General features: G+C 35.5%; 1 protein-coding gene, 1 long non-coding RNA gene and 2 other non-coding genes across 6 annotated transcripts; 3 read left to right on the forward strand and 1 right to left on the reverse strand.

The window, feature by feature from the left end:
* The first annotated feature begins 7,933 nt into the window (after positions 1-7,933).
* On the forward strand, positions 7,934-36,978 carry kif7 (kinesin family member 7). Of its 2 annotated transcripts, none has more exons than XM_051115653.1 (19): positions 7,934-8,053; positions 9,674-10,064; positions 11,802-12,002; positions 13,143-13,530; positions 14,871-15,411; positions 15,563-15,727; positions 18,485-18,682; positions 21,073-21,221; positions 21,307-21,437; positions 21,564-21,725; positions 24,659-24,861; positions 27,846-28,043; positions 30,271-30,396; positions 30,833-31,009; positions 31,092-31,307; positions 33,114-33,320; positions 33,803-34,001; positions 35,543-35,704; positions 36,131-36,978. In XM_051115653.1, the coding sequence occupies exons 2-19, from the start codon at positions 9,737-9,739 to the stop codon at positions 36,508-36,510; spliced, it is 4,131 nt and encodes a 1,376-aa protein (XP_050971610.1). In that variant the 5' UTR covers positions 7,934-8,053; positions 9,674-9,736; the 3' UTR covers positions 36,511-36,978. The 2 variants fall into 2 exon arrangements, with proteins under 2 accessions (XP_050971610.1, XP_050971611.1); XM_051115654.1 differs by having other exon boundaries at positions 15,584-15,727; positions 36,131-36,976.
* On the reverse strand, positions 36,904-36,976 carry trnar-acg (transfer RNA arginine (anticodon ACG)). Its single transcript has one exon. It is a non-coding gene; the product is annotated as a tRNA-Arg (tRNA).
* A 485-nt stretch (positions 36,979-37,463) lies between the features above and the next one.
* On the forward strand, positions 37,464-37,536 carry trnar-ucg (transfer RNA arginine (anticodon UCG)). Its single transcript has one exon. It is a non-coding gene; the product is annotated as a tRNA-Arg (tRNA).
* A 3,825-nt stretch (positions 37,537-41,361) lies between these two features.
* LOC127168261 (uncharacterized) lies at positions 41,362-57,998 on the forward strand. 2 transcript variants are annotated; one of them, XR_007828092.1, is made up of 5 exons: positions 41,362-41,805; positions 43,044-43,227; positions 45,391-45,456; positions 46,652-47,010; positions 57,377-57,998. It is a non-coding gene; the product is annotated as an uncharacterized LOC127168261 (long non-coding RNA). The 2 variants fall into 2 exon arrangements; XR_007828091.1 differs by having other exon boundaries at positions 41,367-41,805; positions 46,770-47,010.
* The last annotated feature ends 14,091 nt before the right edge of the window (positions 57,999-72,089 follow it).

The raw sequence follows: 72,089 nt of genomic DNA on the forward strand, positions 1-72,089 counted from the left end.
AAAAATGTATATATACACACGCACACGACACAAAAAACTAAAATGTATATAGATATAAATATTTTTTATTTTGTTCCCTACTCATAATTACGGTGACGTAATGGGCGTTCGATTTTCTGCTCGTTCCGATCGCGGTGACGTCATCGACGCTGGTGAAATTGACGGGCCACCTGTCGGTGGAATGGACCTCGCCTTTAAGAAGCTCCTGCAGGATGAAAACTGGAGCTGTTCACAACACATGGTGCTGAACGACGCCGAGACACGCTGAGACATTAGAGAGAGCGAAGACAACGGCGCAGAAACACTGTTTACGCCGGAGAACGTCTGAACAGTTTGAAGAGCCGCTGCTGGGGAGCGGAATCGATGGAGCAAGACATCGTTTTCACAGTGTGTAGCTTTCACATGTTCTCAGTTTATTAACCATGTTGATAAAATGTCATCTGTGTGTGTTGGCGTGGGAGTGAGTGCCACAGACGGCACTGGACGAAGCAACAGGTAGTTTCAATCGTTAATAACATTTAACGTCTGTTTCAGGCTTGATTTTGTTTTTTTATGTTGTCAGAAACTGTGTGGAATATTTTACGGCAGGATCGGACTAAATCGAGAGCTATAGCTCAGTATTATTTCTTCTTCCGCTTGTTCTTTGTTCCCCTCTTTCATTTTAACAAGTTTTCGATGTAACTATCTGAGACCTGTTGATTGCAAATAAGTGTTTAATATTTCAATGTTTATCATCCTGTTTGACTCAGCGCCTGTCACTCCCATTGCACAGAGTGATTCTGTCCTTGTGTATTCAAAAACTGCTTGTTCTTCCACATAGATTGAATTTTGATATACTTCATTATTATTATATTATTATGGTTTGCATGTGCTGGTGTTTTTATTTTGCAATCATTTGCATAAGATTCTTTTTTAAGTGTTTGTACATTTTTGTGCATTATGTGAGGGAGTTTTTGCATACTAATTTTGTGCATGAGCACCATAATTGTTGCTTTTTTATATATAAGCTCTATGTTAAAACGCCAGTGAAGGCCCACAGTGATTTCTAATTTATAGGATATTTAAGTTCCATTCAAATGTGCTCCATAGCTGGTACAATAATAAATCAAATCTATAACAATGTATAAATATGCAATTTTAATATGCAGTGTTTTCTAAATTATAAAACATTAATAAATGTCCATATCATGAAAATCAGATTAGAGTACTGTTGCATTAAATATGCTGTTAGCACAGCTTGCAAATTTGTCACATATGCATGCTTGGCTATCTTTATCTATGCAGATCAATCACCATAATCACCTGACATCACGTGCATGTACACCCTCGTGCATTTATGTTATCGCCACGTCAAATGCTGTGCATCGTATATTTTGCGTGCCATTCAGCCAGCGTGACACCAACTGGACAGATAAGTGATTAGAAAATAGCTGGGTTCGTATATGGCATTGGCATGAATGTGCACACAACTTTGAAGGGGACCTGCTTTTGAAGGAGCAGGCCTTTTGAAGCCCCACATGGCCTTAGAAAAAAAAGATCAAAACTTGATAGAATGTGCACAAACAGGGACACATTTGATGTGCCATTACAATCAGGCCTGGAGGACAACCTAAGCTTGCCCTATAGTCCCTACAGGCATCAGGGAGCAAGGACAGTATTTGATCTAGCGTTTCATGGACGCAGGTGCTGGTAGCACTGCTTACTTCTTGTTATAAAAAATAGCATGCTTACAAGGGCATGTAATGAACGCTATAAGTCCTTGGTACCTTGCACTACTATCTCTTATTGGATTTCAATAGCAACATTTTTGCTTCAAGATACAGAAAGTATTTTCTTATTTTAAAAAAGGAGGCCAAACAAGGATATAAATCTTTATCTGTGACTGTAACCGGTCCAGATAAATCATCATTATAGCCTACATTTTGGCGACGTTTGTAATCTAATGACAAAGATGGGCCGGTCCATTTACTGCCACGTCTGATTTGCGCCTTCCTGGGTTTCATCTCAGTGTTAAAGGCAAATGAAAAACTATGCAATAGATAAATAGGGTTAGAACGCTAAATAAGGTTAACTCGCAGAATTGTCATATAATGTGATCATGCTGGTGTCACAGGGTTTATTTCAGGGTCAGATCTGGCGTGTTGCACAGCAAGAGGCCTTAATGAGGAGACGTGTCATAGGAGAACCTGCTCCATTCGAATCTCGTTGCAAAGGTGACACCCGGATGAGGAGAACCGTTCTCACCTCTCCTCATCAGATGAAGGTATACAATATGACTCATGCAATACGGCAGTAAAACAGAGCTCGCCTGAAAAAAAAAAGGAAATCATGAGATATGAAAACCAAAACTTATATATTGCTGTTGCTGCAGTCAAATCAAATAACAAAAATGGTTTGTTTCGAAATTGTACATAAAAGCTATTGGATTGCATTTTACAAGAAAATCCTATTTCAGTCTTTCCATTTCAAAATTTCACATTGCCATTTCTTTGTAATTATTTATGAAATTTACTTGCAATTTCTGAGTGAAAATGGTTTCAAAGTGCATCCTACATTTTTTTTTTTTTTTTTTTTTGGTTTATAAAACACGTGATGTGGAAGAATGCTATTTTCCCTTCTGCTTTTTAATGGACATCTTTTCACTTTACAATAAAGTCCCATTAGTTAATATTAATTAATGGATTAACTAACAGTGATCTATGCATAACAGTATTTTCTAAATCTTTTTTAATGTTAGTTAATAAAATACAATTGTTCATTGCTAGTTCATGCAGCTCAGGTCCATTAAATACTATTAACAGATACTTAAACTAACTAGGTTTTACTAATGTATTATTAAATGTTGAAATGAATATTAACTGATTAATAAATGCTTTAAAAGTACTTCATTGTTAGCTCATCTAAACTGATGTAGTTTACAAATGAAACCTGATTGTAAAGTGTTACCAAAATATGATATATGATTGCATGCATTTCTGATTCATTTATTTTGTTGAAAGCAAAACCAAAGATGTAGTATTAGGCATAAATACTATTAGACTAAGCATTGCATGACAAATACAAATTTTTAGATGCAAATATACTCAATATTTCCTCTTTATAAACATTCACGGGAGATGTTCAGGTAGTGGCAACATGTCTGATTTATGTTTTGATATCTAACTCGTTTGTGCCTGAATGTGCTTTTATAAATCAATCTACTGTTGTAAAATAATTTGGTAACAATGTCTCATTGGTTAACATTAGTTAATGCATAACAAACATTAGCAATGAACAGTGTATTTTTACAGCATTTATTTACCTTTGTTAATGTAGTTAATAAAAATCTTCATGTTAGTTCAAAGTGCATTGATGTAAACAGATACAACTAAACTAAAGATTAGTAAATGCTGTATAAGTATTGTTCACGTTAACTAATCTAAACAAATGAAGCCTTACTGTAAAGTGTTACCAACAGTTAATTAATCTGTATATGTTTGATCAGCATTAACATTTATTTACATGCATTATGACATACAATATGTTCAAGAATATGAAAATGCACTTCCTTTATTGATCAGGTCTGTGCTGTTTGCTTTCATAACAATACAAACAGCATTTGAATTAGTCAGTTTGCTTATGATGGGCAACATTATGCCAGCAAGGGTATCTAGATGTTTGTTCTTATTATGCATCCACACTAATTGACTGTATGAGGTTTTATTGCATGATCAACCCCTGATTAGTTTCCCTATAGAGCTCTGACAGCCTCCTGTTAAAGCAAACAACCAAACAAGACAGTCCAGCCGTGTTATTGGTGTACATCTGAGTGTGATCGTGTTTCTCTGTTAGTGAAGGAATAGCCTGGGGTAGAAAAAATAATAACAGTTTTTCGCCAAGCATTTTAGTTCAGTGCTCACGCTCAGTGAGGAGGAAATTAATAAAATTATTATGAATAAAAAAAGAATATTAGACCTTCCTGTTGCACTCTGCGAGTAACAAGCTTGCTTGATGAGGCATCGTAATTAAATTACAGCAGAGAGTGAAATCAGCTTCACCTTACAGATATGATTTTAAAGTAAATGCTGTTACAATATATGCAACTGAATGTTATTTTCTCACACAGAACTGCTGTTATTTATCTAAGCTATATGCCTTTGATTAATTTACGGTTAAACCAGAACAGAAAAGAGCTATTTCCTACTCTTATATTTAGCTTTGTGGGTGTAACCTAATATACTTAGGTTGATTCGGTATTGTTAAATAACATATTTATTGAAATAAAATCAATTTACATTAGCACATAAATACATTTTAGTTTACCCTTTTCAGTGTGTGTGGAATTCAGAGGTAAGAAATACAGAAAAACAATGTAACAATGCAATAAACTATATAACACAAACATTTAATAAACTGGAAAAAAACTGAACTAATTTTCACTCAAAAAATTGATTCGAATTAAACATGAAATTTTAATGGAGAACAGCTGAAATTGTATTTTCTTGTACAACGTACTCCAACAATCTTCGTTTTATCATGTTTTATAATGTATAATACATTTCCCAATGTTAATTTAGCACATTTCAAATCACGAAAATACAATACAAACCATCGAAAAAGGAATGAACTTTGTGTACAGCTTTGAAAATTCTCTGAAAAATATGATCTGCGAATTTCCTCCCTATTCTTACATCTGTCACTCAGCAAAACATAAGTGGCTCTAGAGAGTTGTATTCTCCCCACAAAACCGACTAATTAAGTTATTCTTTTGGAAATGGTAGTCCGGTTGTTTATTTCAACGGTGGGCACAATTTCTCAGAACAATATTTCTGTTGTTCGCATTGTTTGCCCCCTCATTTCAGAGTGCCTGTGAAAATGGTTCATGAGTGGCAAGTCAAGCAAGTTGCACAAGTGATTATTATGACCATTTGTGTCCATTCAAACCACACAAGGACACACTAACCACTACACCCACTTTTACCCACAATGCTTCAGTGGAAATTGTACAAAATGTAAGACCCTCTTTGCAACTAGAGGACATGATTTCTTAAGATTTTAATAATGCATTACTATTCAACCATTATATCCACCAAGAGGTTGATTGGATAGCCCACAGTAAAAGAGACCTTTTTTCATGAGACGAGACCTTTGGTAAATGCCTGAATGCATGCGGATGTGCAGAATGGTTAGAAAGGAGCCGTCTTTGGTTACAGTCTCCACTATTATGACAGTCCGTATCATCCCTGTGAGATTTCGCTTTTTGATGTATGTACAAATGGATGGGGTTCTGTCCAACAGAGCACGAGAGTCAAAGTTATGCAGTATAATTGTTTAGAGAGAGCCGGTAAATGTTTTATGAGGGCAGCCCCTGTGCATCCACATTTAAACTGGGAGCCAACATTGAAATGTAATAAAGGATCAGTGTAAGAGGCTTGAGTAATGAGGAGTCGCTTGATAACCTGTGGATATAAAGACGGATATGGACAGCAGAGACTGCGTCTGGAAAGGGCAGGGGGATTCAATGGCTTGACATTATTAACTCGAGACATTTTTTTCTGAACGTGTCTTCAAGTCACTTGATATTAAACGAGGATTTTATTGGCTTTCTGGTCTTTTTTCTTTGGATCTGCAGTCCATGTGACGGATTAACTGTTCTGGTTCTATTTGTTTCTATTTACTTGTCTATTTATATAATTGTTTTTATGTATGTGTCATTTATTATTATAATTTATATTACTGCAACTGTTAACATATGATTAGAAGCTTTATTTTAATTCTTACAATGCATGTTTTTGTTACAATGACAGGTCAGCATTTGAAGTGGCATCGATACGTTAAACTGAGAGTGATCAATAAATGCATGGTAAATACTGTGCATAAATTCTTCACATGCACATATTTTGGGCACCATGGAAGACTAGTGATTTTGTTGTTGTGAAGTCACCGGTACTGACAACAAGTCACAGTCTGCCTCAGTGACCGGAATCCACTCAGCGTGAACTTCGCCTGCTTTTGACTGACAGGTCTACGCTTTCCAGCTATAAAGATGACACTGATGCTGATGTTGTGCCTGCAGGGGCAAAAGATTAAAAATGCAAAATGTTTATGATGATCACCCAGTATTTTGTTACATACCGAGAACATTTGTAAAAACTGGCATCCTGGTTATTGTTTTTACTTTTAATAATGTGATGTCCACTGCATTGTAGTTCACACACTCTTATTATGTAAATAATAATAGTTCACCAAATAAATCAATAAAATAAATCTGTCTCTTTTATGTGCATTTGCAAATGTAAGGTGCTTAGAGAGTCTAAAATCAATTGTATGCAAATACATTATCGAATAAAATGACTTCATACAGTTATGAAAATCATTTAAAGGTCACTAAGGAAATAGTATAAAAGGTTTTAAGTCAGAAGTCCAATTATACATATGGATGTTTTCTTTGTGTGTTTTTATATGTTGGTTTAGTTCAAAAACCTTTTTTAATTAGCAATCTTATTTGCATATGTTTATTATTTCAATTTCTTTCTTTCTTTTAATTAATTAATTTTTATTATTATTATTTGCTATAGCTGTTGGGTGCAAAAGTGAAAACTATAAAATCAGTCATGACAGATTTAACTGACAGGTTAACCTATGTTCTTCAGGCAATAGTATTTTTCATTAATGTTAAGGAAGGGCAAGTTACCTATGTTACCCTTTGCATGTTTTGTTTTATGGTTTAGATTTTGCTGATGAGCATATAGGTTCCCTTGTGAACTCATATAGTATAGGACAAATTTGTATGTTCAGTGTTTCTTTCTACCTTCACAATAATGTTCAGTTTTGGTAGTAAATAAGTTGACTTTCAAATATAAACCTATATTTGAATGAATACATGAATGAATAAATGCAAATATTTTCTGCAATATAAACTGTGACAACTTGCCCCAGTCTCTTCTACAAGAATAAAAAGCTGAGAAAGATGCGAGTCTGGCTAGAAATCACACAGGCCTACAGGCTGGAGTTGCAAACAAAAACAACAATATTGTTTTTATCATCCATATATGTGACCCTGGACCACAAAACCAGTCGTAAGTCGCTGGGGTTTATTTGCAGCAATAGGCAAAAATACATTGTATGGGTCAAAATTATTTAATTATTTAATTAACTAAAGATCATGTTCCATTAAGATATTTTGGAAAATTCCTACTGTAAATGTATGAAAACTTAATTTTTGATTAGCAATATACATTGTTAAGAACATTATTTGAAGAACTTTAAAGGTGATTTTCTCAATAATTTGATTTTTTTGCACCCTCAGATTCCTGATTTTTAAATAGTTGTATCTCTACCAAATATTGTCCTATCCTAACAAACCATACATCAATGAAAAGCTTATTTATTCATATGATGTATAAATCTCAATTTTGAAAATGTGATCCAGGGTCACATATGTGACCTATTTGTAGCAATCGCCAAAAATGCATTATAATTTATTTTTCTTTTATGCCAAAAATCATTAGGATATTAAGTAAAGATCATGTTCCATGAACATATTTTGTAAATTTCCTACCTTAAATATATCAAAACGTAATTTTTGATTAGTAATATGCATTGCTAAGAACTTCATTTGGACAACGATTTTCACAGTATTTAGATTTTTTTGCACCCTCAGATTCCAGATTATCAAATAGTTGTATCTCGGCCAAATATGGCCCTATCCTAACAAACCACACATCAATGGAAAGCTTCTTTATTCAGCTTTCACATGATGTATAAATTTCAATTTCAAATTGACCCTTATGATTGGTTTTGTGTTCCAGGGTCACATATAGCAAATGCAAACACAATGGTGCTCGTTCATGTTTCTTTTTAACGCCATAAAGGTAATTTCTCTTCAGTTAAGTCAAAATATTACCACAAACAAATTTAAATTTTACTCAGGCATTTGGGAAGCCGACTGAATGACATCACTGCATCCTCTGCGCTCGTCGTGGGCTGGTCTGGATCCAGGGAATGGGCTCTGGAATGGGAATGGCAATGGGATGTGCCCTGCGGACTCAGATTGATGGACTCGGAAACAACAGTAAGTTTGAAAGTTATGAAAAACCACCCAAAACTTTACTTGACAGAAGCGGTTTGAGTCAGCGAGCGCTGGGTGAGATAGACAAATCCACGCGTGTGTTTTTCTCAGCTTTGTGTCTGTTGTGTTTGAGAGATTTAAACTTTTAATGAGTTTGCTAGCGGCTAGCCTTTGTAGCGGCTCGGCTAATCTGACTTTAGGGAAAGAGTTAAAGTTAAACACATTTCACTGCAGTTTTGTACTCGCCGAGACTTTCTGCATCTCATCATTGTTGTCATTTGTTGCGCTGCAAAAGTGTTTTGGAAATACTTATCCTTTATTTAATCGCGCATGTTAGATATAAACTCAACTAGCTATTTTCTCCAAACTAGTTGGAGCTGCGAGCACTTAAAGTTGATTGTTTGTGGTTTATTATCTCGTACGTAGTTTTATTGTCTCCTAGTTGTTTTATAGCCTCTGATTTTGTGAATGTTGTCTTTTAGCTTATCATTATTGGATAATAGTTGTTTTTGTTGTCCAGTAGTTTGTGTACGTCTGCATAGCTGTTTTTCATAATTTCGTTTCGGCACAGTGTTACGAAGTGACAAATCAGTCTGTTAGGTCAGTTGCAAAACCATTTAACAATATTAGCCTACTCATTAAATAATTATACATATTTAAATACCATATCATCATTTAAACCATGTCCATTATTTTTTTTTTTTAATGTCATCTGAACAGTTTTTAATAATTATTTTCATTTTGCAAAAAACATCATATATAGTAACTTAAGAATAATTAAAAAATGTAAAAAAAAGTTTTATTATAAATATAGCGTGCCACTGCAGAAACTGCTAGAAATTTTTGTTCAATATTTAGTCATCTGGCTAATATTTAGTACGCTTTGATTTAGGTTAATATCCATTTTCCATTTTAACTTTAGTTTTTATATCTTTATTGTATTATAGTATCTTAAAAAATGCTTTTTAATTTTTATTTATTGTGGTGTTTACCATGGTTTGTCTGCTTTTTGTTAATAGACTAATCATTAGCAAATCAGTTAGTATTTTTATATTTGTACTACAACAGAAGTGGGGCTAATGATTCCTATTCGTATGTTATTTCCTTTTTTACTCTTCTTTTGTAAAGCAATGACTTCTTTTTATTATTGTTATTAATTTTTCATTGTCCGAGAGGCTGTTTGATCTCTGCGCTGTAAAAAAAAAAAATAATAATAATAATCCATAAGCAAAACTAGAATTAAAAAAAAAATTGTCTAGAAAATTAACCATATATTTTTCTGTAAGTTAACAGACATTACTTTTAACCCTAAAACACAACACAGTTTAATGCATAGTTCAAAATACACGTATTGGGCTGTATTCTGAAAAATCAATACAGAAAATGTATTATATTAACATTGTGCGTTTGGCCTTATTTACAGACTTTATATGCACTCTCAGAAAAATGGGTACAAAATTTTAGGTTCTAATATGTAACCTTGAGATATTTATGTGCGTAAATAAGGTACAAAGGTGTACCGTTTGAAAGGGTCGCGTCCTAGTGACAGCTTTTGTACCTTTTTTTTCTGAGATGTTTTGCCCCATTCTCTTTCAGTTCATAACTGCTTCTTATTTAATTCAGTTCCCATAGGAAGCGGTATCACAGCCCCACAAAAGTAATGAGGGACCGCTAATCAGCTCAGCAATGTCTCCCAAAGGAGTCGGGCAAAATAAAGTGGAGGAAACAGCTGTACAGGTGGCCGTCCGGGTGCGTCCGCTGCTTCCCAAAGAGATTTTGCACAACCATGAGAGCTGCATCACTGCAGACCCAGAGGAGAAAAGGGTCACCCTTGGCAATGACCGCCACTTCCACTGTGACTTTGTGTTTGAGGATAACTCTACGCAGGAGGATGTGTACACAGAGTGCGTTCAACCCCTCATCGAGGCCTTCTTTCATGGTTTCAATGCCACGGTTTTCGCCTATGGGCAGACAGGTTCGGGCAAAACCTACACCATTGGAGAAGCCAACATTTGTAAGTATTTTATACAGAAGTTAAACCAATATTTATATATTGCTTTCTAGGTGTGTGCAGTACGGCAAAAATGTCATATCACTATTTTTTTAGGGAGGATCACAAATTAATCACAATTCCTTTGCAACTTACTGTGCTGTAAAAACTAGTAGTCCCCTACAATTAATATAAGTAAAAATTAGCTTATTGAAGACAAGCTTATTGAAGACAAGTAAATAATCAGAACAAAACAAAGATACAAATGAAGTAAAATTTGGTCCCACTTTATATTAAGTGGCCTTAACTACTATGTACTTACATCAAAAAATAAGTACAGTGTACTTAATGTTGTCATATTGTATTGCAAAACATTTTTGCTGCTATTGAGGTGGGATATGGGTAAGGTTAGGGAGAGGTTTGGTGGTATGGGTAGGTTTAAGGGTGGGTTAAAGTGTAAGGGATGGGTCAACAGTGTTATTAAATGTAATTACAGAAATTAATTACAGATGTAATTACATGTAGGTTTTTTTAAAAATCTAAGTACATTGTTAAGACATGTATGTACACAATACGTGCATTGTATCGAATTATTTATTTCAGTGTAAGTATTTAGTAGTTAAGGCCACGTAATATATAGAGTAGGACCGAAAATAAATAACGTTAACAAATGTAAAATGCAACACTGCATGAATGAAAGATACATTGATTTTTACTAAAGCTAATAATGTTGAGCACTTAATGATTTTCTCTTTTTCTTTGGTCGTTTAATTAGCATTAATGACAGACAGCAGCAGGTTTATTAGGCTGTTGTCACTTTAAGATTTCTTCCAGTCGAATGTGTTTTCATGTTTCTTTATCGCTCTAATGGGTTAATACCTTTAAAACTAAAGGATGTGCGAATATACACTACCAGTCAAAAGTTTTTGAACAGTAAGATTTTTAATGTTTTTAAAGAAGTCTCTTCTGCTCACCAAACCTGCTTTTATTTGATACAAAATACAGCAAAATCAGTAATACTGTGAAATATTTTTCAGCATTGAAATCACAGGAATATATTACATTTTAAAATATTTTTTAAATAGAAAGCAATTATTTTAAATAGTACAAATATTTCAAAGTTTTACTGTTTTTGCTGTACTTTGGATCAAATAAATGCAGGCTTGGTGAGCAGAAGAGACTTTAAAAAACATTATTAACCTTATTGTTCTAAAATGTCTGACTGGTAGTGTATTCACTTACAGACATAAATTGGACACATTTGGTCATGATCTGTACAATTCTTTTGAATGGTAGACTGTGGACATCTTCAAAATCGATCACGGTACAAAATCGTCATATCACCCACCCCTAGGGCTTTATACAATACAGTTTGCTTCAATGCAGCTTCACATTAATAAACAGTGTTAACATGGCAAAATTCATCAATATATAGAAGAGCAATGTTTTTCTTTCATTGGAGGTATATTAAGTATTGTGACAGCTGATGTGTTGAGTAAACAGATCAAGAGCACGCCTGAGTTCAATTCCTTACAGCATATTATTAATTGGGCTTCATCTAGACCAGACATGATTCACAAGGCTAGTAAAGGCTTTGTCTGTGTCTTGTTAAAATGCTTCCACGAGTTTGCACATTGATGCTGCCAGCAACACCTCCCCCGGTTCATTTGCCACCGCTCCACTTGCAATCTGAGATCTTGCGTTTTAGCATTCTGCCTCATAGAGTTATTCATTAACCTGCTGTTGGTTTTTTGGCCGCAGCCGCTTTTAGGGATGACGAACAGGGCATCATTCCCAGAGCCGTGGCCGAGATCTTCAAACTCCTGGACGAGAATGACCTCACTGACTTCTCCGTCCGAGTGTCGTACATGGAGGTTTACAAAGAGGTCTTTAGAGACCTTCTGGAAGTTGAGACAGCCAGTAAAGACATACATATTCGAGAGGATGAAAAGGGCAACGTAGGTAAGTTTGTGAGGGAAAACTGATGCAAAAGTAGGAATGTGCAAAATACACTACCATGTGGTAAGGTTTTTTAATTTTTATAAAAGTCTTTTAGACTAAAACACAGTAAAACTGTAATATTTTGAAATATTATTACAATTTAAAACAATTGTCTACTATTTTATTACATTTTAAAATGTAATTTGTTCCTGTGACGCAAAGCTGAATTTTCAGCATCATTAGTCCAGTCTTCAGTGTCACATGATCCTTCAGAAATCATTCTAATATGCTGATTTGCTGCTCAAGAAACATTTCTTATTATTATCAGTGTTGAAAACAGCTGTGCTTTGTGGAAACTATGAAACTTTAAGGATTCTTTGATGAATAGAAAATCAGCATTTATTTAAAAAAAGAAATATTGTGCAACATTACATTTACTGTCACTTTTGATCAATTTAATGCATCTTTGCTGCATGAAATTATTACTGGTAACACTTTACAGTTGATGTCATTTGTTAACATTAGTTAATGTATTAACTAACATGAGGGAACGATCAACAATACATTTATTACACTATTTATTAATCTTTGTTAATGTTAGTTAATAAAAATACAGTTGTTTATTGTTTGTTCATGTTAGTTTACAGTGCATTAACTAACATTAACAAACACAACTTGTGATTTTAATAATGCATTAGTAAATGCTGAAACATTAACTAAGATTAATAAATGCTGTGGAAGTATTGTTCATTCTTAGTTCTTCTTAACTAATGTTAACTAATGAACCTTATTGTAAAGTGTTACCATAAAACTTATGGACCCCAAACTTTGACTTCAAAATAAAATCAAAATAAGTTTGTAAATATTAAAATTGGTTTTAGAATAATTACAGCATGTCACACTGCAGGTGAAAACTTGAAATCATGTCAGCTGCTTATAAGCTGACAAACTCCTGACAGCATCTGATTATTATTCAGTCATTTTTAGTTTTGTTATGCTTCTCCTCTTTTGAAATACTTTATTTTCTGTTTCTTGCGTACTTTTTGTGTTGACTTTTTAAACTGCCCGTCTAGACTAGTTGACTAATCAGGAAGTTTTCAGAAAGTCTTTCAGTACGTGACTGTTTTATAACAGAAAGGCATCTTTTGTGTTTACCCACAGTGCTCTGCGGTGTGAAGGAATGTGAAGTGGAGGGACTTGATGAGGTGCTGAGTCTCTTAGAGTCAGGAAAGACGGCCCGTCACACTGGGGCCACCCAGATGAACCCCCACTCCAGTCGCTCTCACACCATCTTCACGGTGCTCATGGAACAGAGGCGTGGAGGTTCTCGAGGAGCGGCTGGGACTGTGCAGATCCTCTCTTCAAAATTTCATTTTGTGGACTTGGCTGGATCAGAGCGCATCCTCAAAACGGGGAACACTGGTGAACGGCTCAAGGAGAGCATTCAGATCAACAGTGGTCTTTTGGCTCTCGGAAATGTCATTGGAGCACTTGGGGACCCTAAAAGAAAAGGCACCCATATACCATACAGGGATTCCAAAATCACCAGGTACAGATAAAAATGCTGATTTTTACCCATTATGGCTAGTAGTGTTTGCTAAAGCAAGAATCGCTATTGATATTGTTTACTTTTAAACACAAAAATAATATGAATATTAATAATATGAAACCACATCCTAAACTTTAGAACAGTAAATTTTAAATGTAAAATTTTCAATTTAAAATTTTCTCAAGAAAAAAGTCAGAGGTTCTTGGTTTAGCCATCTTTTTTTAAACATTTTTTTCAAGAACAGGGTAGAGACAGCTGAAAAAAGTCTACATTCAAAAAGACAAAATCTACGTTCTGTTGATAATTCACTAAAAACATAAGTTCATTTGCAAAACAGATAACTCAGTTTTTAACAATTTTCAAAAATCATGCTTTTTTTATTGTGCATTCTAATTAATATAAATCAAACTGCAGTTTAAAAGTAAAAATTGAAGTAAAAATAACTTTTAAAAAATACAGATAAAACACAATAAAAACACGATAACATAATAAAAAACATGATTTTTGAAATAAAAAAAAACAGTTATCTGTTTTTGCAAATAAACTTTTATGTTTTTTAGTGAATTGTCAACAGAAAGTAGATTTTGTCTTTTTGAATGTAGATTTTTTTTTCTTTTAAATATGTTTATTTTTTCAGCTGTCTCTACCTTGTTCTTGAAAAAGTTAAACTAAGCACCTCTGACTTTTTTCTTCAGAAAATTTTAAATGTTCTGTTCTAAAGTTTAGGATATATATATATTCATTTCTTCCTGTGATTTTCTGAGTAATTGTACACTACTTTTCACAAGTTTTGGGTGAGTATGTTTTTTTTCTTTAAGAAATGTATACTTTTATTCCACAAAGATGCAAAAAAATATATATATATCATAGTTTCCTTAAAAATATTAAGCAATGCATCTGATTTCAACATTAGAAATGTTTGAAATATTTGTAGCAATAGCCAAAAATACATTGTATGGGTCAACATATGCTTTTATGCCAAAAATCATTAGGATATTAAGTAAAGATCATGTTCCATGAAGATATTTTTTAAATTTCCTACCCGTAAATATATCAAAATGTAATTTTGGATTAGTAATATGCATTGCTAAGAGCTTCATTTGGACAAATTTAAAGGCGTTTTTCTCAATATTTCGATTTTTTTGCACCCTCAGATCCCAGATTTTTAAATAGTTGTATCTCAGACCATACATTTTACCTTTTCCATCACTGACTGAAATGCTCTCAGTGGTATTCTTGTAGTCAAGTTTTGGGAAGAGGAAATGTGTAACATCATCTTTATGTAGTTTAAAGGCTTTTAAGATCAATCTGTGTCAATCTGTGTTGCATCTTGTTGTCAGGATCCTAAAGGACTCTCTTGGAGGCAATGCCAAAACCCTCATGATTGCCTGCATAAGCCCTTCCTCCTCAGACTTTGATGAGAGCCTAAACACACTCAACTACGCCAAGCGGGCTCGTAACATCCAGAACCGGGCCACAGTCAACTGCCGGGGAGAGCCAGATCGCGTCGAGGGCCTTGAGCTCCAGATCAAAGCGCTAAGACGAGCTCTTGAAAACCGCCAGCGCTCTGAAACCCGCATTATTGCACGCTCAGACCCCGAGAAGAGACTTCGGCCCTTTGAACTGGACGTGAGGAAGCTGCAAGCGGAGAGCGCCCACTACAGGACCTGCACGGACTCGGCCTACAGGCTTTTAACAGAACTCCAAGGTGAAGGAACTCTGAATGCAGGTCAGCTCCTGCGGGTGAAAGAGTGGCTTTGCGCCGTTGAGGAGGAACGCAGCGGATTGACCTCGGCGTCGGGACTGGACAGCGGCATCGAGAGCAGCTCTACCGAAGACAGCACCGCGCTGAAAAGAGGGCGGGCGGCACTGAACAACCAGGTTGGCTGCAGGCACATCCATTTTCAAATATGAATATTTTATGTTTAACAATTCATCATAAAAAGGCAATAATGTATCGTGTCAGGTCATTATTTCTTAAGCATTAATTTCAGACGTCATGATGTGATTATCTGCGTGATTCTCATGGCAGTGGGATTTATTTATGCCAAAGGATCCTGACCATGTGAAAGAGGACTGGAGTGGAGACCGCGAGGACTACGTTTCCCAGCTGCAAGCCCGGATACAGCGACTAGAACAAGAAAACACTGACTTCTTAGCCGCTCTGGAAGATGCCATGGAACAATACAAACAGCAGGTGAGGGAACTGAAATCTCTACCAAATTCTCTGTGGTTTTAGTTGTGATTTTGAATGAAGATTTAATTATGCTGCACTACTAGTCAAAAGTTTTTGAGCAGTAAGATTTTTAATGTTTTTGAAAGAATTCTCTTCTGCCCACCAAACCTGTATTTATGTGATCCAAAATACATCAAAAGTAAAACTGCTTTCTATTTGAATATTTTAAAATGTAATTTATTCCTGTGATCAAAGATACATTTTCAGCATCATTACTTCAGTAATGCTGATTTGCTGTTTAAGAAACATGTTTTTATTATTATTAATTCTTCTTAATTTTATTATTAAATCTGTAATTATTTTTTAGTAAGGATGCTTTAAAATTGATCAAGAGTAATGATAAACACATTTATAATGTGACAAAAGATTTCTATTTCTGATAAATGCTTCTGAACTTTCTATTCATCAAAAAAAAAACTACTCAGCTGTTTTTAACATAATAATAAATTATTTTTCTGCAGAAAATCAGAATATTAGAATGATTTCTGAAGGATCATGTGACTGGAGTAATGATGCTAAAAATTCAGCTTTGAAATCACAGGAATTGCATTTTAAAAAATATTCAAATAGAAAACTGTTATTTTAAATAGTACAGATATTTCAAATTTTAGTTGTTTTTCCTGATTGAAAAATGCAGGCTTGGTGAGCAGAAGAGAATTCTTTAAAAAACATGAAAAATCGTACTGTTTAAAAACTTTTGACTGGTAGTGTATATTTCAGCGTTAAACATTAATGCATTCTTTAAAGTCTTGGAAAAACTCTATTTCTATAGTAAATTAAAATGCATCTAATTAGGTTCTGCTTAAAATATTTTATTGGTAAGGTTTCCTGTTTTCAAGGAAATGCTGTATAAAAGTTTGGGGTTGGTGAGATTTGTGTGCTCACCAAGGCTGCATTTTTTTTACTTAAAAATACTGTAAAAATAGTCATTTATAGCTGATTTTCAGCAGCCGTTACTCCAGTCTTCAGTTTATGAATTAGGGTGCGTTTATAACACAATACGTGTTTTATAACCTGGGCATTAAATTAACAAAAACTAGTTAACACTTCTGTGAGTGTGGTTCCTAATGGAGTGATGGATTTGACTTTTTATCTTCTTTTTTTTTTTTTGCAATGAAACTCTTTGTATTTATTCTTTTTTGGGGGGTAAGTTGTTGAAAAACTTTTGTGGATTTTATTTTTATTGGATCAAATGTGAACACAAAAATCATGTTTGTTGTAGTTTCCTGTTCACCACTGTAGATGTGTACTCACATATTCTGCTTATGAGAACCCTGGAAAAGGGTCAAATGAAGTAAAACCTGCTCACAGTGATGTCTCATTTTCTACAAATTGGTTAGCAAGTCTAATTTACTAGAGAATCATTCTAAATGAACTGGTCATTATCCAGTAATGACAAACAAACTAGAAATGTCATTGTAAAGTTATGGAAATGCATGGGCATAAAAATTGTGAGAAACCTGTATGTTTACTAAAGATGGTGTTGTGAAATTGCTTTTCATGTCTTAAATCTCCTATGAGCCCATGCATTGTCATATTCATTTGCACATCATTCAGCTGTTTGTCTGTTTTTGTATATTTTACAGACAATATTTTACCCACAGCCATAAAAACAGACAACAAAGCTAAGCAGTCAGGTTTATAAATAGATGATTGATCTGAGCGCAGCTCAATTGTTCAGATCTTCAACATGCCCAATAGACACGTTTTTCTGTTTTTGGAACGCTGAATAATACAATGGAGATATTTGTGCAAAAACACTTAAATTAAGAGAGACCACGTTGTGCTAATTATCTGGCACTAATAATATCTGTGTTTATGGCAGACGTCTGTCATTTCAGTAGAATTCATATTAGATTTCTGCATTACATAAAAAAATGTACAATGTGCTGTTAAAGCAGTCATTACTCTCACTCATCTATTTATCTGTTTGTCTGTCTGTCTGTCTACCTATCATTTATTCTGTTGTTCGTTCTATCGCTCATTCTATTGTTCTGTCATTCTATAGATCCTGTTATTGTTGTCATTAAGTAATACTAAAACTATTAAAACTATTATCTGTCTGTCTGTCTGTCTATCATTCTATGGTTCTATCTGTTGTTCTATCTATCTCTCATTCTGTCTATCTATCGTTCTATCTATCGTTCTATGGTTCTATCTGTCTATCAATCGTTCTATCACTCTATCTTTCTTTCTATTGCTCTATCATTCTATCTATCTGTCTGTCTATCCTTCTATCTTTCTATCGCTCTATCACTCTAACTATCATTCTGTCTATCTATCATATATCTATTGATCGTTCTAATGATCGATCTGTCTATTGCTTTATCTTTCTTTCATTCTATTGTTCATTCTGTCATTCTATCATTCAGCCTGTTATTGTCATTAAGTAATACTAAAACTATTAAAAATTTTGTTAAGTGAAATAAAGCTAAAATAAAATAAATATTAGATTAAAAAAACTTGAAAAACCTAAATAAAAATTAGATCTGTTTGTCTGTCTGTCTAGCGTTCTATCTATCAGTGTCAGTGTTGTAAATCATTTTTGTTCATTGAAATGTTATATATCTTTAACCAATTTAAGCAAATATAATAAATATCCATTTCCTTCAGATTGCACATCACTGCTGCAGTGCACACAAGACTGAAAACAACACTGGAGACATTGGTTGTCTTTTCACATGGTTGTAACTGGATGTTGCTTTCTTTCATTCCTAGAGCGATAAACTACAAGAGCAGCAGGATCTAATAGCGGAGCTTCACAGTCTGTTAGCCCAGCCTGGAGGAGTGGGGCTGCTCCACCTGAAACAAAGACCTCACACAGCTCCTATCAACTCACTTCTGCAGACATCAGACACCGCCGGCCGCCTCACTCCTCCCTGCGACAGTGATGTGGGCAGAAGCCTCGCCAGACAGGTAATAGATATGTTTTGATTTGTCTCACAGCATCCTCGACCACAAACACACATCAACTTTAATTCAAGATACAATCCACAGCTGCCGCCACCTGGGCTGAGCTGTTAGTAGTACACAAACATCTTCAAACACTTGCCACACACGCTGCGTAATTCTGTGTTTTGACTTCACCCACATACTTTCAGATGCAAACAAATTCACCTAATTGCCAAGGTAACATTGTGATGTCTTAACAGTCTATTATACACCCTAAACACACTTTTGATGCTTATGTTTCAAGTCTGTCGTATGACAAGCTGGCATTTGATGTGTCGTCAAGAGACAGGGTTATTTATTAAAGCAATAAGCCATGAGCGGCTGTGTGTTAAGCCTTGTTTATACTTTTGCTTAGCACTAACCCTCTGCAGACTGTTAGCACGGCTCACTGCACGCAAAAAATTTTACGCTTACCTGGCTGGGTATGATATTATTTGTTTATGTTCATTGAACATTAATAAATTGCAAAAGGAGGACAAAACAATAGAAACAGTGTTTACAGTGACTTCACTGGTTCACGTTTTTTTGTACAGTCTTAAAGTTTAGTAATGTACAGCTACTGTTTAAAGAAATTAATATTTTTATTAAGGACTCATTAAACTAAGTGACAGTAAACATCTTTTACATTGTTACGAAAAATTATTTTTCAAATAAATGCTGCTCCATATCAAACATTTTTTTTTTCTGCTTCAAATGTTAAGCAGCACCACTGTTTTCAGTATTGATAATAATAAATGTTTCTTAAGCACCATGTTGGCATATTAAAATGATTTCTGAAGGATAATGTGATACTGAAGACTGCAGTAATGAAGCTGAAAAGTCAGCTTTGCCATCACAGGAATAAATTACATTTATTTTATAAATTATACTGAATATTTCTACAAAATAAAATAGTTTATTAACATTATTTTTGGTGAAATTGTTAATACATTGATTTGCAAATGATGTGCGATGGTGTGTGTATCAGGGTTAGAAGTTAATGAGGACTTGTGGCAAAAAATGTCCTGCACAATTAAACAACGTATTACGGCTGTCGCCTTTAAAATAAAATGTGAAAATGAATGAAAAGTGTCAATTTGTGGAATTGCATTTAGATCCGCTCACACTGCGTTGCTTTTACACGCTGTTTTGTACAGCATTGAGCCTTATAACCAATCAAACGCATTTCTGTTTAACTTAGGAATGCATTGACCAGTCAGAGGCGCTTAGATTAGTCAGTGCTGAAAATGCCAGAGCTGTTGATGAGTGCGCATGCTCATCAATTCCCTCATCATACACAACACAGTGCAGATACGATGTAAATAAAAGATTGCTTTTGTAGCTGTAGTGATTATAACGAGAGTTTTTGCATAACTTGTGCTAGACTTGGCTAATGTCGTGGACCAGCATGTTTGTCTATGAAGACAGAATGCGTCATGCCCAAAACAAAAACATTTTATATTGTTTTCTATATTAATATTAATAATCATTATTACAATATAAAGAGCAAAAATGTACAATAATAATTTTTGTCATAATATTGCAGCCCTAAGACCTCCTGTTTTTACATGTATAATTGAGACATTGTTGAGATTGAGTCTGTTGTTATTGACAAAAGTTTAAAATATTGATTAAGTGTAGTAATTGGGTAAATTTAAGTATTTAACATTAAAGACAACATATGTGACCCTGGACTACAAAACCAGTCATAAGTGTCAATTTTTTTTAATTGATGTATGGTTTGTTAGGATAGGACAATATTTGGCCGAGATACAACTGTTTGAAAATCTTAAATTTGAGGGTGCAAAATAATCTAAATACTGAGAAAATTGCCTGTAAAGTTGTCCAAAAAAGTTCTTAGCAATGCATATTACTAAGCGAAAATTAAGTTTTGATATATTTACGATAGGAAAATATCTTCATGGAGCATTATCTTTACTTAATATCCAAATGATTTTTGGCGTAAAAGAAAAATCAATCATTTCGACCCATACAGTGTGCAGTATTTTTGACTATTGCTACAAATATACCTGTGCTACTTAAGACTGGTTTTGTGGTCTAGGGTCACATATGGTTTTTGTAATAATAAGGTGATTATAAAAATTGCCCTCACAAAGGTAAAAAATGCCCCTGGAAATTAGTTCTAGGGGGCGAATATTGCCCTTTAATGGAAAAGTAAATTTCTGATCCTAGTGTGTATATCAGATATTTTACGGTAGATTGGGTGCCCTAACAACTTCAAAATTGTTATTATTAAAAATGATTTGTTTCAGGTCAAATGTTTTAATATTGTTAATTATTCTTAGAGCTTTCTGGTTTGGGTCAAAGCAAAAAAGAAATATTTATGAAATATAAAACTTATGAACTGTTTTTAGGTTGAAATGTGTTCGTCAGTAGACAACGGCTCATTTTTAGTCCAAACCCAATGGGACAGCGGACGAGGAAACGCTCACTTTGAAATCTCTGGGAAAGGAGTGAACCGAGATGAAGATGACCATGTTCAAACCGCCAGAGATAAACGCAAGTATGTCAAATTAATCTAGTACTAATGAGAAGGTTCATTGAGAATGAATTGCTAATTGATTCAGCATTGCCGTCATTCCTGACAGATCCATCAATGTGACCTGGACAAAGAAAGATGCTCCGTTGCTCCAAGGGTCTTGTGCCGGGACCAGGGCAACCCTGTCTCAGTCGTTCGGGCTTGGCCATCCTCCAGGTCTACAATGCACCAGACGCACATGTAAGTTAAACATCCTTGAAAACATTTGACAAGAGTCTCTGTGTTTGACAGAAGCACACTGGCCCACATTAGTTCTTTTCCAATATTCAGTCGGTTGGCTTTGATTTGTTGTGATTGATTCTCCAGCTAACAGCAGCATTGGTGAGAGCTCGGTTTGGGAGAGCGTGAGAGGTTTTGGAGGGGAGTTCTGCTCAGAGAGAGGGCTTCTCCAGGCACAGCAGAAGATCAGAGAGCTCTCCATCACCATCCGCATGAAGGAGGAACTTATTAAAGAGCTGGTCAAGACAGGTGAGAAAACTTGCTGGTCAGAAGTATCAGTACTAAAATGAAAGGTAATATTAAAATAACAAAAAAGTAGGGATGCACAATATTGGATTTTTGACGATATCTAATATATAGATAATTTTCAATGCATTTTGCCCGATAGCTGATGCCGATACTGATATATTTCCTTTTGTTTGGAAATAACAAAAAGTCTCTCCTATGCATAAATTATAAGCAAAGTATTTTTAATTTTGGCTAGTTTTTAACTAGAACTTATTTGTTAGAATTAAATAAACAATAATGGAATTCTTTTATAATGACAGTACATTGCAGCTTTGAAAAGAACTATAAATAAACAATATATCAATCGCTGCATTTTTTCTTTCAGAAAAATGCATTTTAAGATTTAACATTTGTAGATGGTCTAAAGCAAAATAAATGTAAAAATTCTGAAAATCTTTTAGAGCTCATACTTTGTTTGAAAAAATATAACATTATACATCAATGAATAAATCAGTATATATAAAAATATTAAATTTACAAGTGTCATATTTGTGAATTTATTTTTTATTTATTTATTTTTTTTTTTTTATATTTGTCTAAGCTATAGCTTCTGACCTTTAAATCAAAACATGCTGTAACGTGTCATTCTGTACGTGCATTCTCAGATTAAATGCAGCGATCCAAAACAGTGAATCTAGTCATCCTTTAGGCCAAACTTTGCTTCAAGAATGAGCCACACTACTGACGTGATCTAATAGCTAGCACACCCTATGCATATGTGAGTTATTCCTCTTATCGGCAAGACATATCAGCATAATTTTTTACATCGGGCCGTTGAGGTTGTTTACATTTAAAGCCATTATCGTCTGATTCCAGTATTGGTCCTATAATATATATGCATAATAATGCATCCGTACAAAATAGTTTGTTTTAAAGTATCTGTTGTATAGAGTTCAGACTCAGATATCTGAAAATATGTGTCATTTGTCAGAATTACGTCAATCCTGCAGCACTTTTTGTGCCCCGCCAGTGTACAAAGATCAATAAGAACTTTAATAATGGATAATGAAAATGATTGACAACCAGTTTCATCATCTATTAGTTGAGTCTTTGTGCTGTGCAGTCAAGAACCTTCATCTGTTGCGCTACTTTACAGCAGTTGAAACAAAATGGCAAGGTCACAGAGCTAGCGTTCACAATATAAGTTGTCCAAAGCGTGGGAGCGTATTATTTTAAATGCTTTAAAGAATCTCATAATTTTATGTGCCCAGTGATTTGTGACAGATGCTTGTGTTGTTTAATGTGCTGGATAGCAGCTTAACTTTGTTAAAGTCTTATCTGTAAATGATAGACATTTACTTTTATTTTGTATAAAGGCACCACATCTCAACATATTCAAGCATGTATGCAAACTGTTAGGTCATGACTCTAGCAGATGGCATAATTTAATGGTTTGATTTAGATTTCCATAAAGAAATATATTGAATTGTCCTTTAAATTAGTTTTATTAGTTTCATAGCAGTAGCTGATCAGTTTAAACTTGCATTTTTCTTTGCACATTACCCTTCAAATGTTTGGGGTCAGTAAAACATGACTTCTTTCAAAAAAAATGTTCCAGTTGCAAATGTTTTGGTATTCATGTGCTTATTGTTTTTGTTTGCACTGCAACACCACAAAAAATCAGAGAAGAAAAGTCAAACTTGAAATTTCACACAGAACTCAAAAATGGATTGGACAAAATTATTGGCACCTTGTCAAAATTGTGAGAAATAATTGCTTTTCAAACATGTGATGCTCCTGTATTTGTATTTAGACACACCTGTGCCAAGTAACAAGTGTGGGCAATATAGTAATCACACTTGCAACCAGTTAAAATGGAGAAAAGTTGACTCAACCTTTGTGTTGTGTGTCACACTGAGCATGGAGAAAAGAAAGAAGTGTAAATAGTTGTCTGTGGATTTGAGAGGAAAAAAATTGTGGAAAAACATGGACAATCTCAAGGCTACAAGTCCAGAGATCTTAATGTTCCTGTGTCAACTGTGGGCAATATCATCAAGAGGTTTACAGCCCATGGCACTGTGGCTAACCTCCCTGGATGTGGATGGAAGAGCAAAATTAATGAAAAATTACAACAAAGGATTGTTTGAATGGTGGATAAAGAACCATGATTAACTTTCAAACAAATTCAAGCTGATCTGCAGACACAGTCTATCGCACTATCCATCGCCATCTGAATGAAAAGTGACGCTATGGTAGGAGACCCAGGAGAAAACCACTGCTGACAAAAAGGCATATAAAAGCAAGACTGGAGTTTGGCAAAACCTATGTGACAAAACCACAATCCTTCTGGGAGAGCGTACTGTGGACAGATAAGACAAAAGTAGAGCTTTTTGGTAAAGGACATCTTTTCTTCTCTGTTTTTTTGTGTGCATGTGTTGTTCCAATGCAAAAAAAAAATAAATAATAAACATGTGAGTACCAATACATTTGCAACTGCAACAATTTTCTGAGAGCAGGGTTGCATTTTCTGACAGAATTGCAAGGGTGCTGATCAGAAATACAGTAAAACAGTAAAAATGTGAAATATTACACTTTGAAAAAACAGTTGTGCTGGATAATTTTTGTAAAAAAATGGATACTTAGAATTCTTTGGAGAATAGAATGTTCAAAACAACAGCAATTATTTAAAATTTGAATTTTATTTAAAATATTTTAAATCTTGTTTTTAAATCTAATTGGAATCTTATTTTAAATGTATTTACTGTTACTTCTGATCATTTTAATGCTTCCTTGCTGAATAAAAGTATTAATTTCTTACTTTCTTAATTTCTTAAAATCTTACTGACCCTAGACTTTTCAGCTTCCATCATAAGTTTATGATTATCAGTGTTTCTTCTGTGTTTTACAAATCTTGCTTTTCTCTTATAATTTTCATCTTCTCTTTTTCTCTCTAGGTAAGGATGCCCAGGCCATGAACAGGCAGTACAGTCGTAAGATCTCCGAGCTGGAAGCCGAGGCGGAGCAGGCCCGTGCAGAGCTCACAGAGGCGCAAAAGCAGCTGCAGGACCTGGAGGTTCAGGGCAGCCGTGACGCTGCTGACCGCTCCAAAGCTCAGGAGTGCAGGAGGAAAATCGCAGCTGCGCAGAGCAAAGTTCAGGTCTGTGTCTGGCAGCTTTGGCTTGCCGAAAGGCATAATTATGGAAATCCCGTTTGAGTGGTGTTTCTCTAGAATGGTTTTAGGGTTGTCACAATACCAACAATTCAGTATTGGTAGTAGTGGGCAATATGGCAAAAAATTATTTTTATTAATTTATTTTATTTATTTATTTATTTATTTTTCAGAACATTCGAACTATTCTCAATTTTATTTTTTTTTTATGATTTTTAACTAGTCACCTAAAAAATGTAACCACAATATGATTCAAGTAACTTTTTCTTTATTAACCCTCTAGTTAAAGAAAATTCTATTCCAATTGCACCACATATGAAGTTGTCAACATGATGTAAATGTTGAACAAATCACTTGTTAAATTTATTTGCAGAAAAGATGCATGAATTACAATTACATCTTGTACAATCTTGTCTTATACACATTATATGTTAAGAAATAATACAAGTAAAATTATATATTAAAAAAAAAACTTTAAAAGTCAAGGTAATTCAAATTCAAAATGACTGAAAGTGTAATACCGGTAGATTATTATCAACTATAAATGTTAGAAACATTCAGACATAGACTTTTCTGAGGTTAGATGCTGTATTTAATTTAACTTCGATGCTGTGAGTGATAAACTTACTGTCTTTACAATGGCACGCACTTTATAAAGATCCTAAATCATGTAATTTTCACAACTCACAACTTGAGCTGCATGATTAATCGTTAAAAGATCACAATCTGGATTCAAACACCCACTGCCGCTGACACGGGGAGTAGTTATCATGTTTAGGTATGAAACCGCTTCACAAACAGTGTTTTTAACTAGGGATGCACCAAATTTTTGGCCGCCGGAAATTATCGGGCGAAAATGCCATTTTCGGTTGAGCCGAAAATATATATATATGTGACGCTCCGCTCAATATTCCGCTCTATGAATGTGCGTTCTGCTGGTGTACCGCTCGCCGTGCTCACCGGAAAAGCAGAGTCCGCTCAAATAACACGCCAATTGGAAATTTCTCTGTAGTACACTTGTTCCTGTTTGCAGTAGCGTTACTGTGCTGTAACATGCTGTAGTACAGCTGTACTGGGCAATGCTGATAAAATGACACTACACTCTCATCCACTGATCTGCTCACATGCTTTGATAATAACAGCTTTGTAGGACTATACATTATTTTAATAATTAGTCAAAAAAGTTATATCTGATTCTTTTGCATAGAACTAAATAAAAATATATATTGATATGTAATATATTTTCTGTCCAGTTTTATTGTGTTATTTTCAGTAAATCTGTGGTTCTTTTATTGGCTTGTGTTTTTTAAATTAGTATCATTCAAATTATTGAATTAAATTTAAAAAAATCGTATAAAATTACTTTATATTATTTAATAGAATAGTAAATAATTATCACAAAGTATTTTTGGTTTCAGTTTTCAGGCAAGTGCATCCAGAATTTTCGGTTTCGGCCCAGAATTTTCATTTTGGTGCATCCCTATTGTTAACCACACAGTATTATTTATGTCTTGCAATCATTCATATTATCACAGAAGTACTGGGATAAAAGTTTATAGTTCTGATATATATGTTCATGGTAGTGGTCAAAATGGAGCGAATTATCTTTTGAAAGTACTTTTTGCTTCAAATTGGTGCTTCAAATAATGTTTTTTGATTACATTGTTTCAACAAACCAAATTCATGGCAACAAGTGACAGTTAAAAAAAATTGTCATTGAATCATTCATTCAAGAGATTTGTTTAATAATGCTAATTCATTTAGTAATGGAACAAGTGAAGTATGTACGAGAGAGCCATTGAATCATTAATTTAAACTTTTTTTTAAATAACTAAAAAAATAATTATACATGTTTAAATAGACTGCAGCCATTAAAATTATTTTAAATATAAGTTTTTTCGCTTAGTTCAGATACGTAGGGGAATCGTGATCTTTATAAAGTAAATAATTGCGTTTCTCACTTTATCCAGAATCATGCAGCTGTACTCACAACTTTCAGAAACAACAGTAAAATTCATTGAATGCACTGTACCTCATGGCCTTTTTTCATTCCCAAAATTCAACATGGTGCTACCTTGACTAAGATCTATTGAAACCAAATGAATGTGACCAAATAAAATGACTTAAATGACATGTGAAACAGGCCTTACTCTGCAAATATTCATTAAAAAACAACTTTTAGCTTTAGTTATCACTTGTGAAGAATCTTTGAACGGCATAATTTGAAGCATTAAAGGTTTAGTTCACACAAAAATGAAAATTATGTCATTAATTACTCCAAACCCATAAGACCTTCGTTCATCTTCAAAACACAAATTAAGATATTTTTGAATAAATCCGAGAGCTTTCTGACCCTGCATAGACAGCAAGGGTCCTTCCACATTCAAGGGCCAGAAAGCAAGGACATGAGAATACTTTTTGTACGCAAAACAAAAATTTTATTCAACAATTCAAAAAAGCGCATGTATGCATCGTGATACTCTCCAAAATGGTGCTAGAGTGATGCAGAGGAGAAGAATTGTTGAATAAAGTCATTATTTTAGTGTTTTTTTTTTTTTTTTGTGCACAAAAAGTATTCTTGTAGCTTCATAAAATTATGCTTGAACCACTGATGTCACATGGACTATTTTAGCGATGTCCTTACTACCTCTCTGGGCCATGAACATGGAAGGACCCTTGCTGTCTATGCAGAGTAAGAGAGCTCTCGGATTTCATCAGAAATATCTTAATTTGTGTTCTGAAGATGAACGAAGGTCCTACAGGTTTGGGACGACATGAGGGTGAGTAATTAATGACAAGATTCTCATTTTCGGCTGAACTAACCCTTCATGAAATGTTCCTTTTTCAGTAAATGCATGTAAACTATATCAATTTGTAGTACATTTTCTTTAGATTGTGGCAATACAGGTTCAATGCAGAACTAGATTCTGGCAGTATGTATATATAGCTCTTCACAGGTGCTGTGCTTTCAGGTGTTGAAGCAGAAGCAGCGGGACACTGCGCAGCTGGCCTCCCTGTCTGCGCAGAGCGAGCGGCGCGTGCAGGAACTCGAGAGAAATGTGCAGAACATGAAGCAGCAGCAGGACCTTCTGCAGCGCCGCCTGCGAGAGGAAAGCCAGCAGAAGAGACGCCTGGAGAATGAGATGCAGAAAGGAAAGCACAGAGTCAAGGTGAGCCGATTATTGCTTTTAGACTTTGATCAGTGCAGGAGAGAAACAGAGCCTGAGAGAAATCAAGAGTGTAGATGGAATTAAAAGTAAAGTATGTAATTGATGCTTTTTTAGCAGTGGAATTGCAGAAATAATGATTGCTTCCAGACAGAAGCTGTGGCTGTTGTTCTTCTTGATATAATATGTGACCCGGGACCACAAAACCAGTCATAAGGGTCAATTTTTGAAATTGAGATTTATACTTTAAGCTGAATAAATGCGCTTTTCATGATGTGTAGTTTGTTAGGATAGGACAATATTTGGCCGAGATACAACCATTTGAAAATCTAGAATCTGAGGTAGGGTGACCACTTGCCAATAGATCTGTTGCGGGACATAGATGTGATTTTGCGGCACAATGCGTGAGATAGATTTTCTACTGTTATGCTATGTAAATACTGATTACATCCGTTGCCATATGCGCTGATTAATGTTTCTGACATGCAACATGCAAGCGACAGAAAGCGGGTCTTTTTTAATTGAGAGATAAGATTTTTACGTGTGTGCTCGACCATTTCCGTTGGTGGTGCCAGATCACTTGATGATGTCCTTTGCGCGGAAACTATGCCACAAAAAGAATAAATAAAAAGCTTTCTTAAAGGCAAAAGAACGCATGGACATTTTCTTAATATAATAATTAAAAACTTAAGTATCCGTGCTACTTAAGACTTAAGTAAGACTACTTAAGTATACTTTTTTCCAGCAAGGATGCATTAAAGGAAAAGTCCACTTCCAGAACAAAAATGTACAGATAATTTACTCACCCCCTTGTTATCCAAGATGTTCCTGTCTTTCTTTCTTTCTTTCTTCTGTCGTAAAGAAATTATGTTTCTTAAAGGAAAACATTTCAGGAATTTTCTCCATATAGTGGACTTCAGTGGTGCCCCCAAGTTTGAACTTCCAAAATGCAGTTTAAATGCAGCTTCAAAGGGCTATTAATGATCCTAGCTGAGGAAGAAGGGTCTTGCCTAGCAAAACGATCAGTCATTTTCTAAACAAATTGACAATTTATATACTTTTTAACTTCAAATGCTCATCTTGTCTCGTCTCTGCAATGCGCATCTGTTTAATCTGGGAGAAAACTCCTATCTCATTTCCTTCTTCAACGTCAAAATCGTCCTACATCATTGTTTTACCATTTTTTTTGTGAAGGCCGTTTGATGATCTTTGCATGTTAATTTTGTAGAAAACGAAATGGGAGTTTTTCGACATACTCTAACTGTCTTGACCATATTGAACTGGGAAAAAAAAAACAGAGTTCACGCAGACTTAAAAAAGACGAGTGTTTGAGGTATATAAATTTGTCAGTTTGTTTCAAAAATGACTGATCGTTTTGCTAAATAAGACCCTTCTTCTTCGGCTGGGATCGTTTAGAGCCATTTGAAGCTGCATTTAAACTGCACTTTTGAAGTTCAAACTTGGGGGCACCATTGAAGCCCATTATATGGAGATCATTTCTGAATTTTTTTTCCTCAAGAAACATAATTTCTTATCGACTGAAGAAAGAAAGACACAAACATCTTGGATGACAAGGGGGTGAGTAAATTATCTGTACATTTTTGTTCTGGAAGTGAACAATTGATCGAAAGTGACAGTAAATACATGTATACCTTAAAACAAACTAAACGCTGTTCTTTCGAACTTCTATTGATCAAATAATGAGGAAAAAAGTGTAAAAAATTCAACACTGATAATAAGAAATGTTTTTTTAAGCAGCAAGTCGGATCATGTGACACTGAAGACTTTTAAAAATATATATTAAAGTAGAAAACTATCATTTAAATTTTTTTAATGTATTTTTAAGCAAATAAATGCAGCCTTGCATAAGATACTTCTTTCAGAAACATTGCGCTTTTGAACAGTAGTGTATAGTAAAGTAGTGCTTGCACTTTCTCTTTGGAAAATATAAAAAATATGCTATTTTTCTGTCTTATTTGCTACAGTTCACGTCTTTCTTTGTGTGGTGCTGCTACTGTTGCTGAAATGACACATTTAATGTTTTTTTGGAGTGTTCATCACAGTTTTTTTTTTTCAGGAAACTGTGTTCTGTTCTGTAAGGGCCAGCATTAGTCATCTGCGTTTCTGTATTCTGAACAATAATCATCTACAGAGAAACCTCAGCCCCTCAGTTATTCTTGTCGTTCAATAGAGAATCATTTACCAAACAGCCTCTTTCTCTTTCTCAAAGGAGCTTGAGATAAAGAACGAACAGCAGCAGAAAATTCTGAGGATTAAGACGGAGGAAATCGCTGCCTTCCAGCGCCAGAGGAGAAGTGGAAGTAACGGCTCGGTCGTATCGCTAGAGGAACAGCAGGTGGGTTGAGGCAGAAAAACGAAATTGTGCTCCTTTTCATCAAACCCTTCCCACAGCTATTACCCAGCAATAAAATATTATTTTTAGATCTGTTTACTCAGTCATAGTGTTTAATAGTTTGACTGACGTTTGGAAGAATTTTGTTAGCGTTTCCTTGTGGCTGAGGGTATGTTTCAACATGTTCAGATTTCAGTTTCCAGCTCTCAGCCTGGTATTGGTATGTGTTTGCATTATTTGTCTTGGAGCAATGCATTTGGTCTTTCCAAGGTCACGGGTTGTGGGTTTGAATCCCAGGGAATTAACATATAGTTAAAATGTAAACCTTGAATTCAGTTCCACTTTGGCATCTGATGAATACATTCAGATCTTGACTTCATTTCAGAAGCATACATTTAATATGTAAATATCTGCATTCAAAATATCTGTGGTTGAGCAGAAGATAGAAGAGCAGAAACGCTGGCTTGACGAGGAAATGGAGAAAGTTCTGGAACAACGACGGGGTCTTGAAGACCTGGAAGGAGAGCTGACCAAGAGAGAAGAGATCTTAGCCAAAAAGGAGGCCTTGCTTTTGGAACGCAGTGGCCTGGAATCCAAAAAGCTTCGCTCTAGTCAGGTCTGTAAAAACGTTATTGCTTTGCTTTGTCCACCACATCACGAGTCTTTACGATTTATGGTATGGTTTGTTTTCTCTCCAGGCTCTTAGTAAAGACCTGTTGACCTTGTCGAGCCGAATCGAGTCTCTGGAGCGGGAGCTGACCGAGAGGAACGGTCTGCTCCGTAGTAGCAGTGCTCAGGACTCCCAGCAGATCAGACAGGAGATCTCCAACCTCCGGCAGGAGAAAGAGCTGCTCCTCAAACAGAGGGTGGAGCTGGACGACAAATTGAGACAGGGCAACCTGCTCTCTCCTGAGGTGGAAATTACTTATTTTTTCACAAGTCTTAACTTTCAGATTTGCACCATGTCTAGCCTGGACACGCAACAACAGCTTGAGGCTCTGTACGCTGCATGTGACAAAGCTTGCTGTTGCAAATCCTTTTGTCCGTTCTGTCAGAAGTAGCACAGGCGCTTGGAGTACATCAGAAAGAGAGCTGGGCATCAGTTTACTGGCAGGGATTTTTCGCATCACTGCGCCACATTTATTCGTTTAAATGTTTTAGAATGTATTATTTTGGAATTTCTTTTAAATGCGTGAATTTAAATTGGAAGCTTTTAAATGTATATATACCCTGCCATTCAAAAGTTTGGGATCAGCACAACTTTTTTTTTTTTTTTAAAGAAGTCTCTTGTGCACACCAAGGCATTTATTTGATCAAAAATATAGAAAAAACTGTGAAATATTATTACATTTTAAAATAATGGTTTTCAATTTTAATATACTTTAAAATATAATTTATTCCTTCAGTCTTCAGTGTCACATGATCCTTCAGAAATTTCTGATATGCTGATTTATTATCAATTTTGGAAACTGTGGGCAGTATTTTTTATTTTTTATTTTGGAATCTGTGATACTTTTATCAGGATTCTTTGATAAAAATTTAAATAAAAAATTAAAAAGCACAGCATTCATTTAAAATTAATTTATTTAAAAACTTACGACAAGTAAAAAGTATTAATTTCTTTCAGAAAAAGAGATAAAATAATTTACTGACCCCAAACTTTTGAACGGTATTATGTTACAAAAGATTTTTATTTAAAGATTTCAAATAAATGCTATTTGAACTTTCTTTTTATCAAAGAATCCTGAAAAAAAGATTCACAGGTTCCAAAAAATATTAAGAAGCACAACTGTTTCCAACATTGATAATATCAGCATATTAGAATTATTTCTGAAGGATCATGAAGACTGGAGTAATGGCTGATGAAAATTAAGCTTTACAAGATAGGAATGAATTATTTTTGAAAGCATATTTAAGTAGAAAACCGTTATTTTAAATTGTAATAATATTTTGCAATTTTTCCTGTATTTTTGGTCAAATAAATGCACCCTTGATGAGCATAAGAAACTTATTAAAAAAAAAAAAACATAAAAAATCGTACTGATCCCCGGCAGTGTATATATACTGTAAATAAAATTACATTCTTAAAATAACTTTCACAAACATAAAACACGATTCACAGATGTACAGCTGCACAAAACATAAAAGTTTATTACTGAATGTGATTTTTCAAATCATCATCCATGTGTGAATCACCTTGAAGTATATGAAAACACGCCTAGACGTATATGCAGAAACTTGACGAGTTTGTCATTATATTTGATGTTTCTTAATTTCCAAACTCAATCTCTGCTCATCTGTGTTTGATGTTTAATATGCTTGAGTTGGTTTTTGATGTGGACCTTGTTTGCATGCTTCAGAATTTTAGAATGATTAGTTTTAGAGTTAGAAAGTCCAAGCTAACTTTAGGCTGGAATATTAGATGACTTTGCCCAGATTTGTGCCCCAATTTGCAGTCTGGAGGGGTCGACTCTAGTTGCTGCAAACTTTAGGCAGTTGGAACTGACAAAAAATCATGCATATATGCTTTAAATGCTGTTAAAGTTTAAAGATTCTAATATTTTATATACTACAATTAAAATATCATATTCAGATTTATGCCTTAGAATTTTGGAATGCTTAAACGTTTGGTGTAAAAACATCAAAACCAATAGTTTTTTTTTTTGCATGATGTTCAAATTACACTTATTAAGGCTGCACTGTCCTCTGTTAAACATTAGGAAGAACGAACACTGTTCCAGTTGGACGAGGCCATCGAGGCTCTGGATGCTGCTATCGAGTACAAAAACGAGGCGATCACCCAGAGACAGAGGCAGCTGCGGGCATCAGGCAGCATGCTCACCCAGTGGGAGATGAACCTAATGGCCAAACTCACATACCTCTCCGGTTCTGAAACTAGAGCTCTGCTTTGTAAATACTTTGATAAGGTCAGACTGCATCTGAGTTTCCTCAAATTATCTTGTTTGTGAAGTTATAGGGTCACACTTTAGTATGCTTGTATGTGATGGTGAGTTTTATTCAAAGAGGTGCGATCTATTATCGTTTCAGTTGGCAGATCATCGCAATGCAACACTGAATCCCTGTTAAATAATATCGACACTTGCACGTCTGTTTTTATCACAGCCACACGTTGTGGTCAAATTTACTCTGTTTTGGCAAATGTAGGCAGGGTTTTTAATAATACATGTTTTCTCACATTATTTTCATATTCATGCTGCTTTTTAATACAAGTAAGTTTAGCTGTTTAACACATTAAGGAAAGGCGAAGACTTGTTTAATTGTGTAATTTTGAAACAGCATGTGTTGTGAGAAGCTCTTTACAAGTAAATTGAAATATTTGTTTATTCATTTGACCTTCCACTTCGGCTAAGAATGTGACTGTTATAACGCTTTTTTGTGTTTTGTAAAGGTCGTGTCTCTTCGTGAGGAGGAGCGCAGGCTGCAGATGGCTCTAGCTGAGCTGGAGCTGAGAGTCGAGGAGCAGCAGAATTTGGTTGGGTGGTTGGAAGCAGCTCTGGAAAGACAGCAGCTCGAGGCAGACCGGAGACTCACCCAGCAGCAGAAGGAACATGAGAGGAACATCCAGCTACTGCTGCAGCAATGCCGAGGTTTGAGTCCTGACTATTGCAGTTTTCAGGGATAGTTCACTTAAAAATGAAATTTTTGTCATTAATTACCACTCAAAAGACCTTCGTTCATTTTCTCAAAACAAGATATTTTTGATGAAATCCGAGGGCTTGCTGACCCTGCATAGACAGCAATGTAATTACCACGTTCAAGGCCCGAAAAGGTAGTAAGGACATCGTTAAAATAGTCCATGTGACATCAGTGGTTCAACCTACAGGAATACTGTTTGTGCACAAAGAAAACAAAAATAATGACTTTATTCAACTTTAAATTCTTTTTTCCATGTTAATCTGTGTTACTGTGTATGTCCAAGACTGACATGGAAGAGAAGAAATTGTTGAATTGTTTTTTGTTGAAGTTTTTTTAAAAGTAAGTTTCTTATGATCATCAACAGTGCATTTATTTGATCAAAAATACAGGAAAAATATTAATATTGCAAAGTATTATTGCAATTTAAAATAACTGTTTCTATTTAAATATATTTAATAAATGTAATTTATTCCTGTGAGGAAAGCTGAATTTTCAGCATCATTACTCCAGTCTTCAGTGTCACATGATCCTTCAGAAATCATTCTAATATGATGATTTGCTGTTCAAGAAACATTAGCATTTTTATCAGACCTGTCATTTTTCAATGTTTAATATTTAATTTGAGTAGAAAGATCCGAAGATCAGCATTTATCTGACATAAAAAGCTTTTGCAACATTATAAACTAAAAAAGTAAATTTTTTGAGCAGAAATTATAGAAATTAATACTTTCATTTAGGAAGGACGCTTTAAATTGATCAAAAGTGATGCTACAGATTTATAATGTTACATTTCTATTTCAGATAAATGGTGTCCTTCTAAACTTTCTTCTCGTCAAAGAAACCTGAGAAAATTCTTCTCAGCTGTTTTCAACATATTAAATGTTTTTTTGAACTGCAAATCAGCGTGTTTCAATGATGATGCTAACAATTCAGTTTTGTAATCACAGGAATAAATTAGATTTTAAAATACATTCAAATATAAAATGGTTATTTTTAATAGTAAAAATATTTAACCAATTTTTTTTCTGTTTTTACTGTACTTTCGACCAAATAAATGCAGGCTTGGTGAGCAGAAGAGACTTCTTTAAAAGTGTAAGTGTAAGATAGAAGTAATAGTGTAAGATTAAAAATGCTTGGTTCATGTGTATTCATTTTACAACACATTTTAACTTTTTTGGATCTTCTAAGTTTTGGTTACTTGGATTTTCAAGTGAGGAACAGAAACCTCTCTGGTTATTTTAAAAATATCTTAATTTGTGTTTCAAACGTTAACAAAAAATGTTTAATTTTTATATGAAGTTTCCTCTTGAGCACATTCATCAGATTTTATTTGTTTTTTATTTGTTCTTGGTTATAGAACATAACCAGTGTTATGTAATTCAGGGCAACTTACTGAACTGCTTGTGTTAAAAACAAGGCAGTATCACCCAATAATTCCCAAATCATTATGAGCATGTAAGATTAAAGTATTGGCAATTTATTGTGTTTCCAGAGCAAATGGATGAGGGTTTGGCTGGTAGACAGCGGCAGTATGAGGGATTGATCCACAACCTCAGCAAAGAGCTGAACTTCTGCAAAATAGCCAATCAAGAGCTGAACATCAAACTAAGGGAAATGTGTGGCCCTGTAAATCAAGCTGGAGAACAAAGCAAAGGTGAGAACTGCTGTTACTTAGTGAGGGTTTTTTTTTCTATGGAAAAGCAGATTCTAGATTAAATTCTAAGAGGTTTCAGATTTTTTGTAATGAATAAATAAAGTTAACTGCTTTATTCATTACATTCTATTTGTTTTCTTTGGTTGTTCAGACCTGTTATTTCCTTTGAAAGTGACTCACCAAAAATCTCAGCATGTCTGAGCTTTTTTATAATTATAAATATTAAATATAGTTATTAAATGGTGCATTGGATGTGACATAGATTGTTTGATGGATAGTGGTTTGAGGAAAGATGTGACTGCAAATCAGTTTGTTTCATTTAGGGGCTGGAATGACATTTTTGCCTGAATATATTTCTCTCTTAATGTGCCAAAATCTCCATTTGTTTATTGTTGATTGTTGAATGGTTGTTACACCTTTTCTCAGGTCCAAATTGTGACAGTCGGCTTTCAGGTGGGGTCCAGGGCAGACTTACTGAAGATGCAAAGTGTACGCTTGATTCAGAGAGAGTTCAGAAGTCAAGAGAAGAGATGCGAGAACTGGTACATGCCCCTCTTCCACCAACATGGAGGCGCTCTTCACTCCCCACGGAGGACCAGTACAGCATGGAGGAGCTCAGGCAGAGAGCAGCTTGTGAACTGCCAAATAACAGAATAATTCAGCCCGGTATGAATTCCACACACTGGAGCGGGACAGCCTCGCTGCCCCTCGCAAGACCGCGGAGAGAATTAAGGAGACTGAGCCTCAACACAGGACCACTTCATTCCAATTCAGCAATAATTGATGTTCGGAGAAATCCAGTGTAGTTTGTACAGTTAGGATCTTCGGTATTGTACCAGTAATCTGTGGTTTACAGAATATTACATTTAGTTTTTATTGCTAAAGATTACTGAGTGTTCATTGTTTATTTGTACTTTGTAATTATCAGTCATCCTTGAAATGTACATTTGATTCATTCGGTCACATTTCAAGCACTTTTATTCAACTGTCGCAGGTTTCTGACACTCTTGGACACATTTTAGTGAATGTAAAAGGGATTTTCTTTCATAAGTAATGAAATAAAAAAATGCCTTCACAGAAAAAGAAAAAAGAAAAATCTTTAACCAGATCATATTTTATTCTAAAACGAAAAATAAATAAAAGAACGTAACTAAGAAGAACGATTAATAATATATGTACGTGATTTTGGAAAAGGTAACCGAGCCAGCCAGGAGTCGAACCTAGAATCTTCTGATCCGTAGTCAGACGCGTTATCCATTGCGCCACTGGCCCGTATAATGGCGTAGCTTTGATAATCGTCTATATACTGTAGGTGTACGAATTAAAATATCTTGATTTTATGAAAGAACGCCGTAAAACGTAATGTCGTCAGCGGAGATGTGTAAAATAAGTTATAACTATCATCTTTAGCTTTTAAGCTACGCAGCGGCTAATGCGCAATAGCTGCGAGCGTTTTTGTTCATTTTTATTAACAGATCTGCGTCTGATTTGAACCATTCTCGGGCAAAATAGTTTATAGTGATGTAGTTTTCTGGGAAAACCTGAAAATTTCGACTTGAACGACTCTTTAATGATTAAAACGTGTTGTTTCGAAAACAAGTGATCTTTTGTCTGTTTGCGCCCTCTTCTGGGCCATCTGTGGAAGTGACGCTTGATGCTAAGAATAGAACTTGCGCCCTCTGTCGGTGTACAAACCTGTTTATCTGGTTAACGTTCTATCATTGGTGGTGTGACACGTGACTTGCAGTGTCGACTCGCAGGCCTCGTGGCCTAATGGATAAGGCGTCTGACTTCGGATCAGAAGATTGCAGGTTCGAGTCCTGCCGGGGTCGAAATTTTAAATCTTTAAGGATAGGCCTATGGCAATGTTTGTAACTTACCTCATGTTTTTCATGAGTCAGAAAGAAACAAATGAGCTTATTATAGGCTACACAGCAGATGTAGATGATACGTGGATTTCGTTATCAGTAGTTTTTTCACCAACTTCTGCACAGTAGACTAGCCTACTCAAATTGTTTAGCTAGAGCACTTAAAATATCAACAAAAGCAATGAAAATCAATGCAGAAGGTTTTACTTTAAGAAACACTTTAACCTTTTTTTAAATTTTCAAAAATCATGTTTTTATGTTATCATGTATTTGTTGTGTTTTATTGTGTTGTATTTTTTACCTAATCAAAATAACCTAACTGCAGTTTGACTGAGATTAACTCAAAAGCACAATGAAAAAACATGATTTTTGAAAAACGGAGTTATCTATATTGCAAATGAAACTCTTTATATAATGACGCATAGCCTGTGTAACCACCAGGTGGCGATATGACACCACACTTTAAGATTTCTGCTGTAGACCGCTAAAGATTGACATCTTTGTGAATTTCACTCACTTTGATGCTTTTCTGTGAGAAAGTTGATTTTAATATAGTGTTCGAAAACAGAAGAAAAATATTTCGATTTAAAAGCCTAAAAATATGTTTAGTGCTACTTGTTATAGCTTAGGCTGTTGTGTATTCTATATTCTGATATGTTGGGGAATCAAAACAGTTTTAGAGCAAAGTAAAGAGTCATTATGGACAAACAGTTTTTGATAAATTGAGAATTACATTATGAGGCTATTTAGGCATATACAATTGTTATTATTGATAACAAATCCACTTACATTCATTAAGCATGCTTTGGGGTTTGGATAATCAACGATCATCTTCAGAATGTACGCAAAAGTTGGATTTTCTTAATTTTGTCATAAATGAGCACATGTAAATCTGTAACCACAGCAGGGGAATAACATGACAACGCACGACTCGAGGAAATATAGGCATAAATGAAACAGTTTACAAATGTGTAAAATCGATCTTTAATGGCAAAAAGCAAAGAGAAAATGTAGATTGTCTACTTTGGCTCTTTGTTTTCACTTCTGTACTTCTGTACATTTATGATAGAGACTGTAGAAAATTAAATAGATAGCTTACTTTTTACAAACAAATTGTCTAAATGATAGCAAATTAGTGATTATTAGTGATTACTGCGCAGTTTAAATAAACATAATTTGACATTAAAATGTAAACAAAAATAGTGACACTTAAACCCAGCAATAGACATACTATAACTACATAAGCTTAATGGCTGTAGAATACGCACTTGTAGAATTAAATTGTATTAAACAAAATATGTCGTTTTATATCGTTTTCTTTGACCAGATGATACAATAAAATTGTACACTTTCAGTATTTGTTACAGCATGGTGATATGCTATCTCTGCATTTTTAGTGGAAAATAATGTTAACATGTTGCCGATTACATAGTGACAATTCAACACTGCAGCATTAGTAGGCTATCTTGAGACTTTCATTCTATATCTTTAGACTTAAAAAACATGGAAATTGTACTGTGTACATATAACTTAAATTCTTTGATACCATTAACTGTTTGTATTTATTTGGACAGAAAATGACTTGTATAAAGCACCTGAATGCGCGCTTGATGAAGAGAAAACTCACCGCCAGGGGTCGCTGATGTCAAGACTGTAGTTTGCATACGTTACGTGTCCAAAATTAAGCATTGGCTAAACTTAGGCTACAGGATTGTAAAAGGCCTTCCAACGCTTTGCATTAGTGTCCACATATCATATGCTAATATATGCAATTAGCTACAGCATTAAGGGGAGCAATACGTTTTTACAAATCTTATATATTAAGGATATGTATCAGTAGCACTTGTGTAGGCTAATGTAACATGGAGACTATGGTGTAAAATTAAATGATAATCAGAGACTGGATATTTTTAGTTATTCTCATTAATCCTGCTTGCAATTTTAAGATGCCAGTCTATAAAAACATTGAGAAAGAAATGCGCTCTTCTAATATTACTGAAGGTTCATTGTCTGGTTAAAGTCGCGTTTAGTGCTCTACAGGTCAAATCAACACAGTAAGTGCTGTAACAGCGGTATGTCACTTCGGTCACCAGTCACAGGACATTTATTTAACCCAAGTGACCTTTGTGAATGAAGAGAGTGGACTCTCACTTAAACACACTTCATTACGCGTGTAGGGGTCAAGAAAATAACAGCATTTAGTCTCCATCCGCTGTCGGGACGGACGTTCTGCTTTCAGCCCTATAAGATGCACACATGCATTTTTATTTACTGATTAATTATAACTAGAAATGTATTTGAGTATGTGTGCGGGCGCGTATCTGTGTTCTTGTTATTCTGATAGGCTACATTATAAAGTAAATATTGTTTTCAAATTCCCTTACAGAACGATATTGTAAGAGTCATGCAAGAAGAAGTAATAATAATAGTAGAAATAATAATAGTTATTAAAGGCTACAGTAAGCATTGGCGTTCAGAATGTTATATTGTATACAGACAGCAAGTAAATAATTTAAAACCAAATGAGGTGGAGAAAAGAAGTGCGTGTTTGAAATATTTGTGCAAAATGTAACACAAAATATTCTAATGCGAAAAGAGAATATACACTGTACACTCTTTATAATAAAGGCTCCAAAGGGGTGTTTTTGTGGTGATGCCATAGAAGAACCATTTTTGGTTCCCCAAAAATCCTTTCTCTGAACAGTTCTTAAATTAATCATTTTGAAGAACATTTTAAAAATATAAAGAACGTTTTTGTGTTTGAAAGGTTCCATATATGTTCAAGGTTCTTCATGGAACCATCGGTGCCAATAAGGAACCTTTATTTTTAAGAGTGTAGTTGGCCAATCAGAGCAAACAGATGTAGTGAATTTCAAGTAGTAGTTATTTATAGCTGACCAGTTACTAACTGAATCTTAAGTGCGCCTTAAATGGTTTATCTCTGTCTTTCTGTCTTTCTTTTAAAATTAAAAACTCATAATACAATAGCTATATATTTTGAACTGAGGCAAATATTAAATCAAGCCGAGATACACCGTCTGTAGCCAAAATATCTGCTGTCAGCAAACTGTAAAGTACTGTAACAAATTTGCAACAATAAGAAATGTAACGTTTTTGACGTATTCTGTTGCGACTGAATTATAAGAATTAATGCAACAGTGGTCATCAGAGACAAAGAACAAAAAGCAAACGGGAAATACTTGCATCTGCTGTCCATTCCTCTTTTATATACATTTATTTTTAAAAATTCTCATATTTAATACAAAAACTGCATGTGGCTATCAGATATGTTTTTAAAGCATGATTGTACTTACACTCTTGTATTTTGTATTTTCCTTTTAGACCCAGAATCAGCTTTATTGGGGTACAAGGATTTTATAATCGATTCCAGAAGCTTCATCAGGCTACTTGGAGACAAACAGGCACTTGAAAACATAGAGTTGAAAACGTATAGTGATTTACCACGTAAAGGTATGTGCACAATTGAAATGATAAATACACAAAGCCTTCCTGCTTTTGCAAAGTTTAATATTTTTAGTTTAATAAACTGTTACTCGTTTTAAAATGCAAGTATTTTAAAGCAGTGCTGAAACTATAGGCATAACTCAATACATTTTAGGTTACTATAGGAACTCTGCAACCTATAGGCGACACTCTTTCTCTCTCACTCAGAGAGAAAGAAGGGGAGAAAGGGAGCACGCGCGTGTGATTGTGATTGGCCGCTCGGCAGCCTGCTGCTGGAGTGACGTCACTGCAGGAGAGAACTGCCAGAGGAGGATGCATTTAGTCAGAAACTAGACTCTCTCAAGCTGGAGAGAGAGAGCATCATATCCACAGAGCGCGGGAGGGAAGGCAACTAGACAATCGCATGCGTGGTGTCATAAAGTAAACCTCGCGTCTTCTCTCAGGTCCGTGCATGAACACTGTAAGCATGCTTTTCAAGGGAGGAATTCCCCATCTTGGAAATTAAACTGCCTGTTCCGTTCTCTGGATGGCTGAGACGCGACATTCGATGGCTGAATACTCAAGGACTGCGAGTTCTGAATGGAAAACGCATCGCTGAAGAGATGCACTGAAGAGTTTGGCTTTTGGCTAGATGCTTCTGCGCTGCTCAGAGATTTGAGCGTCATGCTCTTTAACGCAAGACGCACGGGAACCTCTATTTGTCCCCGACACACGGCCACTCGTAGCTTACTTTCTGACAGAGAGGAATATGCACGTCAATTGTTAAAAGTAAGCTTTTCAAATTATCTCAGTTATTTTGCGTACTCTTGTGCATTTGTATTTTTAAACCTGAACTGACTCACAGCACAGCTCATTGAATTGTTACGGTCACGAGAACTCTTAGCAACTTAGTAGTCTATAAATTGACTTTATTTTATAAATAAATGCATATTTGTAAAAATGCATGCGTAACATTTTACGTGAATCGCTTATAACTGACCCCATGTGACAGACAAGGCCATGTTGAGTGGTAAGTGCATGTGGCCCTCTGTACTTTGTACACTCTCAGCAGGTGCATCTGGAATGTCTGGAATATTTTCATGAAATGTGTAACAGTAATATGAATAGGCGATATGGTAACTACACAGCTATTTTACAGTCATTTTTGAATTCATGCGCTGTTTGTATGCTTGCAGTGCGTTTGCCATTTAATAACGTGATTTTGAAATTTGCGGCATTTGATTTGGTAAAGCATGTTTATTGCACTATACATTGATACTTATAAATACAAATAGCTCTGTATTCATTTAGTCCATTTGCATACATTTCGCTAATAATGCATGCTTATATAAATAGTTTTATAGCATAAAAAGCATGATAATTTGCATCATTTATAAAATTAACAATAGATTTAACTATATGACGTCAGATTTACGTGAGGGGAAACGTGGGTTCAGTTGACACGTTTAAACAGTCGAGAAACAGCTTCATAGTTTATAAAGACAGAACTGCTGAAATATATTTCCTTGTTAAATAAAAATAATACGAGCTCTTTGGGTCTTATTTCTTAATTGCATGGTTTTGGAGAAAAAAAAAGTAAGATTTACATTAAGCTGTTGGCTAAAAGACCTACTGCAGTTTGCGGAATTATAATTCAAGAGATGAAATGATGCATGGTGATGTAGGCATGTGGAGGTGTGATGACTGTCTGATTCTTGGGGCCTAACGAGCCAAATGAAATGATTAGACCTAATAATCGTCATTTTTAAGGATTATTACTGACCAGAAGAGATAAAATCCTGTTTAAATCGGACTGATGAATGGTAACTCCAAAGGCTCAATTTAAGACCGCAACTTCAGGCCTAGACTATTGTGGATTATGTCTTCACCACGTGGAGGTCTGGAGGACCTCATAATAAGTCCATTTAGCCCTTGACTTGTTAACAGTATTTACAGGTCTATAAAAAAGAGTGTGTAATTTGAGTGTAATTTATTTATTGCGCATTAACCCTGTTTTCGTTTATCAGGTCAACTTTATGAGATGTTCCACATTTAAAAAACGTGTTGACAGGAGGTAGTTGCTATCTTTGGTTATCTAGCTGTATGAGTGTTTATCTGCCTTCATAAAGCTAGATAACCGAAAGTAGAAACGTCCTCCTTAACTGCATAGTGGACAAGTTGGGAAGCAATGATCGCAGGGAACTGCATGAGGTAAGCAGGCCCTCTGCTCTGTGTGACTCATACAGCCAATTTAAATCGCTGCAATGTAAAGTAATATGACCGTATAGGTCATAAGTAATGTTTCAGGCTTAGTCATTTTAAATGCACTTTCGGACAGGTGCACGTTTGTGGACGCATTCACTACTGAAACAATTTCGAAAACCTACTGTAGTGCTTTTGCTTAAAAAAAATCATAGTCAAAAATATTTAACTTGTGTTTTGATTTTTTTTTCTAAATATTAATAATTTATTAATAATTACTCAACTGTTTAAAGTTATAATTTGACTTAAATTCAGTCAGTATTGCTTTTGATGTCAAAACTGTGGTTTGGTCTGAATAATAATAAAAATATATAAGAAAGTAAACGAAAGCCTGATGAGTTAGGCAGTTTATTGTATAATGATTTAACGAGAAGATTAAAACAGAGAAAATAAACAGCGTACTTTTACTTTCATTTAAGCTCTATGCATCACAATCGAGTTAGTCATGTGTATTATTTTTTATTTAATTTTCACGCAAAAGCTTTGTCAGGTTTGCGCATTGGAATAAGTTTATAAACTTCTTAGCTAGTTCCTAAACTCTTTCTATATCTTCAAACCACCCTATATCTTTTCCTCAACCGTTGTTACGCCTGCTTTTATTCAGCACCTGACACTAGGCCTGCATTTAATGCGCATTTACTAGATCTAATAGCTGGAGCTCGATCATGGTTTGATCTAGAAGGGAATCTATGTGAATTTTACAACTGGTCGATCACTAATCGAGGTTAAATAGCGCTTAAATACTGTGTTGAAAATCGCTCTTCTCAACATTCAAACGATGACAAATAAGGATGTCTGAGATGATGAAAAGGTAAAATGTTTTTGTCACATGTCCACAAAATGGCTTCCTTCATGTTGGTGTTCATCTAGCGACAAAGGGGTTTTAAAATATTAATGATTAATATATATGATCTTTGTATTTTAAATCACCAAAGAATTTCGGACTTTTGAGACTTTCTCTAGACTAGAGATTTAAGCTCCATAGAATATCCTAATAAATTAAAAACGTGAAATCTTGTAAATTATAAAGATTAATGTGTATTTAAGTCTCTCTGTTTTTTTTTTTAATATGAATTGCATTTTAATGCATCTTTAATAAACAACCTTCATATTCTAAAATCGAACGTGACGTCACTGACCCACGCACAGTAACACCTATTAGGCAATGACATCATGCTGAAGCAGCTTCATTATGATTGGCCATATTAATCTGGCTGTACACATCAAAGATGAAGACACTAGGCTGAAACTAATACGGAATGAAGGCTCCTTTTTATCCCTGTGGCTTTTTAGTGACATAAGACGTAATTGTGAGACTCCAACCCTACACTACTGTAAAAATGACTGAAAAACGATGTAAATATTAGTCGAAAATGTTTAGAGTTTAAAATCATTAGCGCTTTTAGAGCTTTGCGTCACGCAGAGAAACACACACACACACACACACACACTAGCCTGTGTATTACGATGCTCTTCGACAAAGCATATATTTAAAATACTGTATCTACAATTGATCATTATATTAAATTAAAGTATAAATAAAATATTTATTTAAGTGACACAATATTAGAAACTAAATGAAATTCCTGGAGCAATCACGAAAAAAAAATCCAATGGCGTCCAATGGCGTATGTGCTTAAAATTTAGGCCAATTTAATCTGACTAACCTGGCTTATTAGTCTTTGTTTTACTGCTCTATAGATAATAATAAATGCATATACTAAATACACAAGATGCATACTTCTATTTTCAGTGATTGAAAGAAAAATTGCCTGAGCTTACAAATAAAAAAGCAGGATGTGTGAACCCTGTCAGAGTGACTGTTAAACTAAAGGAAGAGAAGATCAAATAATGTTGATAATTACAAATTAAAAAGAAAGAAAGCAGATTTTAGAGATTTTAGATGTTTGCCACATTTAAAAAAAAAAAATGTTCACATGCCAAGTGTGATATAAGGTGCAAATTAGGCCTTGCTTGAGCTTTTTACTTTAGTGTTCATTATCTAGCTGTCTTTTATGTGTTTGTAAATTATATCAATAATTTAAATGTAAAACTCAAATATTCTGATTATTGTCTAATCCTGATGTGTTTTATTACTTCGACTTACTGTAGCATCTCAAACTGCAGTGTCTTTGTGAGAGACCAGAGGACTGGAGCTAAGGGGAAAAACGCCATCTGGTAAGTGCAATCAAAGCGTATTACAATGCAACATTGTAATTAGAACAATTAGTTGTAGAGTTAATCTGATTCAAACACACAGTAAATCATAAAGTATATGCTAATGAATGCATGCACTTGAAAGGAGCCAAATGCAAATAGTAATCCCTAATCAAGTCCAAGACACTATATGCATGACATGAATCTTTCATCAGAAAATCTATATATCCGTTCCTCTCCCTCTCTCACCATAAATATATGCATATTCATAAAAAAAAAAAACCTTCTTTTTGTGGTTACGTGATCTAGATCGTTGAAAATGTTTCCTGTTTTTGTGTTCTCCTCACAAATGTTCACCCATCTGACCTCCAGCCTATACGATCCTCATGCATTTTTACAGTAAAGTGCAAATCATAATCAAAAAGGTTTTCTTAATTATTCTATAGACAAATGTTGTATTATGCTGTGTATCAGGCAGACGGTGTGCAATTCACACACAATGTTAACAAATGAATAAGAAAAGGGCTGGCTATGGCTGTTAAACATAAAACAGCAGAATTATCTCAAGAAATATCCGTCAAAGCATTAGGCATGACCTGCGTAAAACGAAGGAAAATAAATCTAAATCACAATATATTTCAACATGCCTGAGAATCTGTGGTTAGTATGACTGCAGGACATTAGGCCAAAGGCTTCAATGCGATAAATGATCGGAGAGAGGAAATTATATGTCCGTCTCCATCTCGATAATGATAAGAATGTATGGGCCACTATCACATTGCATATTACTTTATGTAAAATTAATGTGAGCAAAGAAATTCTGTCATCATTCATTAACAATGATCTTTTCCAGCTAAACTGGTTACCTAGCACAATTGAATAAGGGTTATTCAATGAAATTATGGGTGGACAGTAATTGATGTGGGCTGATTCAGTATACCTTCACAGTGACCAATCGCACAGCTGGCTATGGGAACACAAAAGGTGAACGTTCATGCCTCCGCACGCTTCGCGTTGAGCTAACGCACAACTATTTACATTACTAATACCAGGATTGTCTGAACGTGCAGTTACTTAGCAAGACACGAACAAGAAATTATAGTCGCCTGATACCGTTTATTTTATCCGAAGAAATAATATATAGCAGTTGCCATGACATCTGCTTTGGCAGTGATAAAAGGGGCTTTTTGTCCTTTATTTTCTTGTTTCCCCTTAGCAACTGCCAGCCATTTACACTGCCTTTTTGGAGCAAGAGGGAGAGAGGAAAAAATGGTGCAATTGTCCAAATGAAAGAAAAGAAAAATAATAGTCAACCCTCATCCTTCTTCTACCAGCTCCCCTCCCTTCTTCGTCAACGGAAGCATTTAGTGCCATCTGTGCCCCCGGAGAAAAGAGGAAAAAAAGAAAGGAGTGAGACTCTACATCCCAAGTGCCAATGGGGACAAAGAGGCTGCCAGTTGCCACGGACCACCAGATGCTGGAAGACTGCAAGTCTGAATGAGGGGTGTGCTTTCAGGAAGCCATCTTGATGGAGAAACTGGCTGCTGCTCCCTAAAATGGCTGTGTTGGCATGAGGTAAGCTGCATCGTTGCCTATATCAGACTAGCTGCCGCGTTATTTGAGCTGCATCAGCTCGTTTGAAACGTAAAGCAAACGAATTGGGCCAATGCCCGCACAAACGTTTGTAGAAAACACGTTTTGCGGTTGCTTTTTTGCCAACGTGAGATTAGGCCCAAATCGTTTTCTTTAAAAAGAGCTATCACGCTCTCATCTCTCCTGACTAATTAGAAAATATCCCCGTTATCTGTATGCACACGCTCGGATATGCGCAAAGCTTTGAGCTTTGAACGCAAATGAATCCCTCCTGCTGCTGTATACGTATTTTCAATGAAAGTAGCTATTAATTCGTGCCCTTACACATTAATTGACTGGAGGTTGCGTTATGCGTTTGTAAAGAACGAAAGCATGCAGCGAAACCCTCGGTTCAACGACGAAACAAAAATGACCATAGGAGATTTTCAGATGAAACCAAAAAGCGAGAGCCGCTTGAACTCACTCGAGAGACTAAGTTAATTGACATACGGCATCCTCTTGACCAAAGCAACAGAGTCAACCTGGACTGAAGAGCACTTTTGTTTCTGCTGCTTAATGATACACCAAATTACTGGCACAAAGGTGCCAAGTGCCCCTCACCAGCTTACAATAGCACGCACGCTGCCCTGCCCAACTTTAATGTTAGAAAAGAGGTCTGCAGGCTCTCACACAGTGCCGTGTTTTTAATGATGTTTGGTGCCTTTTAAAATAGCCACAGTTTGTATCATTAGCTGGTCAAGAGGCAAGAGGTGCAAAACATCACATCGCTCGCTCGCTGCACTAGGATGTTACGTGGTAAACGGAAATGTACGCAGGCCGCCTGCTTGTAGAGAGCTGCGTGTTATGTCATTGAAATGGATGGAAGACACTGAAATGTACTTCACAAAGGTGACTGGTTGCGTCATAATGGATTGCTGGTGATATGCAGAGCTGTGCTGCTGTGTTCATTGCAGAAAATTATTCAAATAGGTGGAACACAGGCATTCTGAATCATACTTGCTCTAGGATGACAAATTTGCTTTGCTTTTGTGCTGTAACCAAAACAACACAAACGAACCGAGCGTAAATATTCAAAATACATCGAAATGTGTTGAAATGCGAAGACGAGACAAATGATGCGTCATCTACTGAATATTTAAAGCCACCGAATCCTCCTCGTAATAACAGAAAGCCGTTTTTGCATACTTACTGAGCGTGGAAACCCTGTGTGCCTAAAAGACCTCGTTGTCCATAAATGAGCATTTTTAAAAAGACTGACATTTCATCCTAAAAGAGGAGGCTTGGCAGAATAGCCCAGCAAAAAAGACGCGTAAAAAAGATCACTGATGTACGGAAGGTGCCCGTGGAGCTTACAAATAAAGGAAACAATGATGCAAGCGCCTCTGTTAATGAAAAAGACCAGACAAGCTCTGCATATTAACATAATTGCATAGGAACAAGCAGAGAGGACTGAGCCCCCAATTAAAGGCACAGCGGCGCTTTAGCAACGGCACGTGGCAGCGTTCTATATTTTGAATGTTTACATTCAAATGTGAATTCCGATTTTTGAATTTCAAAGCAAAAGAAAGACTTTGATGTTGCTGTTGTGCTTGTGTTCTATCTGCTTTTTTTTCTTGCAGAGAATTAGACATGCATTCTAGAAATTTCCAGGGATAAACACACACACAGATGCACAATGCAAAAATGTGTCCATTCTGAATCCAAAATATTGTTTTTGCAATCTTTATTTAGCTTTCCCAGTTTTGCATATGAGAGACAATAACAGTCATGCTCATATTTTTAAAAGAAGCAGCCGGAGGCTAAATAATTTAGAACGTTTTTTAAACCTGTAATAGATAAAAAAAAAAAAAAAAAAAAATTGATTATGCTACCACACAAAGCTTTAACACAGCACGTTTGTCTCAATAAATGTTGTTATATTATTCATATATAGAAATATTTCTCCATCCACATGCAGGAAAAAAGACAGATTTTTCAAGACGATGCAAAACTGAGGATCTCTTTTTACGATCAAACACATTTTAAACTCGTCCTTGGACAAAATAGTAGCCTGGAAATGAGAGGCTGTACCTTTAATAGAGAATTTCTAATTAGGCTGTGTATCTTGCTGTGAGGGGGAGGGGTTTCCTCCCTCTGCATCTCTCAGGGTTTTATGTAAAAGACCTTCAGTGCTTAAATATCTCACATAGGGACACAAAACTCATTTTATACCCTTGCACATAGAGTCTAATGCAATACTGTTACACAACAACGCTGCATTTGTCCAAATTGTGCATAATGGCATCATAACTGTAGATGGTTTAACAGCAAACGTTAACATGTTTACAAATGTATAGAAACAAGAAAAAAATGTTCACGTTCGCATTTCGTGCGTTCGTGTTGTGTGTGTGAGTATAAGCGGTCGAGCAGGGGGAGTGGATGCTTGTCAGAGCATAATGTGACTGCTGCAGAGCAGTGGCTGAAAAGTGTTAATTATGCCGCTTGGCACGGTGCCAAACCCATACCAGATTTTTCCAGTTTTCAATATGCAAATCATGCGCTGTGTATTGTTTTTGTGGTTTACCAGTTCTTTGTGTTTTCACTCAAATAGAACGCGCACACAAGTATTTGAGCCCGAAAAGCAAAATATTTTTTGCCTTTTGGCATCAAAGCTAGAGAATAATGCACTGTAGTGCTGTGAAATAATTCCAGTCTAAATTCATACAAGCATATGCATGAAAAAAAATCTAATAATTCATATGTAAAAAAAAATAAAATCCTTAGCACATTTGGATTACAGTCTATAGTTCTCTCTCTGATTCAACGTAATGTGCTTTATGGAGTGGCGTATGTGGTTTTTAGGCATGACTGTGATTATATTTTTTCATGGACTGAAAAGGGCAATTCCTTGAAATGTCTCCCAAGGTGTCTGGCACAATAATCACTTCAACACAAGGTCATTTGCATCTGTGTGCATGATGAAAAATGTGTTTTCATGTCTGTGTGCAAGAAAGTCAATCCGTTTCAGAGTGTTTTTTTTACACAACTTTTCCTTCATCAATAGCAATACCACAAATGATGATTTGTGATAAATAAGGAGCAAATCGTCAGCTGTAGGCTCTGTGTTGGTAAACAGTTTTATAGTGCTCACATTATTATTCCAGACCCCTCTCCTCTTCTACAATGGCAGCATTGTACGGCGAGTACTTGACATGGGTCCGCGGTCCCCCCTGTTTCCCACCATTGTCTGTACGGATGGAGTGCCAGAGACAGTGGAGGGTAATAAGCTGAGAAAGATGCTCAGGCCCAGACAGAGCCAGATGCCTAAATTAGCACCCAAACCCTAAGAGACTATCCTCGGGGAACGGCTGAGGATGGGGCTTTATTTCTCTGGCTGCATTGAGAATGTGTTGTTAGCAGCATTGTATGCTTGTGCGGTCAGGAATTGCATGATCATGTGTGCTCGCGCAGTGCATGTACTCGTCCCTGTGACGTATTTTTGCAGTGCCTGCTAGAGTTGTCAGTGATAATTGATTAATATGAGTGTGTATGCTAAAGTGCAGCATTTTATATTGCATATCTTCTGTCTTAGTGTGTGATCAGTTGAATTATTTTTATCCAAAGCAACTTGGATTTGCAAGCAAATGCATAAATGTAATGCATTTTATATCATACACAATGTGCATTGCAAAGTCTTTAGGAAGTCCTTGCATGTAGGAAGTTGCATGTAAAATCTCAAACAATTCAAGTTGAATTTGAAGGACAGTTTGTTCCTCTCCCCCTTCTGCTAGGGCACAGCAGTTGGGCAAGCAATTAATTAAAGCTCCATTACAATATATTACCCAGTAAAATGGAGGCAGTGATACAGAAAACCACAGAGAAAGTTTGCGCTGGGACAGCGACAGTATTTCACAGCAAGCGAAAGGCGACTCACAAAGAAAGGAGGAATTATTTATGCTAAATAAAATAGAAAAAAAGCAGATGGATGCAGTGAAGAGGGGAAAAAAGTATTGCAGGAGAGTTGGAGCACTTGCATACAAAGCCATCGAGGACACTAAGTCACCAACTGAGGGTTTCTGTTTTCAACAGCAGTGTGGCAGAAAAAATAGGGTGAGATAAACAACTGACGTTAATAAATACACTGATGAACAATGAAATATCAAGGAAACGTGTGTTTGGCGGAGAATAGAGGAGGTGGGGGAGGGCTTTTACTGTCTGGCTCAGTCTGTGGCCCCATGTGGCAGTTGCTGCAGCTGGCATGTTAATATCAAAGGCCTATGGGAGGTGGCTATCTGGGAATATTTGTCTGGCATACTAACAGTTTTCTCCCTGTCATATGTCATCTTTATGTCCAGTGTTATAGGGCTTCACATATTTATTTCTAAAAGCCAGCTCTGTGAGATTTCATTTCATGCTCTTGTGATAAAAACTTAGTGCCAGATTAGATTTGGAAACATATATGACTGCAGGGAATGAATGGAGGCTGCTATTGCTTTCTGAGAAACTTCACACTTATGTATCTTATATAGAAGTCATTTTTAATGCGTGCTTTGCCGAAGATGTCTCTCGAGGACAAGTTGAAAACGGATAGTGTTAATGAAGACGCTTAACAAGGATAGACGAGTTACGAATCGCTTTCATTGGTGATCATAACTAAGAAATGCACGGTGGCGAGAAATGACTCCGAAGCATCTCTAGGGTTCGTGTTAAAGGCCATTGTGTGTTTTACGGTAAAATTCCCTTTGGATACCTCAGCTGTCGATCTCGTCTTAATCTCGGGATAAACGCGATTATCCCGCGAAGGGTTGTTCTCAGCTTTGTATCAGCTACGGGGGAGCTTTGAAACTGTTTCCCCCACCTTTTTCTCCCCTTCCTTGGACGAGTGGCCATGAAAAGCCTGGGATTGGGATTCCCGAGCAGGACTCTGGCTGGAATAACAGGCAGCAAAAAGAACCACAGTCAGCAGAGTGGTAGATCTAAACTGAACTACTAGACACAGGCAATCCAGAGCCACAATGTTAATGTTAGGATCACAGAACTACACTGTAAAAAACAAAACAAAACAAAACAAAACAAAAAAACAATTTGTTGAGTCAACTTAAAAAAATTTGTTACCCTGCTGCCTTAAAATTGTAAGTTCAGTCAACTAGAAATATTAAGTTGTATTAAGTCACAACTTAGATATTTGAGTTGACTAAACTAAAAATTTGGTTTGTTAAACTTAAAAGCTGGGCTTTTTACCCAGCTGCCATAAAATTTTAAGTTGAATCAACTCAAACAGAAAAGTTGTCACTTAGTACAGCTTAACATTTCAAGTTGACTGAACTTAAATTTTTAAAGGCAGCCAGGTAATGAATTATTTTAAGTTGACTCAACAAATTGTTTTTACGGTGTATACCTTAATCCAGATCATGAACCTAAGTGAAAGTACCCTAAAGGTACTTTACTCACCCTTATGTCGCTCAAAACCTGTATGAAAGAAAAGATTTTCAAAATCTATTTTTGTGCATGTGTGTTCAATATGAAAAAGAAAGTCCTACAGGTTTGAAACGACATGAGGGTGATTAAAAGACAGAAATTTCATTTTGGGGTCTTTAAGTGTGCTTTTAGACTAAATCTAAGCAAAGTACCCCTATGTAACTTCAAATCAGTTTTGATGACAAATGCAATTTCTTCCTTATTATTCAGGTCTATGCCATTAAAATCATAATTTCTGTATTATATTGAGGGTGTAACCTTGAAAAAATGAGGTCACTTTGGAAACCAGACTTTTCTTTTGTTGATAACAACGTGCTAAAGATGAGGTCGGAGTGACCTGACTAGAGTTGCGTTGAAAAGTTCTGCCGACGTAATTTGTAATAAAGCAATAAAATAAAAGCGAAGCTAAGTCTCTACAGGAACATCAGTAGCTGTATCCTGGAGGATGCGAGAGCAAAGGGCAGGACTAGGAATTCAAAAACAGGAGAGTGGAGACCAGGGAACACTTAAACCTCCATCATGGCCTCACCATTATAAAAGACCTTGAGATATAATTATCCTCACTTTGTAGCTTAGCTTCGCTTTTTGCCCACTTTACATCCTAATGAGGAGAATTACCATCACTTTTAAAATGTAAATAGAAAGGAATATGTATTGTTGAAACATCATAGTTTTTTTTAAATGATTAGTTCACTAAAAAACTAATTGAAAAGCCATTGTTTGTGTTGTGGTGCAAACAACATTAGATCTCTTTGACATTCATTGTATGGACAAAAGACGTTTTTAAGCTCTTTAATATTTTTGTGTTCATGAGAGTGAGTAAATAATGACAGAATTACTTTTTTTGAATAAACTATACCTTCATTTCAAATACTAACTCATGGAAAACATGAGTATTATTTTAGTATCATTTATATACTATTATAGGTTTTGTTAATTTTTGATTACTTTTTTTAATGTCTGTAGTTCTTAAGTTTTGGTTTTTTAATTTTAGTTTATATAATCTGAGTTATTTTTTGTGCTTGAACTTATACTAAATGAAAATGAGGAATGTTAGCAATCAGCTGAATTAAAATAAGATAATATAAGACAATTATTTTAATTATAACCGAATAATATTAACAGTGACGCTTATATGTTAACATTATAAGGTTATTAAACATTTTTATTACGTGAAAGAAAACAAAGATATATATATATATATATATATATATATACATACATATATATATATTATTCAAGGTAATGTGTTTTATTTCAAGTAGTGAACATTACTTTTTATGGTTTTAGTTAACTATAATCACCCTCTCCAGTGCATATGCAAATATTGTATAGGGGACGTGCGATCCTCATTAATGCTATCAGAGTCAAGTTCAAGTTCATTGCCTGTGGGAGTCCCAGGCAGACTGGGAACTTCTTCATCCACCCCTGTGAACCAGCTCACCCCTTGTAACCCACACCCTATCTGCCCCGTCCCCCCACCCCTGTGGTTTTGGTGGCGGGCTGGAGGGGGCTCTCCACTCTGTGCCGTTGCTAAGGGAGCGAGAGCTGGCTGGCCCAGCAATGCGTTGGTGAAAAGGCCCGCCTGTCAAAGTGTCTGAGGGAAGTCAGGCTGGTTGGCTCGCCCCTCCGTATACACACACTCTTATATATACTGCCTGCATGTGTGTGTGTGTGTTCCAGACCCTGGGAATGGCAGCAAGCACTTTATATTCATCAGCCCCCCCTCTTGTCGCAGTGACTTTGGTAAACAGCCCCCCCTCCTTCCTAAAATGTCTAGTCTACTTCCATCCCATAATCTTCCTCATTACAACTCCTCTAGAAACAAAATTTGTGGGTCTTGGTAAAAATGATTGTAAAAAAAAAATGAATAAAACAAAATTTCTGCTAGTTTTTCTACTTCAAAATTGCACATTTTATTCAGTGTGTTGATTTTTTACATTTATTTATTTATTTATTTATTTTTTGTGTGTATGAAATTTACTAGCAATGTACATTCTTAAAAATAAAGATTCTTTGTTGCTTTTGATGGTTCCATAAAGAACCTTTAACATCCGTTGAACCTTTCAGTTACACAGAAGGTTCTTTATAAAGGAAAATATTTCTTTAGACTATTAAAATATTCTTCACCCTGAGAAAAAAATGGTTCATCTAAGAACTGTTCACTGAAACACAACATGGTTCTTCTATGGAACCTTTATTTTTTAGAAAGTTCTTTACTGACATTGATTATTCCTAAAGAACCTGTAACATTTCTATTCCAATAAATGTACTTTGTAGTAGAAAATGGTTTTTATAATTCTTTTAAGAACTGTTGACTGAAAGGTTCGAGGAACCCAAAGTTGTTCTTGGCATCACTGCAAACTTAATTTTGGAACCTTTATTTTTGTGAATGCTGTTTATTGGCATTGATGTTTCCATGAAGATCCTCTAATATTTCTATTCCACAAAAGGACCTAGTGAAAGAAGGTCCTTAAGATTTTTAAGAACTGTTCACTGAAAGGTTCTTTGGGGAACACAGAATGGTTCTTCTAAGGCGTCACTGCAAAAACTCAATTTTGGAACATTTATTTTTAAAAAATGTTCTTTATTGGCATTGATGGTTCCATGAAGAATCTCTAATATTTCCATTCCACAAAAGGTTCTAGTGAAAGAAGGTCCTTTTTAAAATATTCTTCACACAAGAAAAATGGTTCTTTTAAGAACTGTTCACTGAAAGGTTCTTTGAGGAACCCAAAATGTTTCTTCTAAGGCATCATTGCAAAAAAAAATTTTGGAACATTTATTTTTAAGAAAGTTATTTATCGGTCCTGAAGATTCAGTGAAGAACCTGTAACACTTCCATTCCACAAAAGGTTCATTGTAGTTGAAAAGGGTTTTTAAATGTTCTTCACACTGGAAAAATGGTTCTTTTAAGAACTGTTAACTAAAAGATTCTTTGCAGAACCCAAAATGGTTCCTGTCTTTGCATCTCTGCGAAAATTCCATTTTGGAACCTTTATTTTGAAGAATGGTCTTTATTGGCATTGATGATCCATTAAGAACCTTTAACATTTCCATTCCACAAAATGTTCTTAGTAGAAAAAGGTTAAGATTTTTAAAATGTTCTTCACATTGGAAAAATGGTGTTTTTAAGAACTCTTGAACCCAAACTGGTTCTTCTAAGGCATCACTGCACAAACTCCATTACGGAATCTTTATTATTAAGAGTGTTCTTTATCACCATCGATGGTTCCATGAAGAACCTGTAACATTTTCATTCCACAAAAGATTCTTTGTAGTAGAAAAAGGTTCTTAAGATTTTTAAAATGTTCTTCACACTAGAAAAATGTTTCTTTCGAAAACTACAATGAAAGTTTCTTTGGGGAACCAAAAATGGTCCTTCGATGGCATCACTGTGAAAACCCCCTTCTGAAACATTTTTAAGAGTGTAGTTCTTTGCATTGTGAGAAGACTGGTGCAACAGTGTTGGGAACTTAATGATTGTTTCTACTATAATCAACATAGTGGAGAGTTGTGGTGCATAGTGCATTAGAATGTCATGGAGGGCTCCGTTCCCATTACAGTAAAGCATGGTGAGAACAAGTGAGAGTTGGGTGAGTGTGTGTGTGTGTGTGTTTTCTTGAGGTCTCATTCAAGGCTGAGGACGAGAATTGAGAATAAAAGGCCAGTGATTTGCATAAGCTGCATGCTGTCTGAGGGTTTTTGGGGGGGCGGTGGGAGCTTGAGGAAAAAAAGATATGCGGGAATATAAAAAAAGAGACAGAAAGAAACCCCACATTGTAGAGGCGCAGAAAGAGAGAGGGGGTTTGAATGAAGCAGAGGGTGAAAATTGACAGAGAAAAGGGTCTTGCCAAGTCTCCTGCAGGGATTAAATTGTCCATAAACCTCTCTACATATAATTTGGGAAAACTGGTAATGGCGTTGGTACACATCGTACACAAATTCTAAGGGTGACGGGGTATAGAAATGATTCACACCACTTTCAGAAGCAAATGAAGAATGAGGGATTGTAAACAAATACGGTCAATGCATGCAAAAGTCTTCTGAAGTTATATGCATTACCCTTCGCTAGATAACCAGATTTGTTTTACTGACTGCATTATTCGGAGCAATATAAAAATACTCAAAATGATCTCAAAATGTCATCCTCTTTAAAACTATAATGACCACTAAGCTGAGTGAACATGGTGATGTTGTAAAATTGTCAAATAACACGCACACAAAGGACAGCGCAGCATTACCCCAAACTGCAATTTAGATGCTTGATTGTTCTCATTAAAATAAACTATTGGAAAAGCCACCAAAATGGACTGCAACCTTTCTAAAATCTACAACATTTAGAATATTAGCAGTGTTGTAAGCCCATAGATCCACTTCTTATTATTTAGAGGGAAATGCAAGAACAGAATACAGCTGAAAATTATAAGTTTGCATTGCATTGCGTTTCAGTTTACCTTTTTCATAGCTGGACTGGTTGATAAATCTAAATACTTTTCTCATAGAAGATCACTATCTGGAAAGGAGTATAGAAGATAGAAGGATTGTCATTTGCATTTCAGTCAATCAGATATTTTCAAGTTGACAGTAGAGAGACATTCAAGACATCACAAAATTCTCTAGTTTTGGAAATATTTTTATTTTCCTTTCAGAGATGTACAACTTTAGAGGCTTCATTAAAAAACAAACAAACAGACATTCCTTGTGACATGCAACTCTTTGGATCTATTTCTAATGTTAACTAATGTTTTTTCATTTTCACTATAGTGAACACTCATTAACATCACAGTGCAAATCCTTACTTGCTGATGCCAGTGTGTTGTCTTTTTGACATCTATGTCATAACAGTAAGCCATGTCATATTAATCTTTTTATCTTTCTCTCTAACCAGGCTCCTGGCAGTGAAACTGTGAAAAATTCCCATCGTTGTCATCAGCTGCTGGAGAAATTGAGGTCATCCTGCTATGCTTGACTCAAATGGTCAATCACCTCAGGAATCCAGTGTCCAGCATCTCTTCCAGATGGTTTGCTGTGAAAATTAAACAAGCAGATGAGGGACGATTTAAAATGTGCACTAATTGATTTAACTGGGTGTCTTAAAACCTTGCAGCCGTCAGTCACTAATACTGGATTGATGTATGGATTTGGACTGTTCACCCAGTTTAATCTTAGATATTAAAAAAAAGTGTTGTACAATCTTATCAGTGCTGTATAAACTGAAAATAATGTGCCTTAATGTGTGAAAAGTTTACAATGAAAGTTATTGAAACGTGTCTTAATACTTGCATTCCCTGTTTTAAATATTTTAATGAACTTGCACATCAGTCATCAATGTTTCATGTTATTACATGTACATGTTATCTTGTTTAATCCATATACTTTATCTGGCTATTGTAAGTATGGAGTATAATACCAGAATTATGTTCAGTTTATCTCTTGATTATCATTTGTCTGGTTGTGATGTATGCAACAAACATTTTAAACTGCACAAATAAACAACATTAAAGCATTGACTGAATGGTTGTTGACACTGAAAGAGCCATTTTAAGTTATGCTCTGTATAGAAATGTACTGTAATAGGAGGTAGACATCAACACAGCTTCACATGTAGTGGTCACAGGCTATTTTGTAACCACCTACTGCAAGACAGCTTGACAGCTCATAGTTCTGGCGCTTCTGTCAGCACCTTGGACAGCACGTAATAAGCAAGTGCGGAAAATAACTAGCAGTGAATCACCGCTCTTATCCATGCAGAAGTCACAAATAAACGTGCTGCTCTGTGAGTCAGCGCGGTATGCTTAAGGTGTTCGTGTTTTAAATCTTTGGGAAGGAGATCAAACAATTTTATATCATTTTGTCATTGGGATTTGCTTGACTGGCAGACACTCAGACTGTCAGTGATTGTTTCCATTTACTGAGTTTATATGTGAAGCATATATAAAACAGACAAGTTATAACTTTTAAGTTCTGAAGTAAAACGTTACTTTGAGAGTTCGTTTCTGTGGGTGAGCTGAAATACTCATTCAGCACCTTGACAGCAGATGAGAAATATACCTGATGTAAAACACTGGTTAAATTACATTAAGCCATAAAAGAAGGATTCACACACCTCTCAAGTTAAGATGGATGTCTCTATGCCAAATCTGACAAGATTTAATCTTAAAGTGAAATTTAATTTTAATGGATGTTTTTCCTCCGCAGTTCCAGAATCACAAAAACATTTGAGTTTTTACTCTTGAGTTCGGTAGTTAAACGTCAAACCTTTATGAATGGAAAAAGGGGAAATTGTTGATTATATGTCGTGTGATCTCTAAGCAAGGTGAACTCTAACGTTTATATCTCGTATGGTTCATAAGCGATATATTTTATGATAGGCCTGCTTTTACTTTGATCACTTGAAAGCATTATTTTACGTAATCGGAAGTTGAATGTTCTATTTAGAATACTTTTATGTACTTTTGAAAATAAAATTCCCATTCTGTTGCTTCATTCCGTTTTTGTAGCGCGTACAGAAGATGAGCAGATCATCTTTAGAGTTTAAAAAAAAATAATAGTAAGTGTATGTTCTCAGTATCATCCTATTAAAATATATTGTAGACAGTCGTTAAATGCATACGTTGAATAAAACTATGGGTAATGTAGGCTACATTAACTATTTCGACTTCCGATAATGCTGAGAATTTTCTTTGCCTTTATGCGAAAAACAAAAAACAGTTTAAAAAAGACGCGGACACTTTTCTCCATTTTATTGCATAATGAAACTCCTTCCCACCAGATTATATCATTTATTATGGCGTAATTGACTTGCATCAATTAAATTAACCAAAAAGAAGGGAAGAAACAAACTGATGATATCAACATCATTTATTTTATTTTATTAAAAACTCTGAACAACTATCCATCGTATATGCTATTCAATAAACATTTATTGTAAGCAATAAACAAACTCTATTAGATTTCCAGCCATCTGAATCTAACAAAAACACTGTGTTCATATCTGGAAAAGCCTGTGGAGAAAGAAGAGACTCGTTAGTCGTCGGAGACCCTGGACTGCTGTAACACGGGGTAAGTTGTAACACCATTAGTTTGCAATTAGAAATCAGCTGCAGGGGTGAAATCAGCATCATATACATGAGCACCACTCCACTGAGGTGGAGGCACAAGTTGCAAGACTGTGTAAAAATATAAAGGATTTACAAGACAAAAAACAGCATCGAGGAAATAAAGGAGTTCTTCTTTATTATTTATTTTGATGAATGATTGTTATATTATGCATGGGTTCATATAATCTGATTTAGCAGATTCTCTTGTTTAATTTGAAATACAAACAAGCTTTTCATTTATGTTTAAAATCTAAAATCTGACCAGACAGGAAGGGTTGCTTTTCAATGCACATCAATGGATCCAGAAATATTAAGGACAATGATACAGTGGCTTAATGCCTTACACACTCAACACGTTTTTACAGTTGTTAGGTTATGTGTTTGTCCCCAAATGTATTTCATGTTCTGCTTAACATTTTTCTATATTTGAATTAAATTAAAATGTTTAAAATGTCTATGTTTTCTGTTAATGTTTTTTTTTACCCACCATGGCAGTTGTAACAGTAGCACTCTTTATACTTGATGTTAAATTGCACAGTTTAGGTTGTAAATTTTAAAACATCTTTTATTTAAATAATAATAATAATAACTGGATTATATGTGCAGATAAATTGTATCAATGTTGGAGGGAGCAAAAAAATAAAAAATAAATAAATACACCATCTATTTACTTAGCTTTCTAAATGAGGACATTGCATAGATTGCATAGACTTCTATTGGATTTATATACTGATAGTTATACATTTTATTACATAACCCTACAACCCACATTATTAACCTAATAAAAAACAAAACCTTCTGCATTTAGAAAAAAAATGTTGCCAGTTTTATAAATGAGTACTTTCCCAAAGGCAGGTTTTGGGTGATTTTGTCGGTTTTAGATCAGTTTTTAAATACAATTTTGTTCCCAAATTATGGTTAAATAGGCACACACACACAATCCATGATCTCTCCTAAGTTTTACAACAGCTGACCTCTGAGGTTTTGCCAATAGAATAGGGTTATGACCTGTTTATGGTGGACCAAGGGGTCAGACTGACTCAGAACTGACCAGACACGTGCCCTTTGCTCTAAACAAGCCTCTTAAATAACATGAATACCTCTTAAGCAAATGATGAGTCGGTGGGGGAGGGGAATTATTTTGTTATTCTTCAATAAGAAAAGATACTCACCATGCTCAAGCAACATACATATTAGTCTTGATGTATTGTTAAAATAACCTAAACAAAAAAAAGTAAAGTCACAAAACCCAAGACGACCATTAAATCCATTTTAATGAGTTGTTAGAGCTATGCCTTTGTCAAAAGGTAGGCCTACTATTAATACTATTTCGTTTTAAACTTATTTACTTTACATAAATATTAACCAATCGCCAATCCAGCAGTCAGAAGACCTCACTGATGCTCTTCAGTGTCATATTTGAAGTTGATGTCAACACTAGTCTCTTGAGGACCAGCCACAGCTGACACAAGGGTCAGAGGTGATGTGCTAAGTTCAAGTGGTTTGTCCAGTTATTCCCAAAGGGCCAATCGAATGATCTAAGATGAAAGAGATGACATGATTTTGCTCTGGGTCCCACTATTAATTATTTTTCACTTAAAAGACAGAATTTTTTAACTGAAAGCATCTAGACTTAAACAAGGCCTTATTTCTCTTTAAGCTTTAATAACAAAACCAGCATTTATTTTTCACTTAATATCTGGATAAAAATAGCTACTTCAGTCAAAATAAAACAGGGTAAATGCATCTCAGTTTAAGCGTGAATAACAAAATTAAACGACGACATAACATCAAAAGACGCCGTTGTGTGTGTTCTGATGTAAGCTACAATGTTTCCCTGAGTTCTAATGAATTCTGCATTCCGATGTACATTCTTCATGTTTCCTATTAAATGGAACGCATTAGACGCTAAAAATACCGGAAATGGCCCACCAAAGTGCCCGCGCTAACTGCAGGTGTTAAGTCACGTGGCGCTGTATGATCGTTTGTATTCATTCATTTATTCTGCTCGGATTTTCTGCTTGTCATAAGCAGATAAATAGCAACCATTGTACAACGAGGCATAAAGGTCGCACCTATTTAAAATCACTGAGACATTAATCGTTAGGCGTGATGTAGAGGAGACAAAACATATTTTTTCGTTATATGGTCAAAATAACCAAAGAAAAGGCCAGAGTTTTTAAGTTAAACCTATATTAAAATCAACTACATGACTGAAATAATGAGCACCACCCTTCTGAGGTGACAGTAGACGTTATTTACATGTAGAACTGGAAAGATTTTAAATGATCGTCTCTGATCACGTCGTTTGATGTTAAATGACAGAAATATGTTCACTTGTTTAGTATGATATAAAACAACACCCTTTCAGACAGCCTATTTATTTTTAATATTTGCGTTGTGCCTTTTTCTGTTTGCTTCTCATTTTATTTGCTGCTTTAAATGAAAATGTTTTTAAAAAGAAATTATATATATATATATATATATATATATATATATATATATATATATATATATGTTTTTGATTACCACTGTAAATGTTTTGCACAAAACCGTTTTAAACAGTCCGTGTTTTCTACTGGGGAAAAAAAAAATGAAGTCATAGACTTACAAAAAATAATGGAATTTTATATCAAAGTTTGAGACACAAAAACCAACACGCCTCGGTCTCCCCTAACATACGGTCCCCAAAATACTGAAAGATCCACGGAGAAAAAAGCTCAGCACCGAAAGTCTTTCATTAAGAGCCAGACGAGCAGCAATTAGCAACAGAGCAGCTCAGCAAAGCCAAGAGCGCCGGGATTATTGTCCAATCATTTATATCTTCCAAACCAGTAAGCATTAGAGTCTGTATTGTAAGTTAGCATAAGAATAGGAACAGGTCCTGTGAACTTCCCCGACCTTCTGACCCTCTTTTCCCGAGATGAATAGCACCACTTTCAGACACCCCAGCCTCTTCAACAGGCTTGAACCATGCCTAAATTCCCAATCATGGTAATTTAATATATCTTAAGCCCCCCCGGCTGCTTGAGTCCAGTTTTTCTATAGTTTGATGTAGGCATCTATGTCGATTCACCCTGTCATTAGAGCTCCTTACTCGGGACTAGCTTTCTTATAACCTAAAAAACCCAAGATGAATGGTGTTCTCCATCTTTTCAGTATCATTTTGAAAAAAGAGAGTACAATTAGTCTACAATCATCACCTCCACAACAATACCACTGTTAGGATGCACCCGAAGTCGTGCATAAAAACAAAGTCATTTCATTATTTTTTATTCTTGGAGGGTTGCACTTTATTGAAATGACTAAATAGCAAGTTGACTGGCTCTATCACTGCTCAGTGACGGGCAGGTTTGAGGCGCCTTCGCGAGTCTAACAAATGCCCCTGCCTCTTTGATGAATGGCGAATATCTAATGAGGCAGATGGGCACCTACTGTACTTTTCATTGTTTGCTGATAATGCATCGATTAATAAGCCCCGGCACATTTGATTTAAATGTTCCATAAATGTTTATTAATGGATTTCCAATAATAATGAGACACTGAGGATGCGAGAGCCCATTTTTTGCCCGTCAAGCGCGCCCCACGCATTCACGCATCTGTAGAACTAAAGGAAAAAGGCGACATCTTTTGGCTGGAATACCAACAAAAGAAGACACAAACCCGCCGCATCCTTTGAACAAGGCATTGAACGACCACTTGAATTCACCCTGAAATAGATGCATGCGATTATGCACAACTAACAGGCACGGCTCACATGAAAATAAACCCTAAATGATCAATAAAGTATCAATAGCCTACCCCACAATGATCTACGCCTCCATCTAGGGGATGTGCGTTGGTGGAAGCTGCTGAGTGGATATTAAACTGTGTGAACATCAAGGCATCAACAACATTAATTATCGCGAGTTAATTTATGCATAGGCTAATTGTGTGTGATGTCACATTGCACCTCGTTGTATCGCGAGAATAAACACATCTTTTAGTCTCAGTCCTTTGCTTGTGCTGGTAGGCACCAGCACCTATTCTCGTTTATAATCTCATACACGTTTAATTTAAAATCAAATGCTTTATAAAAATTAAAACAAAAGCAAAAATGAAAAAAAAAATCTAACATTTAAATACATTTAATTTTAATGCAATTTTGACGAGATGTAAAATGTGCTGAATAATAGCGTTAAATTCAACTGCAATTTATTTACAAGAATATATATACTGTAAACGTAGGCTATAATTCTCAAGACGAGCTAACGTGCTCATCCTCTGTTAAAGCAGGGCGTTAACAATGTGTTAATGGCTTACTGTCCAGTAATTTTAACATCATGTCTGAAAGAAAGGAAAAGGTTTTGAGGAAAGCCAACTCACTCGAGGCCTATATAAACACCCAGTCTCTGCGGTTCATGAGGTCTGCTGTTGTAATTCCAGTTTGACTTGGCTTTTAGTGCTTGTGATGCAGTGTTCAGCACACAGAACAGACCCTTTACACATAATTACAGCTAATGTAACACTTGGCAAGTAGAAGGTGCCACATTTGGCGCGTATCCAACACTAAGAGCTCGAGTACAAAAGCCTGTCGTGATGGATGCATATGCTGTTAATGGAAATGCAAACGTATATATGCGTCCTGATAGAAAACAACTTCGTTAACAAACATTATACAATTGCTTAATTAAAGTGTCTTGACATTTTTACTATTTATATATGGACAAGATGTGTTAAACATTCTGACTTATCAGAGAAAAATATTGGAAGAACAGTGTTGTTCAAATATTAAACACCAAATCATTTGGAAATATATTCCTACAGGCATCTTTAAAAAGCCACAGCTATTTTTTTGACAGCGACATTTAAATAGAAGAATCAACATAAGATTAGATTAAATAAGCGAATCACAAGGGGGAAAATTGTGCTTGAACCAAAGCATTGACAGTTCTACAGAGCAAGCACGTTCATTTCATGAATTAAATTATTAACTACCGCGATTTTCAAGAATGTTTTCATCTTGAATCAAAAATCCAAGCAGTGTTTCTTTTTAAAACACCTCTTTTTAACCAGTTTCACAGGCGCACACCTTGGCGTTTGTTCTTCGAATTTTGTTTTTAAACTTTTCAAAACTTGCACTTTTCATTCTAACGTAGACTACAAAGCTGTTTTTCAAGATGAAACCCCATCTTTCGTTCTCATTGAAAATCTCTACTGTTCGTGATGCAAATATTCCCCTAATTTGGCGCACTGCCAAATGGGCCTCTGGTTAATTGCACGCTTGCATTAGTCTGTGTGCCTTTGTTTCACATATGAGATCAGAAATTTAGCTTAAGCATAAACGTACTTCGTAAAAGCACTTTTCATTCCTAAGCAAACGAAATAATAGCGAAATTAATGCATCAAAGCGAACCGATGGAGAATCAATATTAATCAGAGATTTATATATGTGCATTTCTCAGTGTTTTAAATTAACGAAATAAAGATAAAGGTGACTTGTAACTACGATTTAAACAAATATGTCGTATAGAAATCGTATTTTCTTTTTAAAACAATATTAATTTATGAAAATATAATATTTATTATTATTATTATTATAGTATAGTTCTGCTAATGAATTCACATAACACTGTTGAATCTTCATTCATGCCACCTTTTCTATTCAGTTTGACATTACATTATGAGCATGACTGTTTTCCACATAATACTGCTAAAGCATCAATGCAAGCCATATTGTCTTTGTCATCAGGTCTTTTGTGTACTTATTATCACCCAGAAAAATCCGTACGACGAGTGTAAATCGTTTTTACACAGACAAAGAAACTGCAGATGTAAAGCTTTTTATCCATATAGAGTCAGTTCAAGTCAGTCAAGAGTTTCGACACTCGTCTCCGAAGCGTCAATGAAATTCACATGATGCTTAATATAATAATTATAATTATTATTATTAATTTACTTATTTAGTTTTAAACAACATTTAAACTCTTTAAACAATAGGTTTTTCTATAGTTTCAACCAGCTTAAATATTGTCACCTTTTGAACAGCTGTACGTTAAATGTATATTGTATAAAAATTATAATTCCTGTTTTCTGTTCTCTGTTCTATATACAAACGAATTTGTTTCAATAAAAACTACTTCTTTTTGAAGTATCCTTTCTGTAGTAGCCTACAAAAAAGATGAAAGCTACTCGTTAGTGCGGCATCTAGTGCCAGGTGGAGGATCACCAAGAGAACAAAATAATGAAACCTAGAGAACATACAGACGCCATATGAGACAGCTTGGTCAGAAAATCAATGTAGACACTTTCTGCACAAAAAAACCCTACAGCTTTGAGACTGGAAGCATCTACTTTAAGGTTTAGAAAAGCTTGTCTAAATCTAACAACACACACTCAAGAATTATATATGAAGTGGATAAATGAATCAGCTTATATCTATGGGTTGAGAAAAGCGTCCCTTTCTTTCCATTCAGCAAAGCTTGCACCATAACTCACAGAGACATTCAGAGCGGGAGACGGTGATGACCAAGAGAAAACCTGAAAAGTGGAGCCATTTACGTTAGATTAATATTGTGTGTGCAGTGAGGGAGTTTTTACTTGTCAAAAGAGGGAAGTTAAGAAAGAGGAAGTCACACAGTGGAGTCATTGTCTAGCAGACCACCACACTCATACAGCGATTCAGCATCGCCTTTCAGGGCGCAGAACCCTGCACAGGACTAACACAGAATGTTAATGCGCTCTGCCCGTTGTGAGAGCAAGCACACACTGCTGTGGTTCTTTTCACATGCAAGGGGACGTTGTGATTTGTTGACTGTTTTTTTCGTCCTCTTCTTCCTGTGTTGCATTGAGTAAAGTGTAGCCCATTGAAAGAGGGAAGGCAATGGAAGATTTGGGGGGTTTGAGACTCTGGCGACCCCCTGAGATGTCAGTTAGTGCCACCCAGGTATGTGGCACGCTGTGTTTCCAAGCTATTTTTGGTTTGTTTTGACAAAATACAGGTTTGAAAACAACTTTTTATGTTCTTGGTTTTTTGAGAATATCACACTAGTTTCAGAAAAATACAACATTTTCACTTAATAGAGTTTAACTGAAGTAAAATGGACTACATGCAGCATAGAGAAGAATGTGTGATTGGCCAAAATCATTTCTCCTTTTTTTATAGACCTTTTAAAATATGTTTTCTACAATGTGCACATCTTTACATTTTCAAATAAGGTAGAGAATAAAGGTTTGTTTGTGCTGAAAGAGTACATAATTCACTATAGAAAAATTCAGACTGAAGTGTAAGATAGATAGATAGATATTATGGTTTATATAGTGTTTTTTGTTTTTGTACATAAGCTATTGTGTGTGTGTGGAGCAAATATATATTAGAAAATATTATATAACTTGCATTAAAAATTTGAAAATGCCACTTCAGATGAACAATTTCTGTATATATAACAAAAATTAATAAGAAAAGATGCATAAAGAAAATAATGCTGTCAAATTATAATTATTCTTGCATCACTATCTATCTATCTATCTATCTATCTGTCTGTTGAAAGATAGAGATTCTTGAAAGAATTTGTTTACTTATTTCCTTTAATGCACCTTTTAATAAGGAATAAATGCATTAAAATGGCATGGTATATTCAATTTATTTTGATAAATTAAATTAAATTAAAGTTCCATAATCAATACTTTTTCAGCTAACATCTGAATAATCGAACAACAAAAACTATAATTTCAATAATAATAATTGTGAATATTTTTCGAGGACAGTGTGGCTATAGGCAAAATGCAGATGCAAACACTTCTAGATCACTTTAGCTAAAAAAATCAAGGCAGATAAACTGGGTTCACATTTATTTATGTGGACTAAAAGACCCCATTAACGCCCATAAAAGATTCACTTAGAACTCATTATTTTACACATGCAACAAAATGTTGTGCAGACTATTATTTAAATCTTTCACAGCAAAATCTGCCATTATAAGTTTAGAACTTCTTGACAAAAAAAACTTTGATCATACATTTAGATACTGTATAATACGTTTGCGGTATATAAATAAGAACACGGTCTATATGTAAAAGACCAGGACTCTGTGCCAGAGAGCCAGCCCATCTCTGGCCACCATTATGCCACAGTGGCACCATCTTGTGGCAACAGGGGCAGTCAAGCTTGAAATGGCTATCCCATCATGCCAGTCAGCAATCCTTTCAAACCTATACACAATATCCCATCTCTAAATGGAAAGAGTTGACCTGAAAGATCTAGAAATACATAACAAGATTTGCACGGTTGGTTTGCAACAATGAGCCGAATACAAAAAACAATTAGTAATCGGCAGGAAAAATAATTCGTTTCTGAGCAGAGATCATTGTTTCAAATTATGGAGATGTCCGACAGCCTTTGAATAAACGAGGTAGATAGGCTTTTTCACAAGGCCTGCCCTGCGGAAGAGAACAAGGCGTTCAGTCAGGGGCCGAGATGTACCTCACGGCCTGAGCAAAGTTTACCCCTCGCTTCGTACGGCACAAACAAAACACTCTCCTCACTTTGGCCGCTTTGCCCATTTGAAGCTCCCAATTAACACTGAATGTCCTTGGAGAGATCAGATGCCCACAATTATCTGCTTGTGCTTTGATGGCGCAGACTCGCCATCACTTCCAGTGGATGCACATTAAAAACAATCATTGTGGGTCCACACACAGCACAATGAGGCAGGACAGCGTTTCGTGTGGATTCTTCCGCTGGGCAACCCAGAAGTAATGAGTGCTAGATTGAAGGTTTGGGTCATTTCACTCACATTCCAGGGCACAATGCTGCCAGGGCACTGCTAATGCCCATCACAGATTTGCTGCATTCACAAAGATGCCGGTACAGGGCATATTTTGGCATCCTCAAAAACATGCTTCCATCCATGCATAAAAAAACATGATTAGGAGAGTCTTCAGGCACTTAAAGGAATGACAATATGAGGAAACAAATGCACGCAAACTGGCATACACGTCCACACACACACACACATACACACAGTTGGCTTTTTTTAAATGAAATGTAGGCTTTTTGTATTCACAAATTGTATTTCTAATTAAAGACATCCCCAAATCGGCACTCAAATCTACCCCAGTATAGACATAAAATAACTTCTAAATGCCTTTTAATTTACAGAGATTGGTTGAAGTTGTGAGATTGTTTCTGTAAAAAGGATTAATCCTGTAAATATACAAACTTTTTTAAAATATGTGCTTAATGCATTTTAATAAATTATTTCTTAGTGTACATGGAAAAACTGTACTTTAAAAGTAAATTACTGTAGATAGAGAGAGCAGTTTTATAAAAGAACTCATTAAAACCTTAAATTTATGGCGATTAACCTGAAAGTTGGTTGTTTTTCGATGTAATTTGATATAATTTATACATTTTTCCATAGTTTAAAAACAAATTATCAACAGTAATATACTCTAATTTAATGAATTTGACAGTACAGTCTATTCTGTATTTGTACAGTTTTTGCTTGTAAATTTGTAAATTTGTTATTTTCTGTAATATAACGGAATATGTCTACAAGCCCTGCTGGCAGTGTGTGTGTGTGTATAATTTTATACAGTGCACACACAAATGTATGTAAATAAAGATGGTGTGCAGACTAATTAAACTAATCCTTAATTTTTTTTAAACAAACTAACTTTTTTTTTAATTTTTTAGAATCGCAATAATTTTTTGAAACAATATTCTAACTGAAGAACCATCAGATTATAACTTTTTTTTTTTTTTTAAAAAAAAAGAAAAACATTTTTTGAGTTTAAAAAACAGTTTGTGAATAATTTTTTACTTTTGACCCCATTTTTAGAACAAAATTGTTGTTGTTGTTATTATTATTAATAAAAAATATTAATGATTTATAATTATAACATTTTATTATTTATAATAAAATAAATAAATATCATTTATGATAATAATACACTCTTTTTTAAAAATATTAACATACCTGACGAAGACCCACTGGTCGAAACGTTGTCGCAAATAAATATTTTTCTGTGGAGCAATACCAGTGTGTGGACAATACACTTGTGTTTTTTTGCTAATCTCTGATTTTTTTTCGTCCTGCACCTGGGCCCTGTTTTGAGTTTGGGTATGTGTGCACCTTAATACCTATAATTTGGGTTTTAAGCCTTTTTTTTTTTTTTTTTTTTTTTACAATTTATGAATCTTAATAGTAAAATTCTATTAAAATGTAATTGAAATTAACAAACTGTTATTCAGTTCAAATATGTAGGGGGTATTCAGTTCAAACTGATGGAATTGTACTATTAATTAAATTGCATAAATCTTAATTTTTTTTGACTGTAATAAAATTGTATGCCTTATATGGTTACTATATTACTTCTGGGGACAGTTTTGTAATATTCTAGCTTTTATAAGCTTATATTCATTTATCAGTAATATACCATTTTATTTATATAATTGATAGTATTGCTACAAACATAATCCACCCAAACCTCAAAGAAAACACACATACATACACACACAGTGGATTCAGGTAATACTACTGAGATGACTGAGGAAAATGCACCTGAATTTACATTCTATAAATACACTGAAAAAATGGTAACATCTAAATGAACTGGTTTCATTCAATTAAAAAACATTATTTAACATCACTGAATTAACCTAAACACATTAATTAAAATGTTTTATGGGTTAAATCTGACAGGAATAGCTCTTTATGGTAACAAATGCAGGTTACCAGTTTTTATAGTGTACAGTAGCCTATATATTTGTCCACCAATTACAGCCAAGTAAACTGACACACACACACACACACACACCATATCTTTGCCAGTGATGAGAAAGATCATTATCTCCCTTTTTTGATGTTCAAATACAAGCCAGAGTTAAAAACTGAGAATATAGTAAATCACAGGGGTACAGTGTCTCTCAGAGGGCAGGGCTGTTTGCATTTGGACATCACTATTTGTGGGCTCCTGACAAGATGTGACAGCCCAACTATAACTCACCAAACCCTGCATTTTGGTGCATTTTCCAGCCTTACCCATTTACAATGGTTCAGTGGAGATTTCTTTATTTCAGCGCAGACAATGGTCCCTTTCTTTACGGCTGCCTCGCTCGCTCTTTCTCTCTCTCACACGCACATACACTCGCGAGCAGACTCACACACTCTCGCTCGCTGTCGCGCGCATTTTGATGGTAATTAATGACATCACTGCGAAGCGAGGGGAAGAAAGGCTGAGGTGCGTTTGTTTGCTGTGCGGACCGTGGGAACCCCGAGCCTCTTGAGAGTGGCGAGTCAGGCGCTGGAACAATACTCACGCTGTCGCCTCTCACCCAAACACCCCCTCGCGCACTCCCAGACCCTCACGGTACTCCTCCCTGCCTCCTCCTCTTCAATGATCTCCCTTTCTCCTGCAGCGCTCTGCTAGGAATCGGCTGCCCTCTTTCTGCCTGGTGCTGCAGCGCACCGCTTGCTTCGTCCACGTGTGAGGACAGACTTAAAAACGTAGTTTTAATTAAACAATCTTACTCTACAACCGATTAGCAGTACGCTAGCAACAATCCAGACCACCTTAGCAACTGTACAGCAATCCAAGGCAGAGCATCCACTGCCACTTAGAATGCTCGTACACATAGCAATGCTTTGGCAACCAGTGTTGCCAACTTTTTTCAATGGAAAGTAGCTAAACCCCATTTGAAAAGTCGTCAAATGTCGCTAAATGACGTCATACGCTCATCAGCATATTAGCTACGTCGTATTGTCTTGCGTCTCTGTGCTCACATACTGCTATTTAATGCAGCCAAATTCAATAAAACTGTTTTCATTTATATATTTCATAGATATATTGATATATTTTACGGTTTCTTTTGTCAGACAACGGGGTAAATATGAAATAGTGACTGAAACGCAGCCCATTAGGACTACATAACCAGCTCTCGAAGATATTTATCTACACTAAAATCGTGATTCATAATCACGACATTGTCTAATGAAATAAAATACACATACGATTAAGACAATGGCTGTGCTGTGATTTCGGCTATACTTGCATGTAAAATAGAGTTAGAAGCAACAGAATATCTTCTTTTATCTGAAAGTGCTGCTTCTCTGCCGCACACTGAACAGAGCAGACGCAGATAGAGAGAGAGGGGAGAGCGCGCGCGCTGGGAAAGCACAACTTTGCGCTCGCGCGGCAGTACCAGAGTGTCTCGTAAACTAAATAAGGTTTGTCCAAGAAGTCGCTAGATTTGTCGCTAGGCGCTTTTTCGAAAAAAAGTCGCCAGGGGGGTCTGAAAAGTCGCTAAATCTAGCGACAAAGTCGCCAAGTTGGCAACACTGTTGGCAACCAACCAGAAAACTTCAGAAACCACACAGCAGTGCTTTGGCAACAATTCAGAACACCTTAGTATAGAGAAGCCCTGGCAAGAAATCAGAACATATTAGCAACTGTATAGCAATAATCTGGCAGCCAGTCAGAATACCTTGGCAAGTGTATAGCAATGTCCTGGCAACCACT

The sequence above is a fragment of the Labeo rohita genome, chromosome 7 (assembly GCF_022985175.1).
Source record: "Labeo rohita strain BAU-BD-2019 chromosome 7, IGBB_LRoh.1.0, whole genome shotgun sequence".
NCBI classification, from domain to species: Eukaryota; Metazoa; Chordata; class Actinopteri; order Cypriniformes; family Cyprinidae; genus Labeo; species Labeo rohita.

Bases quoted from the DNA above. Each gene is read 5' to 3' on its own strand.
- kif7 (XM_051115653.1), top strand. From the start codon at position 9,737: ATGTCTCCCAAAGGAGTCGGGCAAAATAAAGTGGAGGAAACAGCTGTA. The intron at 10,065-11,801 runs GTAAGTATTTTA...TTTTGGCCGCAG, and splicing joins CATTGGAGAAGCCAACATTT to CCGCTTTTAGGGATGACGAA. The intron at 28,044-30,270 runs GTGAGCCGATTA...TCTTTCTCAAAG, and splicing joins AAGGAAAGCACAGAGTCAAG to GAGCTTGAGATAAAGAACGA.